Source organism: Bombus huntii, chromosome 8 (genome assembly GCF_024542735.1).
Source record: "Bombus huntii isolate Logan2020A chromosome 8, iyBomHunt1.1, whole genome shotgun sequence".
Taxonomy (NCBI): Eukaryota; Metazoa; Arthropoda; class Insecta; order Hymenoptera; family Apidae; genus Bombus; species Bombus huntii.
Window position 1 is genome coordinate 11,654,485 of NC_066245.1, and position 72,089 is coordinate 11,726,573.

Here is a 72,089-nt window from a genome sequence, read left to right on the forward strand (position 1 = left end):
AATTTGAAGTGACATATTGAAAACCTATATATTGAGAACTTTGGACGTGATAAGTTCTTTCTTGATAAATTTAGAGTAAGACTGGATTGTGCTTACTCATGGTTAACGATTATTTCTTTGGGGTCTGAATGTAGGATATATAGGAAAGCGGTCAGAAACCGATTATTTGGAGTACTATATTTGGAAATTTTATATTCGTAGAAGTTTGACATCAAGGATCTTATCTCAATTTCAATCTTCAGGAATGGTCTAGTTTCTCTTGTTCGAAAATATCGATACTTACGTGTATAAAACCTGATATTGTTACCTTTATAACTATCGTAAGCATTTTTGAGTCGCTCGAGCCGAGGATGACTTGTGTCTGTATTTCAATAGCGTAATTCATCTCTCTACAAGTAACTGCCATAATTCCGTATCACACGATCAGCGCAATAAATTCTATCGTTATTCTGCAATCAGTTTATTTGGTCAGGGTACTGAACAGCAGTGTTAAGTCTTCGGTTGTCGTTATTTAATTTATATTGTTATCGAAGAGCTATTTATGTTTATAATTTTTCGCATCAGTGGATTCGCTGCCGCATCAATTAGAACACGTTCTTCGCTTTGATAAAGTTTCCTACATTATTAGGTACTGGTACCGAAAATCAAATAGAGAATCCCGTGTGGCATCTCTATTCCGTTAAGCACATACAGCTCTCTTACCATCGCCATCCATCTCGTCAGAAATATCCAAAGATTACGTCCATAAAGATCAAAAGTTATCGCCATTCAAACGATCAGCTCTTCATAGTTGGATATTGGTCCAGCGGCGTATAACGCTTGGCGCACCAGCCCGATCGGTTCGCGTCGTAAAGGTTCAGAAAATAAGGATCGCCTCGCAGAAAGACGAATGGTATCGATGATCGAGAAATCGATCAACACTCCGGCGCAACGCGAGACGAAGTCATTCCGGTGGTGTATATCCGTGAAATTAAATCGTGGGCTCCGCGGTGATCATCAGTCACACGTGTGTGCGCCGTCCCTCTGTCTGCGAGCTCGTGTATGCGGGTCGGGAAGTGACTCGCACGAAAGCGAGCGTCGTGTTTCGTTTCCATTGCGCGAATCATCTCTTCTGGATCGCGGCGCAGCCCCAATGGAAACGCTTAACTTGTAAATTGCGTGCCTGCCGGGCACGCAGAACGCCCACGTCCAAGAAATCTCGCCAGTGGATCGATGAACCTAGATCATCCGCGTGACTCCCGAAGCGTGATCGATCAATCATGCTCGTTGCACCGAGCGCGCGGGAATCGATCGAACACCGGACCAACCGAGATTCGTCGTTCCGCGGGACGATCGTAATCCACGGTACCGGAATGACAAGCTCTTTGATTGCATGGTATCGCTCCCATGAGCAGATTACCAGAAACGCGTCGTCGATTCGACAGAGTTCGGAGGCTTATTGACGCGCACACGAAGTCCGCCCTATCGTTTGACTCGCTCTCCGACCGATTGTTTAGCGTGAGTCTCAGCCATCGTATTAACAACGTGATCGTTTATGCCGGGCACGAACGTAATTTCTAAGGCGTTCCGGAATTCTTATCGAACGCTTAATCCTTAGTTGCCGAGGATGACCTCTCGCGTGGCCGCTTCGCCGCGGAGGAATGCCTCGGGTAATGGTTAGTTAAGTCATTCAAGGATGCAACACGTAACAGTCTCGTCGGGATGATTCGTGTTTAATACGTAATCGATTCGGAGGTGATCGTCTACAACACTTTGTACTAGCTTATATGGCAGACTGATTGTATCGATTGGTTTGCATGTCCGAGATCTGAATTTTTTCTTACAGCACCATCAATTTTTCTTAGATCGTATCGTTCGTATCAGAGAAATACTTTTATTTTTTTTTTCAATATTAGAATTTTGAAATATCGCACGATCCATGATATCTACCAAGTACAATATAAAATAGAGAATAATACTATCTTTAGAAGAATATACTATTTTTAAGGAAATAGCCGTAGTTCAAGAGTATCGTTGTCGAAAACCCTATTGGTGAACGATGAAGCGTTTAAAAGATAGCCACTCGGAGGTTTAAGCCTGGGCTTAAAGTCATCCTGGTGCCCACGAACATCCAGATACCGGGAGAAACGCGATCCCAGGCGAAAGAACGCGGAGGATGATATTAACCCGTGGTGTGGTCTGTCCTGGACAAATCGCGTATTTATGATCTCCAACTACAATGGAGGGATTTTTAATCCCTGGAGCTCGACCTCACGAGGACTTAGCAGAGGCGGCCAGTCGCATCGCGTTATATTTCGTCCTCTCGTAGACTGGCGAAACGGTTGCTTACGACACGCACGCGCGGGGAATGGACCAGCGGTGCACGGGGACGTGGAAACGGGAAGAGGAGGTCGACGTGTGTACATAAACATGTCAAGGAGCCATTATGCAAATTTTTAAATACGACGGGACCATATATCCAACCGGCGGAGTGTGAAAAATAAAATTAGCATTGCCACAAATGTTTTTCGGCTTAAGACCGCTCGGGCCACTCGCACGGGACCCGAACAAACTCACTGGTACACCGTCAACTCTCAGTCATTGACGTTGTTAATACCGAACTGGCTAGAACGTGAACGTTCGAGGAACCGGTGACTCTCCCCCATTCTGCTTGTCGTGAAAATTATGTTCCTCTTTCTGAGAACGCGGTCCCGGACAGTCGACTCTGGATGTCTTCTTGCCAAACTTCAAAATGATTCTTGGCTATAATGTAAAAAGGTATAAAAAAAAAAAAAAAAACTATGGAATCTCAGCTTTGCTAAGATACAAATTCTCAAATGTTCGATACAAATTTTCGATACTGTTATATAATCTCATATTTTGATGTAACCATATCTAAATCTTAATTTCTATTAGTCACCGATATCGAAATATTCCGATTCTCGGTTCTAAGATGAAAATGGCAAAGGGAATCACACAGCGTTAATTCCCAGCCGGAAGCTTTGGAATTTTGTTCGACGAACCACAGGAATAAAGATCGCTGACAAATTGGACCTACCTGCCAGAGAATTTGTCGCGGTTTCACGCGACAAAGTGTGGAACGCGCCACGTGATGTGCTGTTCATTTTTTACCGAAAGAAATTCGTGGAAATGTACGGAATTTCAGGCGGCGCCAACGATCGTTGCATTAATTTTAACGCCGGAGGAATTGATAGCGACCCGCTTGCAATTTGTCTAGATCGCGATAACGCCGAAGCAAAGATCGCCTACCCTCGAGCGACGCGACGCAACTACCCTTTCCACGCTCCGTTCGAAGACCGACCAGTATCTCTCTTGATTTACATTCGTGCTTCTTCTTCGACGCGAATATACCGCGGAATTGCATCCGCGCCACAATTACGTATCTCGATGGTTGTTACGTAACGCTGAATATCCTATTCCGTGGGTCAGCACCACTCATTTCCGGCAGAGCAGAAAAAGTCGATCGACCGATGCGACGCCTCGAGCATGCCAGATATCCGACATGAATGCGTACCAGCTATCATTTGCCATTCAACGTTCGAATCGGGACTTAAATAATGTAACGAAGTCCGCCAAGAGATTCCGTTTGACAGATTGAGTATAGGTTGCCTGGAAGATTCGTCGGTTTCTTGTAGACCGGTGGTATTTAATGGAGTAACTAGAGGTTGAAGTCGCGATTGAAATTGTTGGGCTTGATACGTACTCGTCGAGAAAGTACTGTTGGGTATGATATTAGTAAGTAGCTGTTCTCGAGTAAAACGGTATTTAATGGAGTGAAACATTGTGTCTCTGGAAGTTAAGAGTTAAGAATTAAGGAAATTTTAAACCTTATAGCGCTTGTATCTTTCTCGATCTAATCAGTAAGTACTTTAAGTAGAATCTTTTCTTGACTATCTACAGTAGATAATATATGTAATAATGTAATAATATATTAGAAAATATTATAACGCAGGGAATGAGAAGAAACAACTATTCGAATAAAAATCTAATTAATCTAATTGTAAAAAGATCTAGATACATATGTGCAATCTCGGAAAAAATACATTACAGAAACGTATCAATTGTTGCTACTATAAAACTCGATACTCAGCATTATGGTGTTGGCTGGTTATCTTTTCTCGTTTTTCTTTTCAACTGGTTAACTCGTTCGAAAGAGATTGACAAGGAGGTACAAGTATTTAGAAGGAACAAGAGGCGAGATCGAACAACGTTCGTTAAAGTCGGCTAGCGAAGATGAGTTTGTAATAACAGTTAATAAAGTATACATCCTCAAACCGTGAATTCTATTTTATCGTAGACAACCAAACAAACGGAACACGTTCGACGTTCCAATCGTTTAACGTTTCACGGTTATGTAGTTTACACTGACCGCTGTGTTTCAACGTTTTTGCAACAGTACTTGTTCACGAAGACTAATGGAGCTTACGGATACTTCCTGTTGTTATTTTTTCTTTGGACGAATCGCCCTGGTAAATCGTGTCGGCGAGCGGAATATAATAGATGAAAGAAGCCACTATGTTTTATACGTTGAACTCCATAGCACGTTGAAAATTTCGTTTCTTATCACAGCCTACCATTCGATTACATTCAATCCAATCTCGTCGATTTCCACACAGGCTTTTTGCCCTTAAGATCTGACAAGATAGAGAAGTTGGAATGTGGGGAAAAAATATTACACGAAGATGTAAAACCTGCGTGCAACTACGCATACCTGTATAATTTTTCCAACAACTACAGAAATCGATAAACATTCCTCGAATAATTTAAGTCTAATCGATTAAGAGCCGCATTGCGTTCATTCGACATCTCATTTGCAACTTTCTTCGATCAGTTTACGTCGTCGAATTCCGTTTTTCAACATTATGGTTATAGAAGGCAGCTCGAAGGATTCGCTTAATATCATTTTCGTCGCTATTTTTCCACCTAAGTTTTACAATTTTATGAACCTTAAAATATTTAATTCGGTCGTCGATGGTTTCAAAAATGTACAATTTCTAACCAATAATAAAATCAAAGGTAGCCATGATCTCTTGCCTAACTTTTATAATACGAACGAAATAAAGTACGACATGTGTCGTTCGAATACGTATCAGCAACGCTAAAGCTATACGCGTCTGTCTATAAAAACAGGACGCATATTTTTTTCTGGTCGAACGGTTCGTTTCATCGACGTAGCCGAACCTAATCCACCCTCGAAAAATACGCGAATCACCCCTGAAACTGTCTCGCTGCCTGGAGATCGACTGTTTACGAGACGAGGCTTACTATACCCGAGGAACCCAACCGGGATAGCCGGCCGAGTCTGCGGCGGAAATGAAGGAGTTGATATATCTGCGCGAGCGCCATAACTCACTTAGTACTTGCATATAACCCTCGCGTCCTCTCCGTCCCTCTTTTCTGCCTCTCTTTCGCTTCATCCTCCTCGCGTCTCATCTTCCTGCCCGCCCTTATCTTCGCCACTCCACGGTTATTCCTTGCGCTTTCTCATAGACGCGCGTGCATAATCTCGGAGCTGTTTCCTCGTATTGGCCATGGACTAGCGAGCATCCGTAGAGTACGTGGGAGTTGGTTGGTTGCCTTTGCCATGAACGCGTAGGTATATACGTACACGGGTGAGTAGAAGGAAGAACGTGACGCAAGGAGAAGGACTCGTAGACCCTGGAGGACCCTGCGGGTCTCGACGTTGCGAGGAGCGATCCGGAAGGACGGAACAGGTCGCAGGAAAGCAAGAGAATCGAGCGAACATGAAACCAGGGAGGAGGAAAAAGATCTTGAACGATCGTTGGAGGATGAGTATCGAGGGAAAGACGATTACGCGAATGTTTAATGCCTCGCACTAAATTATGCAATTACCTTTATGTCCGGCCGTGTGTGCGATCCTCGAGTCTTCCCGCATATGGCGGGCGAGTAGGACTGGCCCGATCGGCGCGCGAGCACGCTCGGTCACACGCGAGTGCAGAATCGATGCACTCGCGCGAACACGGCTTCGTTCGTTGTTCTATCGTACTAACCAAGACATATGCACGCTCGATGTTCCGGTATCTTCCGTTCGAGGCCCAAGAGCGACGTATATCAAGGCTCGCCCGCTATTACCATCGCCATGGCGTTGTCCACCGGCGCCATTAACGATGTCCCGTGGGTACGAGTGCGATACACAGCGACCGACTAATATTATCGTCCTTGTCGTATTATTATTTCCGGCGACTATTAGCGATTGCATCCAGCAGACAACGTCTGGTCAATGGAAGCCGGCGTCGGGTTAATGCCGTTGTCGTCGCGGTAAGAAAACCCGCGTATCTATCAATGTAACAATACACGTAGGTGGGATCCGCTTAAGAGGCGTACACGACGAACGTTAGCAAAAGCATTCTATGCGTAAAAATATTAGCGAAGGTTGGCCCTTTGAGCGCCTAGTACCACTTACGGTTTCATTTCGCGGCTATTAACGAGACACGCTGCAGACCCGTCTACGACAAATAACAAGTCTACCGTGATACGAACGTTTGATTACACTTTGTTCGCTGGCTAATGAGAGAGTCGCTATGGTCGCGAGACGTTTATATGGTAGTTACGTGATCGAGCGTTGCGAATAGGGTTACTTTCCTCGGTGAACATTCTGTTTTGAAATTTGAATATTTCATCGATTCGAAATTGGCGATGTATGTCATGTAAAGGCGATGTTTATTTTCATTGATGCTTATTAATTGGTATCGGGAAAGAAGTCGGAGAAATGAAATCGCATGGAAAGAATATTGCAAAGAGCATAGAGCGAAATTAAGAGTCGATATTTGTTTTAAGATAAAGATCGTCTACAGCCAGAATCGCGACTACTTAATAGAAGTAACGATTACTGTTATTACTTCTGTAATAAAATTTGGAATACTTTTAAAGGCAGGTATAGAACATAGGCCAAAGACATAAATGTTTTACACGTCGATATCATAAAGTTAGTCAAACAGTATATTCGTGGAATCGTAGCGCGAGACATAACGATGATCGGCAACGCTTTTACCGTAATAGAAATAACTAGAAACGACGATATACGATCTATAGAAAGAATAAGCTGGCTGTCGGGCATATTTTAATGAAATATCTGAATTCCATTATTTACGCGCGAGTTGCGAACTAGCGGCGAACTTTGTAGCCCGATAAAACATAGGCAAAGAGCTCGGTGTCACGTTCGGTCTCTGCGCGGGAATAAAATATTGCCAACACCGTGGCCCGATGCGACGCATCGAATGATATTTTATTATCAAACGTACGTTATCCGATTATTCGATGTTCGAATCGGTTACCGTGCGGACGTAACACGGACGTAGGTGTGTCAATACGGTAAATGGAAACTGTAAGGATCACGTTCGTTCCAAGGTCCCCGGTATTTCGCTGCCTACACTCTCAGACGCCTTAACGTTCTCTCTTCCTCACTCCCCCCCTCCCCCTCTCTCTCGCTCTTTCTCTCTTTCTCCAGCTTCGCAGTCTTGAATCATGGATTTTTTACGGTGACGAATAAAATATGTAACTCTTGTTACATCTGGAACGAAGCTGGGAATAGAGAGAGAACTTTTGAAGACAACTCGAAGACGTTGCACAAATATAGCGACCCTTTCCAAGGAAGATTGCACCGATGAAACGAAAAGTAACGCTGTTCAAGTCACCTATCGGAGCTTATACGTTGAATACGTATCGCGAAATTATCCGAATGCAGAAAATTCTTGGAAAACTGGTGGAGTATCGTTCGCCAGTTGCCACAATTTATATATACACACCTGAATCTTTCTGTTGTTGCTCTCCGAGCGGTATGTACTTACTACGATCAGACACACGTTCACTTTCATAAAGCGGAACGACACAAAGGACATTTAGCGACGGAGATGAAGTACACGTTCTCCTATCGAGCCTGATGAAACATTCTAGAAACGACGAGAACGAGCGGCAGACTGGAAATTGTGATACGTACATTCCAGGCGCGCCCACTCCTCGTCCGAATCGAATAAGAAAAATCGCAATCAATTACTCGAGGTTAAAACAAGTTATTAACCATTAATTGACAGGGTGAAAGAGTCGTTGTCTGTCTGTCGAGGGTGAAGTCAATTTAACTATGATCGTGAAAAAAAGCCGATAAAATACACGTTTCATCGGAACAAATGGAATCACGTACCGTGTAATGAATAATAAATTTTATTTACGGCTGCATGGAACACGGACTACTATTTACTTGTGTATTCTGATCTATAAAGTGTTGTATTAGGGATTTTCTCCAATCTCAAGTTGCTGGTGGAATTCTCGTTTTCATTAACACGTTATCTGGTATATTTTGCATTTTGTCGCAGAAATTTATTGATACACATGGTTACAGCAAACGTATTCCTCTGATGGATTGTTAAACCTCGACATGTTTATGCATTTTATCATTAAAATATATTGTACTACATTTTACTATATTTATATTCTTTATTTTAATATATTTTATATATGCTTAGTCGATTCTACAGTTTTTTCAGTCATTTAATTTTTCTATTTTGAGACTATGTAAGTTTTCTTGAATTTATTAAATTTTTAAATTAACGTTAAAGAAGCCTTCAAAAAGTCAAGTTAGAAACCAGATTAACACGATACGATTTTCAAACGTGGACTCGGGCTATATTTAGGAGAAAAGTTAGTTCATTCTCGCTAAAGTCTTTCACACGGTCGGCGCCGCGATCGCGCGCTCGTCCGGTAGCCTTGAATTACGAAAGACCTTCGGATAAAGCATGAAATATGTACCCTTTATTGAATCTAAAATAAGATGGAGATACCGCTGGACCCGCGCGTGTCATTTTAAAGCGGCAAGGTCAACTGTTGCATGGTCATCCGAGATGATCATCTCGGATGCTATTATCTGGATAATGCGCGATGCGCCTCTGCAAGGAAATACGTACGGCGTGCAGCCAGGACAATGAATTACGCTCGAAGGGTGCATCTCCTTCGTCCTCGCCTTTCTCTTGGCTGCTGCAGCCGCCAGCCACCGTGCATCCTCCAAGAAAAAAACGATCTTTGACCTCCGGTGCATGTGTACGATCATTGATCCTCGTGCCTTCAAACCATTGTTTATCACGCCGATAAAATGGATTATGTATCTGACGAATGAAACCGTTGAGGCGTTAAGAATTACGCGAAGAAATTTTATTAGAATAATTGCACTTTTCTTTTTATTCGGAACTACAAGTTTTGTAATTGTAAAATAGAAGTGTTTACGGATGTTAAATTCCACGACGATATTGCTTCTGCTAGTTCTCACTCATTAATAACAGTAACAATTTCAACTTTTTAATTGTTTCCCTAAACGTGAAATCCTACGTAAATCCTGATTTCCGCATAACACGAGCTAAATTCCTCTTCGCAATTCACATTTCTCGCTGCCCACTAGGAGATCTGTTGTTACACATACATCGGTTAGAATACTAAAGTCCGCTTAATACATATCTGCTTCACGCATCGTCCGACATCAACCACATTATGCATATAAACACCATTTATTCCAGCCCATTCTCTCCCAACCATAGATCACTCTCCTTCTTCGAATTTAAAAAATTCCTCTCTTATCTATCAACTTGATTCCATCAGCGTGACATACTTGCCACTCCTCCAAGGACTCGAAAGTCATTAGGGATGAAAATCAGTCTTAAATATAGCTCAACTAATATTACGTATAGCTCGTATAGTTCGCTAACAAATAGATCACAATATACCATGCAATAGGTTAGAGCATAACTTTTAACTAGGCTGAGAAGTTGGAGCATTCCTCCTCAAGCACCGACACCTGTGCAATGGGGTCGCGTATTCCACGACCACCTAGATGCATCAAGGTGTAATTTCGCTGTTAATTATCAGAGTGACGGCGGTAGTGAATGGCAGTGTCCTACGGTTATCAGAGAGGGATCGGTTAGAGGTGCGTTCCAGAGCTGTCGACGCGAGTTATAACAGTCCCCAGTGATATTTGCAAAGGACGAAGCGAGATTTTCGGAAACGACACGCGTGCGTGCACGACTTAACGTTTCATTAACCGTATATTAGCGAGACTTGAGTCGTAGCACATATGTCACGCAGATAACAGCGCTGGTACCGCGGGAATGTACGACGAGCTTGGCAGATAAGGGTAAGGAGATACGGGACGGGTAAGTTACGACGTGTCCGCTGATGCGAAATGTGCTAGCGGAACGAGGCTTATAAGCTGCCAAAATCGTGGGTATATACCAAACTTGCGCCCCGTGTCGAGGGCCACTCGCAGGAAACCGGGCGCGTCTCCTGGAGAACGTACGACGTGTGGATAAAGATCGTGGCATTTTTTAATCCTGTCGTGTCATGGCCCCCTTCTCCTTCTCATCTCTTTATTCTTTTTCCTGCTGGTACTTTTATAGCATATTTTAGAACTGGACAGAGTCGCGCATCCCGGTGTTTGAAAATTTTCGAGAATATGCAACTTTTTGATAGTCATGTAGGTAGGTGAAATATTCGATAGTATTTAGATTGTAAATGTCTTGGTTTTGGTATTCGTTTGATAGGATACTTGCAGAGCTTTTATATCGAGATTTTATATCGATATAGACTTAGGATATGAACTTAGACTAGAACTTAGGATAGACTTAGGATATGATGATATGAACAATGATTGTTTCCAAGAGTGTTATATTTATTGTGCAATTGAATTGTAATCTTCTTGCAATTGTATAATAGCAGTAAATTCCACTAAAAGAAAGGAGGAGAGAGTTTGATCGAAGATTATTGTACCTTTTACGTTCTCATTGCATTTCATCGCGTGTAGCGGAGGTTCAATACAATCTTCGTTACCCCAGCTGTTTCCGCCTTTAAACCGTACATTTACACAAAGAAAATCCGATATTGAATTCCTGAAATGTAAACGCCCTTTCTCTGGTACGTGACTGAAAAAAGTTACGATTCTCACTCGTCGGTTCTCATTGAGAGAGGCTCAAAGCGGCCAAAAATATCCCGCGGCAGAACCGCCACTCCAATTACCCTGCGATCCTCGAAAGAGAAACAAAGAGAAACCGGGTGGAACAGAAGCACGTATCGGAAGCAAAAAATCGCGCGAGCCAAAATAGCTGGAGCCACTCCACGCGCTGATACATTTCCATTCATAAATATACACCGTGAGCGTTCCCAAGCCCTGTTTATCCGGCTGTGAAACACGCGAACCACTTTCGCGGATTCGTACGCTTCCCGATCGAACCTGAATCCACGAAAATTCGAATGGACACACAGAGAGAAGTAAAACGCATACAGAAATGAAAAAGTGGAAACGCGAAACTCGAACACTAATCGCACAAAGGACGAAAGAAAAAAAAAGAAAAAAAATGAACCGCCTAATTGGAACTCTTTAAAGCCATTTCGTTCGTGAATGGAGTCTCTTTGAAAAAATTTCACCACTTCTCGTGCATCGTTATTGGAAACGGAGAAATTAGCTATACCATACTCCGAACAAAATTAATTGGTCGCTCAAGGCTACGTTTCTCATATTTGATACAAGCTAACAGAGGAAATGTGTACCGAGTGGATCCGGAACAAAATGACAGAGCGTTTAAAACAATCAACGAGAAACTAATCGATCTGCATATAATTAGAATTTGTATTTTTTCATACGTAACGTAACATCGATCAATGTTCTCACGTTGTACCAACACGGATTTCAGAAGACGGGCTCAAACTTCGACTAGTACCATCGCAAAGATAGAAACGATACCGCGAAGTTTACGTTTAAAGGTTTCGTTCTCCGCGACTCGACCAAAGATCAAACCCTCCATTGATTACACTGGCTCGCTGACTATTACGCTCTGACGAGCAGTGGAATAATTATAATGATCACAGAAGAAGCGGAGAACCGAGCTTGCCTCCGTTTGTGGAATCCGTGTATCTGCGAAATTGTTTCGCAACGCCTCGAATCTGATAGCGGCACGCTTGTTTCTCGTTCGAAGCCGGTCGTTCCGACGATCGTTTCCAGACATTGGAGAACGTGGTACCGTCTGCTGCGACGACTGGAAGATCAAGCGGGAAGAGATTCAACCGATCACGATCCAACCCTTAAAGGTATGCTTCGCTACTTCCTGGTGCCGTTAATGGCGAAAACCACAGAGATCTCCTTCGATGCTTATTGGTTCGTTATAGGATGGTAGGCTCGCAACAGGGGGTCGAAGTGTGAAAATTTCGCGTTGTTCGATGGAACGACGGAGTACGATGAGACTGTACGATTTAACGAGACACGGTGGGTGTCGACAAGTTCAAGGATACATCAGGATCTTTGTAGACGATAATAGATAGCCGGGCACGTGGTATTTTCTTCTTCCTTTATGACGTACAATTTGATACTGAATCTTACAATTAGCGCAAATAGGGTTATAGTGGATTTTCGAAGAGTTTTATTTTTTTCCAACTTACTTCTTGTCTTATCGACTTCTCCAGTGATTATTAGATTCGTTCATCAGTTACTCGTTAAGTGGATTGTCATATTCAATCTACCGATTATGAATTCTTCTTCCTTCGTCTTTCCTTCAGGAATTCCCTTTTTTATGCGTCCTTTCTTCCTCTTAGAGGTCCAGTCCAATCGAAATTGATTTACCTTTATTAAAATTCTTAATTTCTTGATTATAGTAGAAATTTCTGTTTAACGAGTTGAACAAGCGTCGTGTGTACATTCTTGCAACATTACTTTGCATTTAGTAATCCTTAGTTGGAAGAACAGAAACCGTACAACTCTTCGGCATTGTCCCTGGACGCAGTCAGTGCAAACAAACTTTCTAAAACTTGGAACTTACCTAGAATATCCTTTGTTCGATTCTGCAACGAATCGTGCAAGAAACTCGCGCTATGAATATATAATTAACTTCTCTCGGACACAGCTGTTGAAAACTTCCGACGACCCTCAGGTTCTACGTCCGTAAGCGCTAATACTTCCTCCGCCATAAGGTTACAGCCGGTTCGCATTATCGTGGTTGCGGAATTTTAATTCGCTGAAAGCCAAACGCCCACGTGCGCGCCCGGGTAATTGATCGCGATTTAGAAGCGACTGGCGGTAATATCCCGCAATTTCTACGGGACGATTTGTAGTTCCATCGGTTTCCCCGCGAACGCGCAACATCTTGCCAACCGACTGACGGATATTTACAGCATCGTTATGCTTCGTTGCGCGGTCGAATGTCTTGAAAACCCAGCCGCGCTCCTTCGATATCGAACGACGGAAGGATTATCAAAGGGATCGTAATATCGGCTATGATTCGTAGGTGATGACAAGTTTGGGGACGGATGAGACACGTCGTGGATCGACGATAGGCACGGCCGTCGCTAGTGGACGACCGGCTGATTCGATCGAACGATCGCTCGAGGCGTGAACATGACGGGAGGCAGATCATTATTAAGAATCTTCCTTAAACGGGACGCAGCCAATGTACATATAACGAATAGGTCCTTGAGAGCAAGGAGACTGCTAGCTCCAGGGCTGATTACCTGCCCCGTGGAAACGCGGCGAAGAACAGATCAAACTGTTAAAAACTAATTGCGAGTCGGGAACCGGAGAATCGAACGGGGCATCTCGAAGTCGTTTATGTCTGGCACGTCGTGTTTCTTCGTTTATTCTTCGACAAGTGGATACCTTTATTTCTTTCTTCTCTGGCCCTTCTCTTTCGGTTATGGTAAATGGCTAAGAAAAGCGTCGATTGTGAGACCAAGCCGGTTAACTGGTCCCATTAGCATGTTCGATCAGATAGGAAAAAGATATTGATTAGATTTCGCGGGGAGCTCTGTACGCGTGACCGCCTTTTTTAGCTGGTTCGTTAGATGTTTTAGTCCGGAACTTGTTAATTTTCAATGAGACAGGTCGTTGGCGGGTGATTAATTGATAGGTCGATTTTCGAGCGAGGAGGTCGTTGCGCGAAGCGTGAAATATGTGATTGATAATTGCGGCAGCAGGATGTTTTAATAGTTGTTTTAGGCACGATGCGATACATTGGTGTCCCGAAGTGGTTGTTGGCATTTGAACGATTTTAGAAAGTCGTCGGGTGGAGTTTACGATGCCGTGCAATCTTCTATGAAGTAGAATAGGTATATAACGTGTATCGATCGCAAATCATTTGAATATCCAGTTTATTATGTTAATGAATTTGATTTCGCCAAATTAAAAATTCCTTCGAACGACTGTATCCTGAGGTATCGAACGTAGACAACTTGAAATAGATCGAATAAAAATACTAAATAACTATATGACAATCTCTTATACAATTAGAACAAAATATTCGTGTCGTTTTCCTCCCTATTCGAATGAATGAAAATTGTAATGCTAATTATATATTATATATCGTCCCTAACAGAGATTCCGGAGATTAACTATTCCGCCGTAAAATATCCCCTTTGTCCCATAGAAAACCTGTCGTTGGACGAATGGATATTCGACGGAAACCGATTTGAATAGAAAGTTTCAGCCTGGCGAGTTCATTAAGCCGTTCGAAGGCGAGCCCATCGATCCTCGTTGCTCGCGTTATCGAGCCGTTTTTTCATCTTCATCGTCTATCAGTGGGGATATTGTTTTCGGAGGCGTCGATCGTTTAACACTTTCAATATGACTAATGCCCGGCGAGGAATTCGCTCCTCTATCCAGTCGAGACCGCAACCGAGAGTATGATTTATCGTTTTGGTATCCTTTTATCACGGCCGGCTGCCCTTCAACATTTGTCTTTGGACAAGCGCAGAATCACCGACGTTGCTGCGAACGCTGCGAACGCCGGCTCTCCATTATTGCCTTTTTCCACCGTGTAAAATACCAATTGCTTTTAAAGCTCAAATCGATGCTTTGAACGAGAGAAAGCACATGGATCTTTAATCATCGTCATCGATCACTACGATTCTTCCAGCGTAATTTAAAAGCAGTTTAATAACCGATACATAAATCCTCAAGCATCGGCAAATGTTACAATTAGCGTCGTTAATTGCGATAACAAATTAGAGAAATACGTATTATCGAACGAGACAGCGATCTTAAATAGGTTTGAAGCGGGAACATTGGCCGTCCAGATAAGCGGTGATGTGTCCGCGCGATGTTTCCGAGACAGGAACGCGTAAAAGTGTCCATGGTTTAGCGTACCCTCATCGATCATCGTCAATCATCGCGCGTAACCCTCGTAAAAATAACGAAATTCTTCGTGACACGCTTGCTCTTTGCTTTTCTCCGTAGCGACGAGCGAAATTGTAGTTTCTTAATTAAAGTCAGAGTAGCAGCAGAGAGTTCAAGGCTAAACCTCCGGAAACCGGAAGCAATTACCGGAGATTCAGAAAAATTTATTAAACGTTCTACCGGGCCAGCATCGACCATTCTAACTCTTTTCCAAGTCTCCTTAATATCTGTACATAATTTATTACGAGAACGGAGGGCCAGCGTTTTCATTAGAGCTATAAATACTGCGAAGCTGTGTTTTATAAGATGGCGGAATAAAGTGGGTCACTCGGTGCTATAATAAAATTTCATAGCCTGTAAGTGTATACGTGGCAAGTACCTAAAGGATAGTCCACTAAATTGTGCATTATAGCCGCGGGTATGGTATAAGGTATTCTTGCTGCTCCGCAGCTTTCTAACTTTACGCTCGCAAAGCCGTCGATATTAGCTACTGATATTTCAGATTTTCAAGAAATCGTCACGTTTCAAGTTTTCAAATATTCCAATTGTTTAATATTTATCTAAATCAGTTGAAATTTCCAACTATTAAATATTCAATTTTTCAAGCATTTACATATCGAAGTTTCAAAATTATGTTTCAAACTTTGCGCTTGACAACTCTTCGATACCTTTACAGTTAATCGATACCGCGTCATCGACTTACAAAATCAAAAGCAACAAACGTAACATAAATCCCACTGCTTCGATATTTATAATCCTATCGCGAAATATCTACAAATTCGTCGTAAAACCAACCAAATCGTCCTTCGTTCAACTTTCACCTCACACCACTGTCTTTCCAAATCGAAAATCTTCGATATCCACGTCCCTCCCTTTTACGGCCAGCTTCCTCTCTCTGGATTCGATTCCAGAAATCCATCAGAAGTTGCAATTCCGTGGCTCTGTGAATCGTTGTTTCGTGTTCCAGTAGGCGGGTTGCATTATATCGGGATGCGAGTCGCGGGTTTATTGTACGAAGGGCTCGGTGAACGAGGTTGGTTCACCGTGCACGTACACGTACGTGACGGCCGAGGCGTGCAGGTCCTCCCCGCAGGTATACGCGCGCGCGTTCACCTGTTGGAGCAGACCTGTACGCGGCGCACGAAACCGAAGTGCCGGCAGCGGGAGAAGACCGTGTGAATGGGCTACCGTTCTGTGGTTTGCGGCCCCGTGTTTTTCTCGTTGATCGGAATGCGAGCCCTGACGGCCCGGGTATCGGGCACGAGAGAAGAGAAGAGAAGCGGAAGAGGCGCGCGAGATGTAGCAACAATCGGTCGTTCGCGCGAGAGAACGCCCCGGTTAAAAGAGCGGCCTACGAAACCGAACACCGGATAACAGCCGAAGAAATCTTAGGCGTTCCGTTAACCATCGAGCTGCGATCACCCGAGAAATGTGCGACCGTGACCGCGCGACAGATCCAGTTCTCGATGGCTCTCCCGGTGGGAACTCCGTGGCCGGATGATGGACGGAAACGTACGCAATCGGGAAGCTCGCGCGTAGGAGGAGATCGGGGTTACTGAGCGTGACCGGTTACAGGTAACGGTGTTACGTAGATATCGGTTTAATTAAACCATGACGTGTTTTTGATAAATAGTTTGCGATCACCGGTGTAAGGAATCCTCGAGACACGTCTAGACTTATAAGGCTTGGAAGGATATTTGAAATTACAGTTGGTGTCCAATTAAATGAACTCCAAGCGACCGAATCTACTCGTTTGAACGTGAACTTTTATGAACGAAGAATCACAGGTAGTGGGCAGAATCAGTGAACTCCTATTATATGAACATCAATTATACAGATCAGACTCACCTGTCTCGCTATGACACGTTCGAATAAACTACCATTTTCTGTATCGACGATTGTCCAAAATGTCCGCCGATAGATCATGTACATTGTCCACGAGCAATCTGTAGACAATAGCACACGAAATATTAGTTTAGAGACAGTCCTACAATAAGATACTTGAGCTGGTTTTTCCCGAGAGCAGAGAACAATCGAGAATTAGAAACGCGATTCGCTTCAAGATTATTTTATTAAATATTTTATCTCGACTGCAACACAACAGAGTCGTTAAAACGATTCTACGTATTCGAAGTAACAAGACGTAGAACGAAAAGCCGCTAGTTAACACCGACCCCAGACATAACTCAACCGTCGGAGCGGTGCCGGAGAAAACTCGCGTTTTCGATCAAACTGATTATCTCTCGGATATTTTCCCGCCCACGCGTGCGATACTACACCGTCGCCCAGCCGCTATATTTAACGTCGTAGCTCGATCAGCAATATTTATAGGGCCAATTTACGGGGACCGAGTCTGCCCTGTCGTCAATTATCCGGCATAGAAATCGTAGGCTAGGTCACATTCGAAAAGCCCGATCCATAAAAGCTGGATTTGAGTTATCGACCGTTCGATGCGGACGTCCTGACTTACGCGACTTGGATCGCGATCGCGCTTTCTATCGAAGGAGAGACGGTTCACGGAGAGGCGGTTAATTGCGTCCGCTTTGCTAAAGGATTTAACAAAGAGAAAATAGGCCGATCTTTCGAAAGGCGAGCAATGCAGCGGGAGAGAAACTCGATCGCACGCGGGTTCCACGCGCGTCTACGTACACTCGGGATACCACGGATCAATGAGTCGTATGCGGGGCCAGTTGTAACCAATTATCCGCAGCCATTAGAGCAAGTAACGGTGACAGCTATGGTATCGCGACAAGCGCGGACCCGGTGAACGCCTTTAAATCGTTTCCGACCGAGCTTGCCGCATATTAATCGGTAGAAAGCAAGTCGTACGGCCAGTGTGGGATCGGTTGGCGATTCTCGTAACCGTCGCTCCACCAGCAGACTTCGAATTCGTCGAAGGAATGTCGATGAATTTCTACCAAATCGTAGTGCAATCGAACTTTTCGCCGACGAAAGTGGAACAAAGTTAACAGTAGAGAAAAGAGAGAGACAGAGACAGGGAGACAGAGGTGGATAAAATGGTCATTGCGGAGTCGTCGAGAAGCAATCAGAATGGCGGAGACCGCGATTCGTGTCAAATAACCTCTGGCTAAAATCGTTTCGATTCCTTCTTCGGTGCTCGATCGACACTCTCCGGGCAACGGCGAATGCGGTTACACGCGGTTCGTGTTTTCAATCATAACTGTCGATGTGTTTTAGCTTCGCTAGTCTGGAACGAGGACGTCCACGAGTGGAACTTTTCGTGCGGTTTTGTTCTTCGTTGGAAGTCGTTCGCTCGAGCTGTAAGAGGAAAAATGGTGTACTCTCACGGGAAGTAATTAGGTTTGGCAAAGTCTGCCCTGATGAATTAGGCATCTAGGACCGGTCCTTTCATTGGAAACAATGTCGAGCTTTCGGCGGTGCAATGTCTACTCGTTACACCGTTTTAAATACTTTTTCTCAAGGGAAGAAAAGCAGCGTATATAACATATATTTTCGTATAGTCGCTACTATAGGTGCATGGGTGTACATTCGTTAATTAGGACGACAAACAGTTTGATAGTATGAATTTTTAACCTCGTCGTTATAATATTTTCCTTCGATTCATTCAAGAAATTACGTTGGTTAGTCTAAAGCAAAATATAATGCACGTCACTCGCACGAAAAGATAGCTACAGTGTTCGAATAATATTCACCTAGGTTCTTGAGCTTAACTCGAAGATTGCTCCAGAGCGGGACAATAAGTTGTGGACGGTAATAATCGCGCGTGACATCCTCAGGATGTAAGAAACTGGCGTTACAATGCCGTATATTCTAACCAGATCGAAAATGGACCGGATCCATCCCGCATTTAAATTGGAATTTCGCGAAGTGCGTGCAGGAACGATATCTTAATCGCACGAGCGTCAAGAATATTCGGGATAAGAGCGAGAGATCTGGCAATGGCTTTTCCCATACTGGCGTGGTAATACTATTCGTGACGATCTTATCTGGAGAGCGAGTTCTGCAACCATGAAATCGAATGGGGATCGATGAAACACAATGCGGTTTTAGGAGCAGTCGACTCCAACGATAATCCACGCTCTTCGCGGTTCTCGGTATTTGTACCGTCGAAAATGATAACGCCTGCAATAACGCGACGCAGATCCATTTGATCTTTTGAAGCGGATAGTATTTTTCTCCGTTTTATTCCTTCTCTGTGATACGTCGAGAGCTCGAAGCGTTTTTGGTACTTGTACCATATTACGTTTAGTACACTAGATATTTTTAGTATTTACGTTGATACAGAATTTACTTAGGTTGACATTAGCATGGAGAAAATATTCACAGAAGTATTTTACATACTTCTTTCTCATTTATTACGTCGTAACAGAAGTAAATAGAGGTAATAAAATACTTTTATCTTACAGATATTGTATACGTATTATACTTTTGTAGAAAATTATTAGTCGATATTTCAGCGTAAAATACCATAAATTGCTTGCGATTCAAAGGAATCGAGTCAAATTCTTAGAACAATTTATTTATATACTCTGGCATTTTCCATTACTTACAACGTTTATCATAATTATTTATCGGCTTTCCACACACCGTGATACCACGCTGTGTACTCAGCAATTAAGCAGCCCACGCCAATTCGTATTTATCCCAGTCTAATTTAATATTCCGACTTACGCTATTTTTCAATCACATGATTAGTGACATGATCGTCGATATCGTCGATAACCAAGTAACATAGTTCATTTTTTTACTGCGGTCATTGCCCGGCAAGAGAAGTGAAAGGATAGGAAAAGGACGAAACGAATATAATTCCTTCCCTCTTCATTTCCGCATATCAAAAACTACCACATCGAAACACGTACCGCGATTAACACGCTCGCTCCTTTTCGCGAAAATTCGAAAAGTGTTCCAGCCGTGAGCATCGACAGGTATCTAACGCGGCAGCTTATCTCGTTTTGCACGAGCGTCCAGATAATCGCGTCTAGGAGAATACGAGCGTCCAGATAATCGCGTCTAGGAGAATACGAGCGCCGCGAAAGCGCGTACGATCGATCATTCTGGCACGGGGACGAAACGGGTTCTGGTACGTCGATCCTTCGAACATCTTTCCTTCACGCCTCAAATCACGGCACGGTTGTAAGAAGCGTACGATAGCGTGTGGCGTCGCTTCTCTCGAGGAACATTCAACGGAGTAGGGACTACCGAGGAATAAAAAAGAGAGAGAGAGAGAAAACAAGAAAGGAAAGGGACATAGAGATAAGTGACGGCGCGTTTTTTATATAGCCAGAACAGATATGACGCGGTGCCGGAATCGTTCGATTTTAAAAAAGGTGTCCAGCGACACGTTTATCTGGGTTTTAAAGGGTTAAACCACGTACGCGTCGCATTCCGAAGCGGGAAGTAAAGATAATACGAAGGTAGTTTGATGCAACCGTGGCCATGAAAGGGGTGGGGACCGGTGTCGAAAGTGACGATAAGGATTTATGGTATTTTACAAGGAGTACGGCAGAAACCGGGGAATAACCGTGGTATTGAAAAAAGACGGATCGAAGGGTATCACTTTTACGAGCGAGAATGTAGTCTTCTTTCACTGGGTTTTCCGTTACGAGGGGATTCGCGGTGTCGTCTCCACGAGTCTAACGGACAAACGGTTATGGAAGATCGAAAGAATCCGGAGTAAACTTAGCAGTTCGAAAAGTATCTCCGTTCCGCCTCTATCGGCGTGTTTCTTTTACTGTCCGGACAGATACTTTGCAATGAGTCACGGAAATCTTTATTTCCTTCCATAATCGTAAAATCCCCGTCCACGAATAATCTGGGGACTCGGACAGTTTCGAGGAAGCGAAGCTGTTTAGAACGGTATGCTCGGAAACGAGGGAAAGCCGGCCGCGTTTCCGATAACCGAAATATGTAGAATCGCGTAGCCGTTGGACTTCGCTATTGATGTTTTACAGCCAATTGAAAAAATATGACAAAGCTACGCAGATCTTTCGAAAGTTGCTTTTCGATCATAAGTCAGATCAAAAAATAAAAAATCGAGAAGATAGCGAAAGTAAAGTACGTTAAGGAAATGAAATCTACTTTTACAATATGTGTTATCTGTGGCTATAAAGCTTACGTTGTCCGAAATGTTTATAAGGAAATAATAGAGGCGCAAAATTTTTTGTTTTACATTATTTTATTGAATTACGTACGATTCGTTTTATTCCAATAGAACATACCCATTCCAGAACGAAAGAAACTGCTGGGGCAACCTAATGTATAAATTTCCATAAACACCTACGATAGATTTATTGTCCTAATCTTGCAATCGACGAGACATTTAAAAAATAACATTCAATCCTTACATCGATCCTAGAATTGAAATCCAATTTAATGAAATGGAGGAATAAAACGGAATAAGAAGATTTCCAACGCGTCGCTAAACATACATAGAAACATTCAAAGATAGAACAAGCGATCGTTGGAGAGAAACTCACGAGGAAACAGAGGTTTTGCGCGTACCAGTGGAAAGCAGCTAGTGGGAAGCGCGGGAGATGGTCGTAGCGAGTTCTAAATCACGGCGGCCTTTCGAGCTTCGACATAAAGACGTCTCGAATTCCTCGGACGGATCGCAGAGGTTCGCGTTGTAGCGTCGCAGGAGGTGCATCGACGAGAAGCCTGCGTGCTTATGTTCACGCGTACATTCTGAAAATTTAAAGCTTTGCCCGCGTGCATCCGCTTAAGGGGCGTATAAAGCATAAACAATGGCCCTGATAATCCGATCTCGCGACACCTTCCTCCCGTGGCCGCGACAACACGGCTGGCTCGAACGCCGCGCACCCTCGAAGACGAATGTAACGCATCGTCAGCGAGCACGCGGTGGGACAAAGAGCCAACAGGCTACGCTCCGCCGTGTATCCATGCTGGACATCGGACAGTTTTAGCATTAGTCGGAGACAGATCGCCTGAGACGCTAGTTAGATATTTGTATTTACGATCGTTGGGAGTCTGCTTCGAGGGACATTTTTAGTAGGAATCTTGTGTGTCTTGTACGTTAGGATTTAACGATTCGAATGGTATATTGAATTTTGGAAGTGGACTTTTATTTCGTTATTTCAATCTGTCAGATCGAATGTTTTCTATTAATTTCTTTATTTCGTTACATAAGAGCACGATTGATATATTCTATTCATAAGAAACAAATTACTCGCTTCTATAAGTTCTCAAGAAAATGAGATAAATAAAGGTGTATTCTAAGGTAAATTAAAAAAAAAACAGATCTACGACATCGCTATCTTGCTGTACCTTTCAATTTTTAAAGTTGATCGATGTGGCCTCTGACGACTCATTCGTAAGAGCAGTTTCAATCGATGTAAGTAAGTTGATGCGAAAAAATACCTACAGTTCTCTACAGAGGATGAATTAGCTTAGCCAGTAAATAAAAATATCGTAGAACGTTGCAAGAAATACCGTACATCTACCATTCACCCCAAAAGATAAAAGTCTTGAAAACTACCTCGGATATGTAATTCTTTCACGTCCAGAACACAAAAGGGGAATGAAATATTTTCGAGTACGACCCAGCAACCTCGATTCGCAAACAAGCAACGTTATAAACTGCAATATTGTCCATTACAATCATTCTGACAGAAACGATCATCATAAATCCATTCCGCGTACCGAGCAAAACAATCACAGGTTCGCACAGTTGGCAACCGATCGGATCATCATTCTTTCATGGAATTTCCAGGTCAGACTCGCGAGACGCCACTAACGGCAGTGCTCGCGAATTGAAATTCGTCGCGGATCCGCGACTGTCTCCGGGAAATCCAAAGAGACAGGTCGATCTGCATTCTAACGGTTGGAATAGATCGCGTCGCCGAAGCACAGCGTTGTTACAACCGATTTACGATAGTAATAGGCGCTCGACTCGCCGCTCGACCGTGAATGCTAATACACGTTTATAAAGTGGGCGTAGCATGGCAAATCCAATCAAAGCTACGGGACGAGGTTCAATTTACGCTCTACAGAATGTTCGTCAACTGTCGTTGTGATTTTTGACCGGTTATGTTCTGGTTCAATTTTCACGTTGCTTTCATACCTCGTTTTTTAAATGTATAATCTACCAACGTGTTCCAAAACGACGTTAATTCGAATATTTTCAGCGATATATACATATATACATACATATGTATATATACATATGTATATCTTTTTTCTCTCATTCCTATCAAAAGATTCGTGCGAATAATTCGTGTCGATAAGCAACGGTCGAAAAATTCCGCTCGTTTTTCGACGCACGAGAATCCCGTGCGATGACGAAATGATTAAAAATGGTAAAAAATCGCGTCTATCGGAACGTTTATTTTATTTCGTCCGCTGCTTCCGTCGACGTTCGTTTCCATATTTCGCTCGCGGGGCGCATTATTAATTGTCAAATATTCATTCGACACACCGAACAATTTATCCTCGCCTCGACGAAGGTAAACACTCGATGAAAACCAGGATATCCGCGGATCGAGTGGCACCCGTTTTCTGATAACGGTGCTCGCGCTTGCCAATTTCCAAGGAAATATTCACAAAATTCACACGATAATCCACTATGCGACGCAAGTGCTTCTCTTCGATGCTAGCTCGTCGAGGTTCGCGGAATGCCAACTGAATATAGCGAGGTAGGATTATTTGAGTCACGCCACTAATAAGGAATCGAGAACTTTAGTTTTAAACGTAGAACGTTTAAAAGCTCTTAGCGGTCGAATTTGGCGAATGCAAATTAATCTGATTCAAATACCCTTCTGACCTGAATAATCCTATCTTAGCGTAATCCAGGACTAGCCCAAAGAAAAAGATTAGAAAAAAGGTTGAGAAACGGTAGATAACGCGAAGAACTCGAAGAAAGTTAGGAAAACTAAGGTAGAGACATACCGAGCGACGAAAAAACGAGTCGAAGGAAAATAGAGACGCGACCAACGCGTTGGAATAAGCCAGAGAAAGAGGGAATGGCTTGGCTGAGACGATCCAATAAACACGAGAGTTTATCGAGCTGTTACGCCAGTCGTGGTCGCTTATCTCACGGACACCCACTTAAACTTCGCCCGGAGTCGTCCAGGTGAACCACGTGAAAAGCCTCACACGTCGTTGTCCGGTTCGCTTCGACTGCCTATCCTCGCGTAAACGCATAGACGCGACGATGCGAACGCGCGTGAGAAGCATCCTTCTCAAAGAGGGCGAGAACACGCTCGGTCACGCGTACGAAGTCACGTATGATCTGTTGCCGGACGGCTGGCTACGCGACGATCTTTCCACTTTCAAACATAGAACGACGTTCTTTCTCTCTCGATGAAACGGAAAACAGCGTAGTTCAAGCGGAATCTAGGTTCTTGTTCAGCCATTTTTATATGCTTATATATTGTATTATAGCGAAGTTTCTTGCACGTACAGATTTATTAATTATGTTGTTCTCAACGGAAATGGCGCGTCAATTTTCTTATTTTTACTATTAATAGAAACGTGAAAATACTTCAGCTAAATAGAATTAGTATTGATTTCTATCGAAATCATAACGTGGTAGTAGTATATTTCAGAATTTGAATTATTTAATTTCGTGGTTGGTTGATCCAGCATTAAAATTACGAAGTCAAATATTCCTCTCATTTATTTATATTTTACTATTTGTACCGTTACACGTATCTAAACGTCAAAATGTTTGCTCGAAACGTTTATTCGTCCCGTGATAAGCTGAAAAAATCTATACAAACATTTAACAATTAAAAAATTTGGAATTAAGAATTCAAGGCAAAAATTGTAAAAATATCCATAAGAGCTAAATTGTAATAATTTTGTCAAATTTTATGCCTCTCTTCTTGTCTTCTTTTTACTCGATAAATAATTTTGTGATCATAATATCGAGAACGAAATAGCAATTGTCAGGCAGGCTGCAACATTTATACAAAACGAGTATGAATGATGTAATAGGAGGACCTGGAAATCTCTGCAAACTCACGTTCAGCGATAAAAATATAACAAGCACTTTTCTCGCTGAATAAACCATTCGCAACCGAATATCTGGTCTTTTGGTAGAAAAATATCGAGCCAGAGGAATAAAAGTACCAAAGTGGATCCAGAGAATATTCTACCAATTTTGACAATCGTTTAGCTACAATATCCTTCGAAAAAATGTGATTCATCGGTTTAGTGCTATTTGCCCATCTCTGCTCTTTATATATACAGTCATCCACGAAAAAATATTAAAAGTGTTATATATATATATATAATATGTATGTATATAACACCTCTTTTTCGCTTTGGTGAAGTAAAATATCACGTGAAACGATTCTTATTTCTTATTAGTATGCTCACGCATACTAATCCAAAACAACCAAATACAGAGTTAACGAGCAACTAGTATCGAAAACGATAGTTCTTCAGAAAGGTAACACCCGTTATCGTTAATTAGGTGAGAAGAAGATTCACCTAGGCGATAGATCGTCTGCTTGGAATCAGTCGATGACGCGTATCTCGAACATTGGGCCGGCGCCGTGAGTCGATCGTGGGATAATAGAAGAATAATAGACTGTCTCGGAAACACGATAAGGTACTAATGACGCGTGAACTCTGGGATATTTCAGATATGTAGGTTTCGTATGCCCAGATAATGGAAGACGTGGACACGTGTACTTGGTCCAGTGCCGCGACGTAGAAGTAGTAACGTGGGAATGGTAGCCTCGTTCTACTATTTTATGGAGTCCCGGGCCACGTAATGGGATGCTGATCGTAGCGGGGTTGGCCCTGTACGAGTTATGAGTTTTCAGGATTTGTGGAGGCCGACCGAACCAACGATTCGTGGAATGGGTAGATTGTACGCTCACGGTGTAAAGTTATGCGGTAATTAAGTCAACGTATAGGGAGACACGTGTTTTATGTTTATCTTTTGTGCCGCGTGAAGTAATAGTAATCTTTATGGCTTATCTTATAAACCATGAGAAATTGCTTTCCGACGTCGTGCTATTATACGAGACACATTCTGAAGCTCCGTTATAGCATTTGTATCACTTTTAACGCAATCGATTATAATACTACTAGTAAATCTACGATTCTACAATTGGGTCATCTACAAATGCGGTGAAAGTTGGAGATCGATTGTTAACGTGTTTTGTGTAGCGTTTAATGCCTAGAAAACTAGACCTGAACGATGGACGAAAATTTGTAACTCTTTAGAAAAAATGATCGTAACTCGATTCTCAAAATTAGTATTCGATACGAACGTACAGGAGATGAATTGTTATACACACTGGGCGAAACGTGTAGAAAGTGGCATATATTTGAAATACGATAAAAAGATCTCTTCAAACGGTAATTAGGTTTAAAAACGTACAAGGATCCTGCCGAAAAGCGCAAGCGACCCTTCCCTGTAGTAGACTAGAAAAAGCCCTTCAGTTCATTATCACTTTGTACCTCATCCAGATCCATCAAAGACATCCGTGAAAACCGTTTCACCGAAAGTCACCCTCTTGCTTTACCGCTAACGATCATACCTAAAACGCGGCAACAAAAGGTTCCACTCGTGGTTTCGCGTTTCCCAAACAGCTCTCGTGGAGGGGTGGGACGAACCCTCGAAAATCTGAGGGGGGCTGGAAAACGAAGAAGGAATCGCGAATAATACAAGCTTATCCGTGTATCTGTGCTGAAAATCACCTGCTCACAACGACATTTCTCTTTCTGTTTCAGGTAAGTGGCAGCTGCTTGAACCTTTCCCCGATTCCCGATAACATCGACGGCCCACGGGGATGCCGCAGTGCCACTTCTCCGAGCTTTTCCCCGCTCTATTGCTTTCATCGTGGCAGATGTTCGCGCCGTAATAACGATGGAAGGGATGCCGGTCCCCGTGGGGTGTATTTAGGGTGTAATTAAACGCGTTAATGACGGCGAGTGGCCGTGGAGAGACGAGGGGTGAGAATTCGCGGTGGAAACACGTCACAGACGAAATTAGGAGCAGGTAAACCTGGCGAACTTTTTCTGAAAATCCGCTCGATTCGCAGCTGAGCAACACGTTGTCGTTTAGCCCAGCCGTCACTCGCGAATGACATGCGAAAATCGACGAATAGATAAATACAGGGTTTTAGGTTTCTGACGAAGGCGTCATATTTCGTCAAAGATCGGTCGAAACTTTTATCACTGCTCTTTTTTTTTTTTTTTTTTAGTATTGTTGTAGTTCAATACTGAAACCAAAATGAACAAATTATCACATGACAGGATTTTCGTACATTTACAATGGTCGATATATGTAAAATTTCATCTAACGGACAATGAAATTTTAATATATTTAGAATAGACTGAAATGTTAGTTACTGCTATCTATAATAACATATACCAGTACACAGTGTTCCAAATGGTCAATTCGTAATATTTCATAGAAATTCTGTAGATTTTCATTTTTGGCGATTTTGATGATTTTTTTAAAACTACATCCATCAAGGCTTCTCTTTTATCTCACGTTATTCATTTTTTATTTCATCTGTACATGTTCCAGTGTTAAAATATAGATTGAACGTAAATGAGAGTACAGAGCCTAGATTAGACAGTGAGTGAATTGAAAAAATTCAACGATAGAAATCTACTTTAACGAGGCTACGATTGCAGTATCTTTTATGTTCGTTCGTCACACTTAATTTGAAAGTCAGGTTTATTATCTTTTGAATAATGATAAAGAAGAGTTTGTACTAGACGCTGGTAGAAAGCGTTCGCGAGTTTAAGAGCAGCACGTAAAATTTCAAGTAAAAAGTAAAACACGTTCCATAAACAAAAGCTCGTGAATTAATCATGGACAGGTAATATTATTCCGATATTGTAAACTGCTCGGTACTGCTTCTTGCGCGCCTGATTTAAATGAGGTGCAAATGCATAGAGATATCAGCTGCACCAGTCTGCCGATCGATAAATCTTTCTAACGGGTCGCTGCTAATCCATAGAAAAATATCCATTACTATCACCGCTGTCATTAATTATTTCGTTACGTGATTTTATTCCACCATATGTGTTTCAAAGCTTTCAAATGCCCCTTTCGACCATCCAATATCTCACAGCCACACAAATAAACATGTGTGAAGTCATCCAATAGACCTGATTTCTCTTTCAGGTGGTTGAGATAATTCAGCTTCAATTGCTTAAATTTTGTGTTTCAGTTAACGAAGATATTCATAATCTACACAATTTTCAAATATTCAAATCACATATTATTTTAAATATTTATGGCAGCTTACGAAAATATACGAGCTTGTTGTTATATGAGATATTCTGTAATTTCGTTAGCAATGTAACAAGATACGAATATCTCAGACGATATGTACAATAAATGATTATATTGGTAAAATTTTAATCTGAAAATGTATATAAAATCAAAGGATATTCATCGCAAGCATGCACTAAAATATTTGAACAGACAAATATTCGTTATATTGGTAAGATAGAAAATTCAGTGACACCATGTTCAGCTCTAATTATTACATATGTTTGAGTTCGCAATTCACATTGTATGCTTGTTTCTTACAAAGTGTACGTTCGCAACAAATATCTTGTAACTTCCACATAGATTTTCAGATCGGTATCAAATTTTACCAATACGATCACGATAGCCGTGTTTCATTACAGTGCTAATGAAATTTCACAAAGTTTCCGTATAACGCGCGTATTATATTCAAGCGAGTTTCCATGTTTACACGTTGCAACGTGATTATTGTAGATACAGCGCCAATTTGCCTGTTCTATCGATAAAGTTTTAACACTCTGTTACAATAGAGTCCTAGTTTATTCTGGTTTCCCACGACGCAAGGTAAATTTAAATGGCAACTTCTTATCTACGATTACACGCGGATGCGGTAGATTTTCAACGCGCCTTCGTCGGGTGCATACGCGAGGGTCGAAGTGGATCGAGCCAGTGTTTATCGAAATCCGCGAGCTTGGAGGGAACGATTCGGAGCAGTCGCGTTCCAACATCCTTGCGACGCCACGCCACGGGATCTTGCGGCCGTTAGTTCCGCGATTTTATTACACGCTTAAGCTTAGGGTAATGCGCTGATCCCGTGACCTCGGCTTAGACTTCGCTATCTTCACCCTGCAACCAGTGATTCGCGTGGGCGGATCCAACCGAGGTAAAAAGCTTCGCTTTTCTCTTCTTCTCGCCACCGTTGCACCACAGGCAAATTTACTTTGCTGGAATCCCCTTGAATCTTAAGCTATTGAGTCTTCGTGTAAAGTTTGTGTTATATGAGATGAGGTTGCTACTCTATAATCTGCTGGTTATTAATATCGGTTTCTGAAATTTTTAAATAATAGTTTTTATAACTTGCTGACGTTTGTCGAATATTCAAGCTGTTGAATGTTAAATCTGCGAGAAATCTAAAAACGAGTTAGAATTCTATTTATTCGAAATATTTGTTCTATTAATTCTAATTATCGGAACACAAGAAAAAGTGTTTAAAGGGCGGGATATAAATACGATATTTATGAAAATCAAAAGTCAATCAAACCACTCCCTATATTCCACCTATAAAGCAATGATATTTTATCGACAAAGTGTCCCTAATAAATGACGTATTTAGACAGAATGAATAATTTGCCGTACGATTAATTAAAAGTAGTCGATGTAAATTTAAACCGGTGATCGCGTACAGTTAACGAGCGAGCAACGTCCGATGAAAAATCAGTCGTGATCGTTAAGCATCGTGGCAATTACGAAGGCTTTTAAAGATTCCTATCGGCTTTAATAACGTCATTTCGAAGTAATTAATTTCATCGATCATGCCATCGGTTTTTGCCGGATCTAAAAGAAGGACTACGATGTACTCTGGCCAATATTATTCATCCGCCGTGTATTTTCGAAGTGTGCAGAGATAATCCGCGATTGCAGGCGTGCGTTGGTATAATACTTAAAAGCTTCGACCGGTTAACGCACTGGTAAATCGGCGAATCCTCCAAACTATCGTTCCTCTCCTCTTATCGTCCCTTTCCACTTCCCTTTAAATATATTTATCCGCATGTTTTATGCTGCTCGCGCAATAATGCGGTTCGTGTATCGCATCCAGCGCGGGACGTCTCGGCGTTTCGTTCGTTTTGCTGACGAGTCTGCCAAGAGCAGGAACTTGGCCCGTATCGGCGAATCGGTTTGGGCCACGGCGTGCTCGGGAGAGAATCGAAACTCGTCTGGAACGACCCCACGTGCACGCAATAACGACGAATCCTGAAAGGGGCCAGCATTCGGATAAATTACGGAAACGCAACCGGTTTCCACTTTCCAGCATCGAATCGCGTTCTTTATCGCGTGTCGCCGAAACGACTGTCCGCCGAATTTTCGTGGCTTGCCAAACCCGAAACTCCAGAGTCCTCGTTTAAAACGATTACCTTAAGCCCGGGGCTCGTCTAGACCGTCGATCTTCCATATTTATCTCGAAAGATTCTTTCCAGTTAATGCTATATCCTCGAGGGCTATTATCTCGATCGATCCACGCCACAATAGCTTCGTGTCTATTACACAAATGGAAAACACGGATACCTTTTGTCTCTCGAGAGACATCGTATAATACCTTATCCGGTCTACGTATCAAAATTGCCAGGTTGGTCGAGGGAAAAAAAAGTAAGTGTAGGAAACGTTCCCTCGACTTCTTTGGACACGTCTCGCATTCTTCAACGTCGCGTCGTCTGATACGCTCTCTTCCCCCGACGTGTCGACTCGACTGCTGGAAAGGACATTATCGCGTAAGCTTCTCAATCGACGCCGATTTCCTCCCTCGACGTCATCGTCGTCCTTCTCTTCGTCGTCGTGGGTAGAAAGAACGGGGGGACAGCGAGGCAAGGGGACAACGCACCGAACGAGATCTTGCGTCGAGTTTGACAAACGACAGGACGAGAAGCGACGCGTTGCGTCTGCCACGGACGAGTCACGTAGAAACGGAAACGTGTGGGGCTTCGTGGCTCCTCCTCCCTCCAGATCTCGCATCTATCCTCTTGAAAAGGCGGCGACGGTAGTCGACGGACGAAAAAGTGAAAATTTTCTCGAGCGGAAAAAATGATATTCAGCAGGCAGCCAGATTCTCGAGGCCTCTCCTCCCTTTGCCGGCTGACGCTCGCTTTCCGCCACTCTCGCTCTCCGTTCCTCTGTTTCCTCTTTCGTCTCTTCTACCCGCTTTCGTCGCTGCACACGAAATCCCATGCGTAAATCAGACGTGTTCCATTTACGATTCGCGCGACGGGGATTCGCTGCACGAGCCATTTCCCTGCAGATCAATCCTTGTTATCGTTTTCCCTTTTTCCTTTCCTCTCCTTTTCTTTCCTTCCCTTTCCTTCTTTCTTTTTTTCGCTCGCTAGGCTTTCTTGATGACAGAACAGTCTCTTTGAGCAGCCTTTGAAGCTCCTTTGGGTAACGTGACACCGTTTATTGAAACGCTTTGACGACTCGAAAGTGGTAGATAATTGCCAGGGAGTTAATGGACTTTGGGTAGTTTTCCAGTATGATGGAATGCGAGAGAAAATATCAAACGAAAGTCATATCGTGGTAGAAAGATGGACGAGTAAAATTGCAGTTCGAGTCGTAAATATTTTTTTAAGAGTTTCACGCTGTTGCTGTAAAAATGACAACACGAGAAACCTATTTTTCAAATTGTCGCTGTGAGACAGTTCTTCGGATACAGTTTTCTTTAGATGTGTTTGCTTCTGTTTCATCAGACTTATTTTCTTCGTTGTTAAACGTTACGTGTAATTTTGTTCGAAGACGGTATTCGGTACTTTTAAAAAGCTACCAAAACTTTCACATTTTTAGTTATTAAATTATTGTCAGGAAGACGATAATACTGTAATCTCGTGGAATTTAGAAAAGCCCATTGGAGTGTAGAATACACGAACAAAACCAGTAGAAATTTCACAAGTCGATGGCATGTTTTAAACGATTTCGAAATACAGTCCATTCCGATCTAAAAACATCTGTTACGTGGAGCAAAAAAATAAAAGATCGCTGGTGAATACCGGTGATTCACATTCTTTTTCTTCGTTCCACTTGGTCCATGTATTCTGTGTTATTATTGTTGTATCAGCGCGCATTAGCATAATCCTGGATTAAGTAAATTTTTTATGCTCGGATGACGGATGAAGTTTTCGTTCGAACAGTCATGCCAGCTCTCTACTCGCGGGAAATTTATCTAAATATTTATTTTATATAAACGACTAAAGAGAGAGAGAGAGAGAGAGAACTACATGGAATAGAAAAGTTCCGAGATGCACGGAAGAAATCTTCGTAAAAGAAGAGAAAAAAATGGAGAACGCACTTACGGGACGAATTAATTTACGACGCTTTTGACCGCTTCTGACGCTTCTCCTCGACTTCTCTATTCCTCTCTCTCTCTCTGCCTCTTACGCGTTTCCTTTTCACTCTCTTGCCGCGCATATTTGCGAGATGACGTCCGCCTGTAGATTTCGTGATCACGGATCGATTTTCGCCATGGGAATAGGCGATTATACAAATGTTATTTGGCAGCACAATAACGATATTTCACGGGAACGATCGAATGTGTTCATTCGTGCCGGCACTTAGCGGACAGACAACCGATTCCACTTCGAGAAAGGTTTCTTTCGGGTCGTTGATTTACGAGATCCATATTTCATCTTCTTAATGAACCCCTGCTCTCCGTGATTGTGACGCTTTTGCGGATTTCTTCGGCAACAATTAGATCTTCACCTATATCATAAAACTCGTAGCTTTACGTTTGGTAGAATGGTCGTTAATAACGATTGAAGAAATTAAATTACAAACAATTTCCTTACGAACGTCGATAAATTTAAAACTTCATCCACGAAGGAATAAAATTCTAAGATATTGCTCGGAATCACATCAAATGAGAATAAATCCTTAGAAATAAATCCCACTGTATCTGAATACGATCTGCATACGACTGCGCATAATGTATTATCGATATTTCTGATCGAACATCTTTCTCTAAAACACGTTTCTCTCGAATCTATCGCAATATACAAAGCTAACAGCAAAGACAAAGCGGAGAAGGATCCATAGAAACGAGAGAAGCAACGAACGAAGGTCAGAGGAAGAGCTACAGATCTTTCTCGACAGGGCACGCACGCACGTCCTACATGAGCTTTATAGTAATAGCTATCTATCCGTACATAAGTTATTTCCAGACTGTGATTTAAAGTTGCCAATGCATAAAGCCCCCTGTTTCCGCGCCGCTCGTCACGTAGGGTCTGTTCTTCGCGCGCCACAGCTTCTGTTAGCCGACGTTGCACGCGAAAATACTTGGACGTATGTGTACGTCGTGGAGAGGTCGAGAGAGGAGCGCGAGAGAAGGATAACGCGAGGGTGGAACGAGCAGGCTGTTCAGCTTCACGCATTGCGTGCTTCTCCGCGCCCGTCGAACGCCAGGAAAGCCGGACTCGAGAGGAATCCTAGCGGCAACGCGCGTTTTCAACTTGCTTTATGCGAACGCTCATCGTGCACGACTCGTTCCACTGGCAAACCGAGGTTCCACTAATAAACTGCTGCCGGAGATTGGGCGATAAGTGTCGAGGGGCAGATTTCGTACACGGTGAAATTAATTACGGTTTGCCTTTTTTAAATCGATGTGGTTGCAAGCTTTTCGTCGAGCCCTTTTTATCGTTTGACGTATTTATGAAAGTTTGCCATCTTTTGATCTTTGATCAGCATTTTGTTTGCTTACGAAAAAATGATTCTCCAATTAATTGGAGGTGTTTATTTTGATCTAAAACGATGGGATCGGCGATTGTTATGTTATTATTATTATTATTATGTTATTATTATTATTATGTTATTATTAGATCGGGTAAAGTTATGTTTCTACCAACGCGATTAAAAATACGGAATTTATTTCACTCTGTAAATATCGTAACGATTACAAGAATTAAAGATACGAATATTCAGAATCATCAGCTGCTTTCATCTCATCTTACATTCCTATTTTCTATCAATTTCATTCTACCCCTTCAACACTCGTGATCAAGTTAGTATCGCAGCGAAGTAGAATCGAATAAATCCGAGTACAGTACAGATAAATACAATGTGCATAAAGAAGCAATACGCAAACCAGTGGGTTCAATCTCGACGAGTTTTTAATCGGAATTTCGATCACACAGTAGAAACCGCATAACTTGCCGCCGATATAGCGGGGCTCCTTGTCAAGGACAAATGTCTGCGGACACGCCCTTCGTTCCCGACTTCCAATTCCAAATACCATACCGGAGAAGCGCATCTTTGTTCTGGGAACGGGTATTAGGTGGACGTCGACGGTGTCCTTCTCTACCCTCGAAGCGGTCTCGTTTCCGCCCTCCCAAGCATGAACGGTGAAACGTAGTGAGAGGATCTAGGCCCTTGGGCGCCGGATTCTAAGTTCCTCCGGTCAGTCCTTTTAACCCCTCTCTTCGGGTCAGCTCGAGATCTCCACACGATGCTGAGTCACTGGACCACGGTGACTCATTCGCGATCCTCCTGCACTCTTTTAATTATCCCCGGGGTTATCTGTTACGTGTCTGATTTATCTGAGGGCGGACGAGTATTTTACGTTTCCCTTTACGCGAACACCGAAATTCTTTCTTGGTGATTTTCACAGTAACGTAGATGATATGGTAGACAGTTTAGACAGTTAAGTAATTAATTATCCGCTTGTTAGATTTAGAAATAGAAATGTTGTTGGGTCTTCTATGAATATGAAAATTTATGGCGCGGTTGCCGGTGAAATCAGAAATGTAGTTAATATTATCTGTGACGTGTGTTTCTCCGTGTTAAGTTTGAAACAGTAGAACGCGATAGAAGTTTTATAACATAAAAATAGACAAATTATATTCGCCGGATGATTCGATATAACAATCGAAATTCGCTTTCGTAAAACATTCAATTTCGTAGTACTTCCTCTACCTTCGTTAAATCTAATTATGATCGAAACTAGGAAGCCCATCTATCATTCGTACATCCGGATGCACGCCCCCACCCTGTTCAACGCCACGCATTCGCGGCGATTTTGCTGGTCGCGAAGCTCCGCGAGGAAGGTATCACGAGTCGCTCGCGTTCGATCTTAATTAGCAAATCGCACGAGCGCGCCGTCGGTAATTAAAACATTATCCCGCGAAACGGCTTGATAAATCCACTTAGCAAATCCCCGACAATGGCGAACACGAGACCTGGTACGGCGACCGAAGTAATCCATTACTATCCCGCTGAGTTAAGCGCGCGCTATGCGAGATAACCGCTCAGAGGCCGTGACACGCATGAAATATCTCGCGGGGAAACGAGCCCACGTATCACGGGCGCCCGTTCGCCAGGATTGCGTAACAGTTTGTCTAAGGTGATCCAATTTGTTGACTCGCGGCACCAACAAATCGCTCTCTCTCTCTCTCTCTCTCTTTCCATCTTGTTCGCTCTTACTCTCCACTTTTATTGTACCGGAGCGGTTCTCGATTCTCCTCGAACCTGCACACGCTTCTTGCCACGCCACCACGCCAGCAGAGAGCATGGCACAACGGCAAACGGCGTTGAATGCCTCTACCTACCTATCTGAATAACAGCCAACACATAACATAACACCTCGGGAACAGCCGGCCATTGAAGAGCGGCACCATATTGTCCTACGTTACAATGGGTCACTCAGAGGTACTGAATGACCCATGCCCAACCCATACAACTCGCCTATGGGATAGAGCCTCTTTTTCCCTGTCCTGCTCGTGTTCCATTCGCCTTCCCTCTTCTTTTACCTTCGTCGGCCTTCTCTTTTCTATTTTCTTTTTTTCTGTGTCTCCTTTTCTCTCGCTCTCTTTACGTTCTCTCCCACCTCTCGGCCGAACTCGGAATTCTTCCGAGCACGAGAACATCGATGAAAGGAAAACTCCTTTGCCAGAGGAAAACATCGCTTGAATTTCCAAAGCGGCCAATGTAGAGCTCGTGACGTTTCTGTGATATCGGAGACGTGTAATCGTCGATTGAATTGCGTTTCTGACTGTATAAAATGCAAGCAGAAATATGGGAGACAGTGAAGAAGCAAGTTTTATTGATGTAAGGTGGAGGAGGATTGGCGCTCGATGGGTGCTCGAGGATAAACGTGTTTTCAGAAGAAACATATTTCTGTCAGAAAGTGTGAAGCCAGGTAGAAGCATATATTTCTCTATCTGCTATTACTTTTGTAAGATTAATATTTTTCAGCCCGATATCCTTCAGTACGTGATCATTGTCTGTTTATCTGCCTGTTCGCTATTCCTATTCGAAGCAACGGTATCAGCGTTCTCCCTCTCTTGGTATATTTGCGACAGGAAAGAAAAACGTAATACGCGGATATTAAACTTCGCGTTTCAATATCGGTCGACAGAAAGGTGGCCGTCGGGCTTGGCTGGTAGGGGTTAAAAACTGGAGGCAGCCGAATTCAAGAACACCCCCCTCGGCAGTTTTCGACATAATAGAAAGCGTCGTTTCGTTGAGTCATCGGGCAAAGCTTCAAGACGCGCTTTTGTGCCCTGAAAGGAGAAGAAACGGAGTTGGTTCCCTTTTGTTGTACTCTACCTCCACCAAAAATCGCCTCGTCCACGGTCGCTTATTAAAAAAAAAGAAAAAGAAAGAAGAAGAGGAAGGGAAGGATGGAGAGAAAGGGAGAAAATGAAATTGAAAAAGTAAAAAGAGGAGAGAGAGAGCGGAGAGAGACAAGAGGAGCGGCGGAATAACGAGACCATATCTCACGCTGCTGGGCCATTTACCGCAGCATCCACGAAGCGCTGATGTGACGACACGCGAGCCTCCGAACAGCCTCGAGAACCGGCAAAAAGGACGTGGGAATAGCTCGAGAACCGTTGCTCTTCTTCTTCGTCTCCTCCGCGCCGCTCCTCGACAGAACGCTTCCCGCCTCGCCGCGCCGCGCCGTGAGCGGGTTGTTTACTTTGGCGTGTCCAAGACGAAACGTGCCATTCCGGCCCCGTGGTTCCTTAAACAATCCAAATGGAGCCTAGAATGAATCTACAGGCGACAGACCACACAGAATCTAACCTCATGCGGTGTGTCTCGTGCTCAAAGGTGAATATCTGCTAAGGATGCCCCCCCCCCTCCAGTTTCTCAGTCAACAGGGTGGTTTCGCAGTCGAACGAATCCTGCGCCAAGACTTTGTAGCCGTTCGAACGTGTAGTACCGTCGAACGATCGTAAAAATGGAATTACGAGTAGATCGATTCGTAGAGATATTGCGGCGGTTCCGATGGATTTAGGGCGGATATTGTAGCGTCGCTAGAGCGACAGGTTCAATGAAACGTAGCTACAAATGAGACCGTCGCAATGGGGTGTCCGCTCGTAAAAAGAGTTTCATCGGACACGGGTGAAGTTTGTCGAATTCCAAGCAAACGGTCGAATTAGCCGTTTATTGGCATCTTTCGGGGAAGTTATTTACGATACGGAGCGGTGTAATCGCGTTGTTACAGACTTGCTCGGTTTCTTTCGTCATAAACGCGTTCGAACGGCGGTATTAACGCTTCGTTGGGGAGACGTGCTTTAATTTGCCACGCTGTTTGTACCATTGCTTGTCCTGCCCTCTTCGGGAAACTCATTGTCTTTGCTCCACTCCGTTATGCTACAGTACCATGTTTTATCCATTTGTCGGAATTGGAGTTGAAATTTTGAGTCGGTTATACAGAACCCTCTTAAGAAAATTGCTCGGAAGTGTACATCTGCCTCGATCTACATCCCTTCGATCCCAGGGATTCATCAATAACGTATTAGATCGATCAAACGAATATTCAAATGAATATTCAAAGAAAATTTCACATTCAACGAAAGCGATGGATATACTTCCTACGTATTGTGAACGACCGAAGCCAAAAGAATCGCCGCAGACATCAAAAGTCAGCAGTTATCCTCTGTCAAGCCTTGCTCCAGAGTATCTTAAAAGACATCCGACAAGCGAAGACACGAACACAATAAGGTTTATCCCCGAGCTAGACGATACAGCCGTAGACCTCCCGTTTCAGCCAGGTAGATCACTGTTAGCTGGCGGACCATTCCTCAAAGGCTATCTTCGCCGGTCGTGCACGATATCGCGAGCAAATGCCAGCGAACACTCGGCGTCGTAGCATCGCGTGCACATCGGCATCGTTCGTCCCTTTCTCCACGGCAGGCCACTATCCCTTCTTTCGCTCTGTCCTGTCTATTAATTGCCCGATACAACGTGGGCGGCTTCCGCGCCGTACTAATTGCTCCACGAAGATAGGAGCAAGGAATAATTCGTGCATTGCCAACGGTCGAGACTGTAGAATCTATCCTCCCTTCTAATTCTCTGTCGCTGTTGAATGGTGTGGATGTTGCAAGCGAATCGAAGCGAAACGTGGAAGACCGCAAGAATACGGCCGTATCCCTCGACGTACGAAAGATCAGAGGGGTCGACCTTTGGCCACTAATCGTGCGAGACACTGACAAAGTTTCGTCAGGATCGCGTTCTGCCCTGCGATCGTATATCGGTATACTTCGGATCCCACCGTCTCTCGACAACGTCGTGACGCCCGTGACTGATCGCGCTCGTAAGAGTCTGTTCGCTTCCCTTCCGCCAGGTCCGAAAGGATATCCGGCCTGTCGACGGGGGATGTTCTCGAAAACGGACGATTCCAACCTCGTTTCCATCGTGTTTCCAACCGACCTTCGTCTTGTTGCGGCGTAATAATTGTTAAAATAAAACTCTCGTTGAGTGTCTGACCTTCGTCGTATTAAGGCGTACTTTCACGTACTAATCGATCAATCGAAATTTGTTAAAGAAAGAATGACATTTTCAATTTGGATCTTTCCGTGGGTTTTTTGTTTCGAGTCTGCTATCGATTGAGCGCCTGATTAAAATGTCACACGTTTTCGCTCGCGCTTTTGAGTCTGCTTATTTTCTTCGAGCGTCAGCCCTTCTTCGAAGGCGTGAAAGACGCCCAATTAATTTCACGTCTTTTTCCATACCGACGAAAATATCCACGCGTCACCAGTGAGCGCGTCAAAGAGCACGTTGATAATTTTAATTTACGCCAATCTTGGCGGACAAAAGGAGAGTGCCACGGGTGGAGCAAGAAACGTCCAGGAACCCTGTAAAATGTAATTTCATACACGTCACACGTGCCATTGTGGACGTTACATTGTTGCGTCGTTTCCTCGCAAAAATAACGTCGACGCTTTGCCTGAAAGACTGACGCGCGAATAACGCCAGGGAAATTCATGTTTCGTGTCACGGACGCAATCGCACGTGCGTGTCCGCAGCGGGCCGACGAAACGCGGATTCTCGCGCGCACAGGTCGAAGCGTAGGTGCTCACTTACGGCTGGACATTGTTTCCGTGGACTATGGAGTCGCGTGACCGGTGAAATCGTCGGAAAGTCGGTCGATTCCCATGTCGCAGCATTGTTCTCGTCACGAATTTTTTGTGAAAGCGACCAATTTATTTGTTTCGGTGATACGAATAAAGTTACATTGTGCTCGCCTAGCGGACTCCAGCTTTCCTGTTAATATTTAAATTTTGAGACAAAGGCTAATGTATATTCCTGCGTGCTTTTCTCTCTCTCTCTCTTTTTTTTTTTTTTTTTTTTACAAAAGAGACAAACGACACGATCGTGGAAAGCTGAAAGTTTTAACTGAAAAAATCATCCCTCTCGCTCGCTCAGATCAAACCTAAATTTTTGATGTTACAAAAAATCTGAATAAATGCTGGAATAGTCATCGACGTTTCTACTATGTTATAACACGATTGGTTGAGTCAAACGTTTGAAACCTTTTCCAATAAAAATGGAAATACGTTCCAAAGAAAATGAAACGTACAGGTTCGTTTTTGCAAAATCTTTTCCCTTCTGTCGTAAAATTCTTGCAAAACTACGTATGAAAAATTCTCTTCGAACAACGTTGGATCAGAATTAGCCACATCGGGCGTGAGAATTTCAGAAGCCAGGTTCGATAAAGATCGAACTGCCTCGTTCCGCGTTTCCTCGTGACTCACATCTTGACCTTCCAATAACGCGTCGTTCTGTTTGCATTGGGTCTGGGATTAAACGAAATAAGATAAGAGAAATGTTCCTGCTCGTTGAACGCCGGTCTCCTATGTAAATTAATATCTTAGGGTACTTGTTTGCCGAGCTTTCTCTCAGCGAGAACGTTTGTCCGGACAATTGGAAACAATCTACGATGAACGATAAGCTCTGGTACCTGTAGGCCCGTAATAGCCTTAGTATAAGGATGATCCAATTATTTCGATCGACGTTACGTATCTGGCCAGAGGAAGAATTATCGATTCTTCCCGACTGGTTCCTCCTTCTACTCTCCATCCACCCTCGTGCAACCTGTCGTCCTTTATCCTTCGATGGAACGAGCAATCTTACGGAGGCGTTAATCCTTCGCTCATTAGCCCTTCTCCGTTTTCTCCCTTAGCCGTTCGCCTCGTTGTTTTCTCCTTTAATTTTCTTTTTGGCTCAAGCTTACCGTCGTCAGAGGAATCTTTCATAGCGTTCCAGGAAAATCTTAGCAACCCTTTTCTCCGGCGAATCTCGCTTCCACGTCGTTTCCACGTTTCCAGGCTACTTTACGATCTCGATTAAATTTTATCGGATACGAAGAGCTTGACTTTGGCTCGTTCCTTTAGCTCGATACAACCGGAGTGTAAACTATCGTTTTTACGAGCGATAAACAGAAGAAAAAGAAAGTCACGATAAGTCGACCCTTGCCGTAGATTCGCCAACCTTTAACGGCGATAGAATAAGAACGATCTAATTATTTCAACCTAAGAACCATCGTGCGTTTTCTCTCGCGATACGTCGCATCCTCCCTAAACCCACCTATCGTCCCTTCGTCTAGGTGGAACGCGTTCGCCCTGCGCGATAATCCGCTGAATCGGTTTTTATCGAAATAGAGATGAAACTGTTTCGTTAAATTGCTCGTTATCGCGGTGTGATGGCCGATTCAAGATTCTATAACCAAGAAGAATGGACGCGCTAATTAAACCGACTTATTTATTTGCGAGCAAATAAATCCTTCGGCGTACTTACGACGAATTGTGAAATAATTTATCCATAAGTGGCAGCGGTAAACAAGTCGGCCGTCTAGTTGAAATTATTCACGTTAATAACGATACAATTAATACAGTAATTAAATTGACTTATACCGTCGGATGTGGGTATAGATACAGTTAATTCGAGGCTTAATAGGATTCCGGACCAATTAACGATACCATTGAGCATCTTATATGCAGCCGATGATTCTAATACGTATTAATAGATCTAATATCGGTCATCGAGAGATGCGCGATTCAATTTATTGTACTTTTTATCGATGCCATGTCGGATGTAATTTTCTTCGAAACCAAATCCTATAACGCTTTGCTATTGCAAAACCGCTGTACCCTTTTGCAAACAAACTTAATTTCTTATCAAAACATCAATTCCATTATTGCCAACAAACAACCTTCTACTCTAACAAACGTTCTTTTTCTATTCTTTAACAAACTTCATCCTGAAAATTGCGACTCGCGCGTTTCTCTTTCAACAACCAGCACGTTAAAGAACGAATCGCCTCCGCTTCGTAAGCAGCTCGCGATCGGCCTCGCCTTGCCATCCCAGCTCCGATAACGGAGACAATCCAATTATTTCGAGCCGGACAGAGCAGACGGATCGACAATTTTTCCAGGGCAATGCACGTACAGCGGCCGGTTGTCCTCTATCTCTCGATACGGTGGAACGCGTATCGGCGTTACTCAGGCGCTAATCTGCCGCTCATTAAGCTTCTTTGATTTAGATATGTTCGTGGCTGGCCTTCTGGGCTCGCTCGGCCAAACGATACGTAGCAATCGCACTGCGTGCTCGTTCGTCGACCGCGTCGATGGAACGAGACGCTCAGTTACAACGAGCGTATCGTTCGGTATTGATTACGAGCGCGTACATTTAATTGGCTTTTTATCGAAATTAATCCGTACCGCGATACCGTGCCCCGTCGTTTAGATACATTCTCGTGACTAACCTGCGTTCTTTAATTGTGCACCGGGAGTAAAATATGCGAGGATTCTAAATATACAAATCCAGGGAACCGACGGCCAAACGAGTGTAACTCTGAAAAATTTATAGTAGTCGCCATCCGTGGAAGATTGAGAGGTCGCTGACGAATGGAAATTGGCTTTGCTGTGATTTTACTCTGCAATTTATTGTACTCTGTGATCGTTGAATAAAACATGTCATTGAATACAAGAGATTTAAGTATATTTGTAATTTGGAGATTAGGTATCACGCGCATACACACACACTCGTACATCGATAAGATTTTATTTCCCTTATTTTACTCTTACAAATTACTTCTCTTCCTTAATCCAGAAGATTTAGTTTATGAATTAATCGCAATTGATGGTACTGATTCTACCAGGAGGATTTGTAATCTTGCGAACCATTACCGTGACCTACTAAACTTTCTTCGTTCTGGGCTCTATCGTGATCTCAAATCGCAATTGCACAAATCTTGATAAATAGATCTTCGTGGCATTCTTCCCGTATATATTTACACTTTAGCGTCTTCCAACTCTTGCAGATTTATCTCTTTTCTATATCCGACGTAGATTTTCTGTCTGAGAAATGAATACGTAAATGAGTTATTTCCGCGAGTTTATGAATTTGTATATTCTAAGGACACTTTCTGCGAAATAACGTATGGTGCCGTGCAAAAGTCTTAAATTAAATTAAACTATACTTTTGGTTTCTTTATTTTTCGAAAGCGCTTCCAGAAGCAACTCAAGATAATTAATATTTCGCGATTTTCTTGCAATTTCTTTGGTCATGCGAAATAACTTTTTAATAAATTCATTTCATTTCTACTGCCATTCTATGTTTAATATTTCAAGCAGCTAATTTCCATTTATGACTTCCTTCTCCCGTTTTATTCGTCCTAAATACTTCCACGTATATCTTTTAATACATTAAATAAGTCAAATTTATACTTATGCTAAAAGTATGAAATTAGCAGTAATATTCTATTTCACTCGATCTTATTACGATACAAATAGAATATGCAATTGCTATTCATAACGGAAGCTCATCAATTTTTCACGCTACCTTTTATATCTCGTTCACGTTCAGGTAACCGAATTCGATCGGCGAGAATTCTATCTAATCTTATTAACTAACATTTCCTCCCAATAAATACAGTTCTGGCGTATTTGGAAACTTTTGTACAAAATTTACTTAGCTACAGTTTACCTAGACTAGCAACTGGAACACTACCCTGAAACTTTTACACGATGTAACTTGCATTGTCCAGAAACGCATTCGTCGAATGCGTATAAAGTACCACGCCGTGACGTTTCACTCAGGCGTAACGCAACGAAAGAAACAGAGAGCAGAAGAACACAGAGAGGAGAAGAGGCTCTATCGACGTCGACGTACGTGGAGAACTGTAAGAGGCGGGTAATCGTGGTATTTCGCGAGGCGGCTATGATTTCGTCGGTGGTACCGGCCACTTGGTATCACGCGAGCCGCGAGGACAGTCGCGGCAGGATCGCGTAATTACATAAATTAGTCGGCGGCGAACGTGGAGGAGTGCTCTCTCGTGGCTGCGCCGGGATGGGCAGAGAACGAGGCGAAGAGTCCTCGAGAACGGGCCACAAAAAAGACGAGTATGGAGAAACGAGAGAGGGGCGGAGGTTCGGGGAAAAAATGAAGACGGTTAAAGGTGGTTGGAACGGTGGCGGTGGAAAACGAGGGATAAAGACGAATGGCTGGACGAACCGTGGCTGGAAGAGGAACAAGGAGATTAATTGACGTGGAAACGATAAAGGTAAATGGAATCGACGAACGTACGGGAAATAGAAACGCGAGATAAAGACGAATGGACGAGAGAAAGAGAAAGAGAGAAAGTGCGGCTAAGTATGTGACGAATGGTTGAAAGGAGACAGAAGTAGGAAGAAAGAAAGCGAGAAGAGTAGATGAAGCAAACGCGTGTCTAATTTCCCTACGAATAGGCTGATCGGTGGACCTGCGGGCGGGCCCGGTGATTTATATTGCCAGTACTTACCACACACGGACCTAATGTTAATGCTTACAAGTTGTTAAACGTCCTTAATGTTGCTCGACGATGCTCGCCGAGTTAGCGGGAGTAGAACGTGCCACGCTAACCGGTGTATCATTCGAATGGATGGGTGGTTACCAAGATGGTTATTAGAGATTGTTACGTGCGGTGCGTCCCTCGCTTCGCGATGCTCTTATCGGTCACGAATGATCCTCCGATTGAGAGAACTGGATTGAAATTGTTTTGACGAATTCATCGTTGATGACAGTCGGTATTGCAACCGCCTTTAATACTGTACATATTAATGTTAGCGTGTTCCATCTGAGACTGTTGAAAAAATATTTGGAAACTTCATTAACTGTACGATTATACGCGATGTTATTAATACTATGCTGGGAATTGAATATTATCAGCATGAAAATAAGTGAAAGTAGAATGTTTAGATGGTTGAGAAACATAATTTATGAACAGGAACTAAACTCATTAGTTTCGTCGAGGTTAATCGCTTCGTTTGTGAAAAGTTAAACGTTAACCGCGTACTCTGCTACTTAAATTAAAAGATACATAGAAAATAGAATTGATCGGTTTAATCCTGAAGATGGCTTTCCTAGAAACGCTGGAAACGAAAATACCTGGGAAACACAGGAATCTTAGTTCGCGTGTTTAAAATTAGCTTTCAACTGACGTAATCGCGAATATTCGAGAGAACTTACCCACGGTAGTCACGACGAAACTCTACGACCAACGGCTAAAAAACTACTCGGTCTGTGAAAGCCGAAGAAAAAAGTCAGGGTCTTTATTAATGACCGAGCAATTCCATTCGCCGAGTAAATTAATTCAGAGGCGTCCCGCGAACAGCTGTCCGGTCGAAACGGCGTACGACGATATTCGAATTTAAAGGAAACGCACGAAAGAACTCGTTTAGCAGGGCTGACAAATAATTAACCAATCGTCGCGAACGAGGCGAGGCGATGGATCACTCGTTCGGCCAGCAAAAATTAATGGCGTTCATAAATTTTCGTCAAACACGACAGCCGGGACGAGTTCGACTCGTCTAGGAATTACAGAATTTCGTGTTGCTTTTACAGCGAAATTTATCGACCGTGCGCAATCGTTTCTACGCAAATCGTCGGTGTGATGTCCCGGCTACGAGACTCGTCTCCGTTATCTCTTGGACGTACACGTCGAGTATAATCGAGCAAAAAGTAAAAGCTCCGACGCAAATGAGCGATTCATTAATAGAAATTTCAGAAATGAGTTTACACGCCAACAAACCGTCCCGACTGCGCCTTACAGCCTCGAACCTCGAGCTTCACGAGAACTCGTCGGAGATGGAGCCTGGAATAAATCAAAATAGTAATTAGCCATACTTATTTAACGAGAAGGATATTCATGAATCTTCTTTGATTTAAACGCGAGAGGATAAACGTCTGCCTTCACGGTGTTTAGTAGAGTCACGATGATAATAATATTAATAACGATAACGACGTTGTCTTTCTTAAACAACGAATCGCAGGAAACGGTAATTGTTTAAAAGATATTTGAAGGATACTATACGTAGAATATTCGAAGGATTACGAATGAAGCTGGAAGCACTGATTCCCGGTGAAAGTCCAGCGTCGTGTTATCAAAGAGAGCATACTCCTTCCTTTCTAACGTTCGAGGAATCCAAGAACACGATCCTTAATTACTTGGAACAAAGCGTTGCGAAGCGTAACCCTAAAGGTATGCATTCATTAATCCTCGTCGTGCTCGCGAGCCGAAACGAAAAAAAAGAACGTCGGAAAAAAAGTCGCAAGGCGAACGGACCAGGAGAACGAGGAGAAGAAAAGGAAAACCGGAAGAAACAGAAGCACAAATTATGAAAGCGATAGAAAAAGAAGGAAGAGTGGTTGAAAGGTGCAATTTTCTGCGGCCACTTGTACCGCAACGCGTTAAGGGTTGCGATCAATTTGCGTCGACAGATGCAATTTAAAGCGGACGACCCGCTTACCAGCCTAACAATAGGACATAATTCGCCGATGTATAGCTATAATGCGTGATATGATCATTGGCGCGTATGCATATGCGCTGATCGAACGCGCGTATCGCTCTGATTTTTGGATGGTATCGGTAACGTGTAATTGAATTTCAGCCTGGACACGATCGAGCAGCTCGTAGACAGATCGTGTAACGAGAGAAGTAACAGCGAGAGAAAGAGGAAACATAGGTAACTCGTACTGTAAAAAGGAAGAGAGAAAACGAAAGATAGTTAGAACTGGTGGGACGGAGGGAAGGATAAAGTTTATCAGCAAGTACGGGATAGCCAAGAGGGTATAAAGTTACAGCCACGGAGACCACATTCGACGCTCATTAGCCTAATCGCCTTCATTACATGAAATTAATATGCAAATACGCGGATGCGTCGCGTTATTTATAACGCACCGTGGAATAGGTATAACGGGGCCCGATACCACAGACGTACCAACACACGACATGTCACCCAATTAATTATCCGCCACGTAATTCCTAGGCCGTGCTACAGCCGTCGTTGCTGTTGCCTGCTGCTGCTGCTGCTGCTGTTGCTGCTACAAACCGTCGCTTTGCTGTTGCTGTTGCTGTTGCTGTTGCTGTTCGTTCGCCGGCGTGGAGTTAACGGAGCCTTAACGAGGACTCTTCTCAGGTGCATCGTCGACGAGGCAGAAACGTAGAGGCGGAACGAAAGGGGAGTACGGTCGTGAAGATTTTTGTTCCCGTCGAGAATATTACGCGGGGCAAAATGAGGGATACTGTAAAAACGTGTGATGTTACGCTCAGCGTGAGCCGTAAAAGCGCGTGTATTTTACAAAATTAACCCCTCTCCGCGTTTATTTCGTTTCCTCTCTTCCTTCGTTTTTTGTCTCCTTTTTCGCGTTTCTTTCTTTTTCCCCCTTTTTTGCACTTGTAACGTTTCGTATAGCACGAGTTTGACTATTCTCTCGTTCCCAAGGGAGAGGCTGTCCACCACCCTTTTAGAAACGGATGAAAATGTCTCGTCTTCGCGGTTCTGAAACATTCTTAATGGAATTAATTGTCTTACTCGTGTGTCGCTTTGTTTCTTTGATATTTTTTTGAGCGAAAAAGCTTTAAATCGTATTGCTTTCGCGTCTCGTTACGTTGCACTGTATCGTTTACTTTATTCGAAAATACGTTGAAAATCAGAGATATAAACGTGAAATTTCATTGGAGAAGGAACAAATGTTTCGCATCAAGCCGGTATTTTAGATACAAAGGTGGTAGACGGTATATCACGCGTTGCTGGCCAATATGTCGAAAGTCTGGTATTCGGGGAATTCGTGGAGATTGATAGAAATTTGCACGACACGAAGGGTTACTTGTCGATTAGCGTTCATCACTGCGAGAGCTTTATTAATATTTAGCGAAAAGGGCGCGACGCGTACTTTAACAAACGAATGGAAATTGGACTTTGAACTAATTTGCCGGCGTCCCATCCGAAACACGGTATTCAGAGAATTCTAATTTCCAAAGGCATTAGGCTTTGTAATGAACTTCCGTTCTAACGAGACCATAAGGCAAGCACACGCCTCGCTAGGTCGAAGATATTGGAAACTATACATCTGGAATGTGATTCGTCGACTGACGGGGGCGCAGACTGATTTATGTCCCGAGACGAGACAGGGAAAAATTCGAAATTTCGGAAACTCCTGTTACGTGGCTCGTGCGAGCGTGAACACGTATTCTAATAGGAAATTGTGCTCACCATATTGCCGTATTTACATGGGCATTTTCATTATTCGAGAATTAAATACAGAAACGACAAAAGAAAGACACGATACCGCTATATTGACTGACTTTTTATTTTTTTATGAAATGGTAGATGAAAATCAATGTACATATCCCAATATGATATAATTTAGAAGAGAATTCATTCGTTACACCCAAAGGAACGAGTCTTTTAAGAACGAGGAACGAATCCAGAGACACTTATAAAAATACATTGGTGTAAACAATTAGCAGATAACATGATTGTCAATGTGTTTGGATAGCAAGAAGGCAACAAAAGTAACACTTAACTCTAGAACCAACTGGCATTAGTATTTTGGTAATGTGAATGTCAGTGACACTATAGAATTTTCAAATCGCTGCTCTATAATAATTTTCCCCTGTCATATTTATGCATCAAACTACTTAAAACGTAACTTCACAGCCTTCGTCGAATTTAATATTCGTTCGAATCACGATTTCTATAGCGTTTTCCCTAAGCTCCCTTCCGAAGTGTGTAACCACAGGAAGATACACGACGGCGCATCGACTGGACGCAATAAATTGGAAAACTCGGAGGGTCCCGGTCCTTTATCTAAATAGCTTATTAAGCGTTGCCCACGCGCCTGCGTTTCGACTTTTAATTTATGAAGGATACACCCGGTGTTAATGTACTCGCATGTACGCGATGGGCTGCACGAACCGGACGCCTGTAACGAATAGGCTCCACCTATGCCGACGCGAGAAGGTTCGAGGCTGGGAAGGGATAAGGTACGAAGGGAGCCCGCAGCGTGGAATAAATTATGAAAATTCCGAATGTCAGGAATGATCAAAGGCACCCGCGTCCGTCTCATTGTACGTCCTCCGGCGCGTTCAACTCTATTTAGCACCGAGCAAAGATCAACTGGAAATAAAGCGATAGCAAAACAAACTGACATGTGGTCCAGGATCGTGTCATGGAATCGCTCGTGCGCGTCATCGTACAATTAAACGAGGAAAATTGAGAGGCGAAGAAGAAAAGAGGTGGCCTTAGTGTTAAACGGTAACCGAGACAGATCGTCGTTGAAAGGAGAACGATTCTAGACGATGGTGTTTTGATGTAGTTTATCGTTCTTGTCTGGAAAGTTGACTGAAACGTCTGATTGCTTTATGGTATAAAATAAATCTCACAAACAGTACGCATATTTTTGAAATATGCATAGAAGCAGCGATATCTGTAAATTGGTCGTCTATACATGCGGATCGAAGGAGGAACTAGATTTGTATCACTTCGGACTTGCATAATTCACCGTAGATCATTTTCAGACGGTCCAAGGACTTGTATAATCCCGTGACGACTTGATTTACAATTGATCATTACAACGTGTAATTTACTTGAAGAAAACCATAAACGTAGAATATTTCACGACGATGAAGGAAGCCACAAATAATCGATCTAGACGTCGGATGAAAAACACGTTGCGCCGACGCACGCGTCGATGCTAGTCTGATTATATCCAGAGTATATCACGGCGAAGATATTGCGATTTCTGTTGCTCTTTGAGGAAGCATCCATCTGTCGTTCCGTATGTGCTCTGCCGCAATAACGATGGAATTCGAAATTTTAATCATGAATTATTAAAGAAGATGCGAAGGAGATCGTAAAACGTCACGATATAGCCAAGTTCAACTAACGTTCGTGCTTCCTCGCGATAGATTAGAATTTTCGAACCGTCAGTTCCATATCGTGGCCCATTTTAAGGAATATGAATCTCGCGGAATCGGTCTACCGAGAAATTAAGTCTCGAAGTTTCGATGCGATCCGGGACGTGCTACGAAACGATCGGCTGGCAAATCGTGAAATACGCGTTACAGTTGAATTAGAAATTAATAGAAACGTTTATATGGGAACATGGTTGCAAAGAAAAGAACTTGTACAGTGGCAAAAAGAATAGTAGGGAGTACAGGATAGATTTAGCGGCCTCGAGACGGTTGCTTAAGGGAAGCGAGGAACACGTTAACGCACACACCATTGGCGCTAAGTGGTGCGTTTGCGTGTACGTGTGTGCACGTGGAGGTAGATCCATTGATAATGTCCCCGCCTGTTCTCGCCTCCCGTAAGGACTCGTTCGTAGCTCATGGATGTTAACCAGCTGGAAAATAAGGAAGACTCGGCCGGATCGCAGAGGAAACAGGAGGTGGGACGCCACGAAGGCAAAACTAAAGCTCTTCGTAGGAGGCTAGTTCGTACTCTGTCGTTTTTCCGCTACTTCTTATTCTCCACTCTGATCGCATTTTCTCTTCGGCCACATCCTACGTTAACCTGGCTCCGAATTGATCGAATGAAATGCTCGTTCTTGCCGCGTATTACTAGACAGCGAGCTCGCGGTCTACAACCGTGACAAATTCACATTTACGTATCTATTTGTTCTAGTATCGACTTGGTCTACGATACAATCTAACGTGTGTAATTAAGGGAAACTCCATCTTCTTTCTGTGTCTCCGCGAAATAATTTATTTATTCAAGTATAAATATATAATATACGTCTAATCTGCTCGCGTAGAATCTCTGAACTTTATTATCAAATTAATTACGTGATACCGCAGGTTAGTAACCATATTAATTTTAACGAGATATGCCGTATCACTTATGGTTTATAGTCTATACTATGTTAATAAAACTTGCAACGTGAATGCGCCATAAAGTCATGTTTGCCATAAGCTGTAATTGCACATGTAGTTAAACGCCGGCACTTTTGGGACTTACGTTCGAAGATAAAAATTCATTCGCCCTGGAAACTATCGTCTCGTTGGTTTGTTCTTTTTCAGTCTGCTTTTGTAGCAGATGTTGACGGAATTATAAATTACAAAGCCACGAGGAACGAAACGCAGAAAACGAAAGGGACAGCCTGTACGATTCTTCCTCTTCGGAGAAGTTAACTCGTCCTCCCGTCCTTCTGCTGTTCGTCTTTCTCTGTTCTCGCCCTCGCTATCTCCCGAGCGAATCCCCTTTTTTCTCCTTTTTCCGATTACGAACGAGAGAGCTGCCCTTCGCAACTTCCTATCCGCCTATTAATCTGGTTATTAATCATCGACGCGAGCGGCGTTCTTCATAATCGGCGAACACGCTCGCACCCAGTCAGCGGATACAAATTGCCTTTTCGACCGCGCGCCGTCTTCTTAACCAGCAGCCGAACAAAGAGCAACTTTTGCTATTAACCGAGATATTTCTTACCCGCTTTCCTAATCAATTTACCTTCGATTCATCGTTTCAAGTTCCGCTAACTGGAATCCTCCTCGCGTTGATAGCTTTCCTATTTTTGCACCCACTCCGCAATCTCACACTTTTTTTTTTTTTTTAGTGGAAATGAATTTTTTTTTAGAATCAGATCGAACCAGAACGTGGTTGCTTTGGAAATTGGAACGATTGACGCAAAGAACTAAGAAAATTATTTCGTGACTGTAAGCACGTCGTCGACGAAAGTAACAAATTGAAATTTTCTGTGAACTGAGAATATCGTAAAATCAAGCTGCGGGGAAAATTCACGGGCGAATGGGTCTGTCGATAACGCCGAAAGGCAAAGTGCATTATGAAGGATCTAGAGAACGGCGCGAAGTCAATCAAGATCTCGAACGCGTCCCTACGTTTCGACATGGTGTTCGATCGACGAGCTTAATAATTTCGCGCGAACGGTCGGCCGACCCGATTTACAGCGATTCGCGAACGCATTCAGGCCCGTTGATACGTGCTGGCGAAAGCACAAAGCTGCAGAGCTTTAGGACACGCCTCGAGCACGGCTGAAAAGCCGGCAATAAATGGACGCTGTGTACGCGGTAGGCAGGAACTTATAATGCAGGTGGCTATGTCTTCCCTTCGCTCTCTGGGATAGCCATCTCTTATGCACTTTTATGCGCCACCACACACGAGGCTAAGTATGTATTTTAGGTATATCTATGTAGACATTTAGTATGTGCCACGTAGTGGATCCCTTGGCGCATAATGCCACACGTACCGGGTGAGGCGGCTGAAATATCACAACACTCTCGTGTCCTCTTTTCAGAGTGCAGATAGCTAGTTGTATAATTGAAAATGGAGCAAGTGGATTTCTCTGTACGAGAACGGGTAATAACGAAGGTTCCTTTAAATCAAGAAATTTGGTTGCATTAGATCGGTGTCGTTTATTTTGTTTATTCCAACTTGGAGTAAAACGAAGAGATAAAGCGATGAAATTTTGGATGTAGAATTTTCTAATAAATTAAATATACAAATGTATACAAATATATTAGTGTGAATATATTAATTGAGTAAATATGTATGGTTGCTAGTCAATGTATGCACATACTAATTGCGTAGCAAATGAATACATTTGTTTGGAATGGTAGATATTTTTCTGCTTAATGGATGGTTTTACTAAAATCTTATGCAAATTTGTACACGCTGACCAAGATTTACATTTCCAGCGTGATGTATATAAATAACTCCGAAGATGACCAAGAAACACGAATAACGTACAAAGTTAAGAGTAATATACCGCATAAACAAACAGATCGGCGAATAAACAAAGGCGCTAAAAAATTAGGTGTGCAACATTCGAAAGTCCCAACCTAACCCCAATCAAACTTTCCACGGGGAGCAAGCCGATTCGGAGATCGCCTTGGAAAATAGTTCAACGCCTTTCATCCAGCAATTCGACTTCGCTTAACCTGGAAATTATTCCTCGAGCTTAACGAACTTTCTTACGCCGCGTTTTACACGGGCGCGAACAGATTTTAATTAAGAGGGGCTAGTGTTTTCTGTACGGAGCACCTTGTTACGTCGATGCGGGTCACTAACGCGAGCAGTGTGTCGCGGCTTATTTAAACAGATAGCTTGGACGACCGCGCCGGGACGTTTTAGCATCGCTGAAACGAAACGACCCGCCACGACGATCCTAGTTTACGAACTCGAGCAAGAAACACGGCGAATAATATGCAAAAGGTGTCGGTAGAAAATAGCAGTTGGACGAATGTTTTCTTGCGGTCGGAGAGAGAAGTCGATTTTACAACGCTTAAAGACACGTTCCTTGGAGACCATCAGGACGTCACGTTCCTTTAGCAAGAAGGCATTCCTTAAGGAGCACGCAATTATATTATTCAGCTTACACCTGTTTCTTGGTTGCACTGCATCTAGCCACCAACCACTTTCTTGCAATTTCCTCGCCTCAGGCACGAACCAGAGAGAAAGAGAAAGATAGAGACGGAAGAAAGTCCTGGCTAACTCTCTGTTGAGCGTTTCATGGCACTCGAGCGAAATTGCTCGACGCTCGGGAGACGTCTTGAATGGAAACGAACTTCCTTGAAGTTTACAAAGCCGATGTCGATCAGACGGCCGATCGAGCGCGATAGATAACAAGCGTAGCTCCGAACAAGTTGGTTGACGGTTATCCAATACTCTGATATTGTTGTTATTAACGGGCCCTGTGTTTTGCCAACGATCGGATATTGGTTAACGGGACTGGTTTGAACGTTTTAAGCAGAGTATATACGAAATATTAACACGTACCACCGATGATCATTATCGAGCCGAGCTGCGTCAGAGTTATGCATGTTTCGTTACTCTGCCGAGAGAGATCGCCGAAGTGGATGGTCCATTGCGTTATCGAGAGTTTTTCGATATAAAATAGATCGGTTTAATTAAGTTGACAAAAAAAAAAAAAAAAAAACACGCGATCACCGATACCGTTGATGAATAGAAACAAGACGAATGTAATTATGAAATTAATATATAAATAGGAATTATTTGAGGCAGGGAAAGGATATATTTCATGAAAAAGCTTTGTGTATAATTTCGGAGTATTAGTAAAAAATTACACGCTATAGAGTTATGAAATAAATTGATTCTGGTTCTTCGCAGCAGAAAGGAAGATAACGAATGAGAAGTTTGAAATAATAGTCTCGCGCGTGCCCTTATGCATACGAAATGAAAGAAAACGAAAAAACGATGAATCTTCGGTTTAAGTGCGCCGCGTTAAAACGTCGAGCGATAAAACGAACGTTTTATTCGTCAACGAGCTCGTACGTGACATTCATGAACATTTTTCCCTGGGGAGCGACAGTAACGACCGGTGGTGAACACGGTCACCCGGTATGCAGTAAGGACGAGCACCAGCTGACTGGCCGCATTTTTCATTAACGCGCTGTAAAGGCTCGCATGAATAGGTAAACCGACGAGGAGTGGAAGTGCGGCGCGTTCTTTCCGCGATGAGCATGATTAAGATTCCCGTAAGCCGTGCGCGTCGGACGACCGCGATGACGGCCCAATGAAAATTATTATGTCGAGGACTAAATTTGCCAGCGATCGTATCAGCCTGTTTGCCCGAGTTTTATTAAGCAGCCGCGCTTTTCGTCGTCGACAACCCTCCTTTAAAAGCATACCGAACGATGGGAATTAGGGGGGAGATTTAAACATCGAATTTAACGTTATCACGTACGTTTATATTCTGGTAATTAAGTTTTGACAAAGGGTACATTATATCGTGAAATTTGAAATTTATAGATAGGTACTGTCGAAGTTTTCCTGGAAAGTTATAAAATTATTTAAGATATTCCCATTTGAAATATTCTATACGTGTAATTTCCAGAAAAATAGATTAAACACAGTAAACTATTACAACAGTAAACCATTTATCAACAATTTCTGTAATTTTTTATACAACAGGAATTCTCCAATTCTATCATTTTTTCGTTTATTTAATAGGTATTCACGTACGACTAAGTAGATTCGGATAGAGGTTAAACTAATTAGACGGTAATTAAAATTTCCATACGATGAACGATATTTCGCGACGAGAGAAGAGCTTCGGAGGATAAAAAGAAAGGAATAAAGAAACCCGATTAGCATCGAAATCCGTCATAACCATAAACAATACCCCGAACAATACCACTAAAGAGAACCTGTCACGCATCCACTGTGCCAATTTAAATCCGCGGAAGAGCCGATCGTCAAACACGTCCCACGATCGAGCTCCGTCTCAGATGAAATTGCAGCAAGTAGACCGTTCTTCTCGTTATCTCGATCGATACGCCTTCGAAGTGAGCCGCGGGCGCTGACTATCCCTGAAGCAGGAAATCGTTCCGCGGGAATAATTAAAGCTGTTCGTTCGTTCGTTCGTAGGAACGGCCACGCGATGCCCACGATTTCGTCTCTCTAACGACGATGTTTCCGATACCGAGAAGAATCCCAACGGTGCTTTTTCTTCCACCCGTACACCTCTTCATTCTCCGCTTCCCACTTGGGATAGCCGACCTCGGCTATCTTTCACGGATCCCTCGACCTTCTCGCCTTCCGGCTTCGACTTAAGGTTATACATCGATATCGTAACGACTCGTGGAGGATCGCGCGCCAACGGACCCTGGTATTCGCGCGGTCTCATCGTTCTGGGAACGCAGATGAGATTCCTAACGGAATGTCCGCGTGCACGGAATAGAATGCGTATAATAGGATCGATCCGAAGGACGCTGGCGCGCGAAAATCAACCGGAGGACAGTTCGAAGGGAAGCTGTTCTCGCGCGAGAAGCCACCTGTCGGACCGCGGGCGATCTCCGAGAGCCTGTCATCTTTTCCATTCGACCGTGCACGATCTTGAACGCCGTGTTACCGGTGTATGCTTATCGACGCGACGGGACGGGATCGATCTTGTCGCCTGGACGCCGCTGTTAAACGGCCGTGAGCAGTTCGATTGAAATGCCGTTCGCTCTGGAACTCGGTATCCACGTTCGCGGAACAATGCGGTCATCCGTGCAAGGGGGAGGCGGGTTGAACCAGGCGTCCAGAAGTTTTATCGAGAAGGTAAACGAGTTTCACCAGAGATTTTTCGAATTGTTGCGCCGGTATTTGGTACCACTTGGGGTCATGGGTACTAACTGCTTGCGATTTAATTTCGTCGTATGAGCCGGGTAGAAGGTAAATTAAATTAGGAATTTCTTAATTTTAATGGAATTAACACACACCGAACGATTAACCTCGATGCAGCCGTCTAGCCTAGCATCTGCGTTCTTCTACGTAATTGCGTGCAATAGAGTTTTAAGTAGTTTCAGTTCCATATCGCGTTTCTTGTTGATAACAACCGACAATACACGATGCAGACCATACATTGAAATCAAATCAGCAACGATGACGAGACGCGATAAGCAACAGGCTTCCTCCTCTACTCGATTCATTCGTCTTAAATGTTAGAAATATCAATTCTCCTTCTCGCAAAGAATTTTCTTCTCGAACTCTCAGTAACTATAATTACGAACTAAGGAGACTAAAAAATCTAGATAATTTATCAATCAAGTTCAACCTACCAGCAATGGTTGTTTATCAAAGGAGTCGACCACGTTACGTAAAAATCTGATTATTCACCGTCATCTTACTTATCCCCAATATCGCAGCATCATCGCATGACATCACGCAATTTTCTCTGGAAGATGAAGATAAAAAGCTGCGTAACACCTGGTTGCATATGAATCTCGCTTCGGATGCATGATGTAGAATAATTAAATCACGGGTCGCGTTCTCGTATCGGAGACACGAATGCGTACCACGTCTCGCGCCATGGAAAATATATTCCGATACGATGACCTTTTTCCTTCGTGAACGAATATTTAATTTTCCGTGCCCTGCTCGCCGTCGCATTGTTATTCCTCGTATAAGAGGTAACGTTTCCTCGTTCGTGCCCCGAAGACGTCGAGAGGAAGCGGCACGGAGGAAGCAACGAAGCGCGAACAACCGTGAGCAAAGAGCCAAGCCTTCGAGATGACGCGTCGTCCTCGTGGAACCGACTGCGATTTCGACATCTTCGCACTGGAATTTCCACTTTGATGTTCTGATGCTGGCAAACACGACGCGCTCCACGTCGCAGACTGAGAATCTTCGTGTAATACTGTTACTCTGGAACATGGCAATTAGGCGGGCCCGACATACGGAAATTGGTTGGGATCTGACGTGTGCGTGCACCGCTGGGAATATGCTGAAAAAGACGAGGCGAATGCCAGGAATAGTTGCTCGACGACATATTGGGAAAATTAGGAACTGGAATGAATCTTTTTTCAACCGAGGTACGTCGGTGTATTTGCAGTATTGAAAGTAATTGTTGAATGACATTAGGAAAATTTCGAATTGGACGAGTTCTATCTGATATTGTAACTAAAAGGAGAACTCGAATACTGGAAATAGTTATTCAATGACACTGCACGCGTTGGAAGAATTAAAATTGAAACGGAACTTCGGATTAAAAATAATCGTCGAGTGACACTGATTTCAGATTATTGTAAATTACGATAGATTTCTCAATAATATGACATATAGAGAAACGTCTGCAAAATTAAATACGCCTTGACTGACCGATACGTTTCAATAATTTATTCCGAATCTTCTCAATAATAGTTCAAAAATCTAATACACTAAGCACAGTGGCCCGATACGATGTAATCTATAGAACGACCGCGTGACATGCTCGTATCCATCCAGGAAGACTATCCCATTTTAAAATTATTACCGAAGTACCAATGGTCGTTTCAGCCAACTTCTCTCACGCTGCATAATGTTCTCCAGTTTCGTCGACGCGGCTCGTTACGCGTTTATTTCAGCGTCAGCGATGGCGTGGCTTGATCCCGAAAAAATCGGTCAGGCTGAGTCCTTCGAGCGTGTCTCGGTCCAATAACCGGGGACCCGTAAACGTCTCGCGCGGGCGCAAAGTTCGCGCGATGATTTACGGAGTATGAGTCTCGAGAGTACGAAAAGAAAACGCGCGAGAGGGTGGCTGGTTAGACGGGCCGAAGAAGGAGAAGGAGACGGTGCGGTGTGGCACGAAGAACGCAGGGAAACGAAGAAGAGAGAGGACGGTAAATCTTGGCGCGATTGACACGTGTGAAATGCGTCGGCTGGCTACTCGAAGCCCTTTCGTTCTGACTTCGACCCCGTATACGCGAGCACGAGTGAGAAAGCGCAAAACAAGCACTATAAACACCGAAGAAAGAACGCGCGAGAGAAAGAGCTGGCTCGGTGCACTTACGAACTGCTCGAAATGTCCGCGTTAAGGGCTCGCGACCCGACAGAAACGCGCCCGTAAACCTTATCTCCAATTCTGGCCGAAATCGATTTGACCTTTCGTCGAACCGGCGAAAACGAACGTGTCGCGTCGTTCGAAGAGGACCCGGCATTTTGCGTGCCGGGGATATATCGTAAAGGCACGTACCGACCGGTCTCCGGAATGCATGGAAAAAAGTCTCGGGGCCGGAAGACAAATTTACACCGTTTATCGTCGTAGGTGTAACGTTCGTTCGGTAGACAGAATGTTTATCGAGTTTCTTAAATAATCCGGATCGGCCATGCCTCTGCTAGGTATTCCCCGATACTTTGACCAATGATTTAAGTAAGTGTCGGAGTATGCGAGGAAAAGACGAAGAGAGTAGTTTGAGGAAACACGCTCTCGTGGGGGTAAACCCTTCTGCCGAACAAAAGGCCTCGTGTTTTTCGACACGAAGCCTTGTACGATGTCGACGCTTGAAAAAATCGTGCCGCGTGAAACTTGAGATCGCTTCGAGATGGTTCGAAGATGCTTCTAAAAAGAAACATAGGATTCCAGTTCTATTTCACGTTCTATTGGAGAGTGTTATGAAAGGTTCGTCGAGCTCGTCGATTTAATAGATCGTTAATTGCTAACGAAATGACGTTTTCATCGAGTGTCGAGGTATTAATTTCGTCGCCGTTCGCCAGACCAGTGGAGAAGGAAGCGACGAACCGAGAATGGGGAAGCGATTATCGCAAAAGTTACAAGCTCACGACGACACACGTTTGACGGGCTAAACACGCGAGGAAGCAAGACACGGAGGAGGACGAATTCGAAGCGCTGTCAGCGTAATGCTCGTCCTCCGATCCACGGCCAGCATGGATCCTGTGCTGCGTAATCGTGCACGCTTAGCGGTACCTCATCGACAATTAGAAAAATGCCGGATATGCACGGCGTGCATGCCTGGTTACCTTGTAATCATCGGAGAAAGATTGTGCGAACAGTATTCGCGAGCGAACCGCGATCCAACGGTATACCGTTCGAACGGAAATGTGGATGAAATGGAGCCGCGGCAATTTGTCGGAAAAAGAAAAATTGTTATCACGAGCCGAAGAGTAGCGTAAAAATCGAATGGTCGAGCGAGCTTGCACATCGAGAGAGTATATAGCTCGAGGTAATAGAATGGCGGGTTTAATTATAGGATTCTCTAATAGTATTAAATTTACATGTTCGAATTAATTAAAATTTAATGGGCAAGGATAGATTGATTCGTCATACAGATAGCCAATTCACTGTTCCACATTCTCCGATGACTGATTTTTAAGTAAATCGTTATCCTTCTATTAAATATGCACTGTCACGCTCCTACATATTTCGTGTTTAATTCGTTTATAATTGAATCATATTAATATTTCAAAATTTATTAGTCACGTTTCATAAATCTTAATTTACGTTTGTTAATATTCAACCTCGTTGCCAGTGGAAATATCTAATTAGGAAATAAACAAGTTGAAAGATCGAACAACGTTTTTCTGCTATTCCGCATACGCTACGAGTATCCAGATTCAGCAACGTTCTTCAGAAATAGAAAATACGCAATATCTGTTACAATTTTGACTCGCAGTATGATCTTTGTTTCGCCAACTATCAATCACTTAAACCTTTCCATTCTCTGCGAACATAATGTGCACTGTTTGCGAGTGTCACGCGTCCAAACGCGTGAAACGTGCCAGACAGCGCGTCAAAAGCGCGTAACACATAAAACGCAGCTACTCGCGAGCGGTTCGATCGACTTCCGCTTGAGTCACCGGTTTACCGTAGCGAATCCTTCGTACACGCGTGAAACAATACTCCTGCGACCGCGTTTCTTGGAAAAGCCACGACATCGTCGCTTATCCGATATTTTTCCATCATCGACGTGACAAAATTATCCGATATATACTCGTCTGGTCGCATCTTGAAAACGTGTCGAGGATCGAGCGATTCGCAGTCGTGAACGAGGACCCGTTCCGCGTCATAAAATGCTCGAAAAGCTCGTGAAGTAGAGGGTCGCCGCGAAGGAACGTGAACGAACGTGGACGAAGATTAGCCGCCCCAAGGTTGAAAGGCGTAACATACGGCACACGAGCGGAAGGACTCGCTTAAATGAGCGAGAATTCTCGCCGTCCACCGGATTTCTTTATTTTTCTGCCAGCTTTTGTGCATGAACGCTCACGCGTGCAAGTGGCAACCTCCGCAAATGAGCTGCTATTCAAAATTAGTCGATGGCCAGCGCTGCAACCGTGGCCTATCGACGGACGCGTCTTCCCAACTAGAGGACAAACGTATAACGCGACGAGTAGCCCATTCGTAGCTACTGGATTAGGTGTTGCATGGAACGGCCTCTGAGCTTTGATCGCGTTCTGCGTCGACTATTGCTGATAATATTCTGCTTGAACAGATTCGACGGGCTGTAGTTGGTGCTTCCAAGAGACGATCGGTGGAAAAATTGTTTCCTCTTTTGCAAGTTGGCTTTGATGTAGACGAACGGTGGAATGTTGTTGCGACTTTCTTTCAAATGATACCGCCTCGTGTGATTTGGAACTTTTATATTTCCACTAGAGATGTATATACAGCAAGTAAATCCGATGTATTAATATAAGATATTCGCAGTGGGTATCTCTCGGTTCGACGCGAACAAACACGAGAATTCCTCTACCGTTGGGAATATTTCGTTGCTATTCTCGTTGCTAACGTTTCATGTTGGTCTTAGGAATCCTTACGATTCCAATAACGAGATCGTATACTCGTGTCGAAATACAAACATATGGAATCACATATCGCCAGCAGTGTGCAACTGCAACGTCTCTTGTCCGTATTAACTTTAATCAGGTTTCTGAATTTCTAAGAATTTTTATTTCCAAGTCAGAATTAAGTTTCTGTAGATCTAAAATTCCTTACTCCATATTTTTCGTAATACGATATAAGCGTAGATACAGGTGTAGATATAAGAATAAGATTTTCGCGAGCTACTGCATTTTTGTATTTCTTTGTATTTTCTATTTCATCTATAAATCGCATAAACGACCGCAGTCTTGTTATCAATCCATCAGGCAAAATTCATATATGCGCTGCGACATAAATTGCTCACGCTGTCACCGCCCGTAATCATCGTGACCTGCGATACTTATCGATGCAAGATGAGAAATAGCCACAGGATGACTTCTTTGGCTTTGTCCCCGGTGCTTAACAAGCCCGAGGGATAATCCAACATGTATCACGAGCACGTCGCCGTCGAGCAAGGTCCGATCGACGCAGATGTGCACAAAGCTCGGTCCACCGGACGAGGCCGCAAGTCAAACGGCTGGTCAGCAAGGCGTACGAAACGCAAACGCATCGCCAAAATTGCCTTCCACGAAACATCGGCTGAAGGAAAACATCTGCGGGCCGAGATATCGAAACATCGTGCTCCGACCCTCCCTCTTGACGTTTGTTTACGATTGGGGTGGTAAAATCGTGATGGCTCGTGCCACGAGTCTCGAACGCTGCGTCGGTTTCGTTTATTAAACGGTCCAACTCTCGATCCTGCGCTTTTTACCAGCGGCAAATCGCCGCGAAATCGGTGGATGATGATTGGCAGAGCTAGTTAGTGGTTTTTCAGGGGAAGCTAAATGACACGTTCCTTTTGTGGCATTTCGTTTGAAATGAATAGCACGAAGATAGATAGGATAGAAGCGCGGCCTCTGAAGGAAACGCGGAATGAGCAGATTAAACCTAGCAGGTGGATAGTCCAAAGTCTGTGGTTTCTTATTAGGAACCATATTACAAGGTACTTCTTGTATCATAAAAGTACCAAAATATGAGGATAATACGAACAATGCGAGTCACGCTAGCTTTTTTCTTCGACGGATAAACGAATTATATCTTATTTCGTTTATTCTGCTTTAATTACGAGTTGCATTTCTCATGTCCAGTGTCCTTTATCTTTATCCATCCAGTTCTTTATCTTCTTCCATCGACCTGTTTTCTAAAACTTATTTCCCAAGTTTCTCTTCTGTTCCTTAACTTTTCCTTCCTTTTCTTTCCTTACAACCAAAGATATCGCTAACGTCCAATGCTAGGTCCTGTTCGACGCTAGGGGAACTCTGCAACAAGAAAGGTAGAACAGACACCGTATCAATTCACGAAACGAATCCTTTATTCCTCATCCACGAAGATCTATAATTCAGAATGTACATCGAGCGGATGGTAAGAATGCGACTGCACTGTGAATCAGGGAGGCGTATAACTCGTTCCTCGAGACGAATCGTTATGCTCGTGGTCGTTTTATCAACGACGCTTTTCGCAAACGGAAATACGCTTTTGAATCCTCGTTACACGGCTGATGTATGCCGCAAGAGGGGCTGCCAAGTGCGCGATACAGATGCATTATTCATGCAGCACCGAAAAGTATTTCGGCGAAACACGAAGTCATCGCGAGGGCCGCGAGGTTCCTGGTCATTTCTTCGGGATAACTATCCCGCAGGACGTCGGGATATTCGCACGAGGAGAATGAGTACCGTTCGAAGAGCAAACCGGAACAGCTGGCCAGCCGGCCAGCCGGTCGTCGTTGTCGTCGCATCGTCATCGTCTTTTCGCGTTTTAAAGTCAGAGCCTAGGCCCTCTCACCCGGAACCTCCGTTTGACCGGCGCGGATTCGATCTCCAGCCGGTCGACGAACGCTCGGCGAACGCTTGCATTATTCATAACCAATTCCCGAATCCCGAACTCGAAATGAACCGGCGTCCAGGTCAGCTGCCTCTCCCCCTTCTGCACCCTTCCCCCTTCCTGCATTCTCCTTGTATTCCTTTAATTTTTTCTGCAACTCCGAGTTTCAAACGATTTCTCCGCCGATTCCTTCGCGAGAACGTCGTTTGTTCTCCCGCTCGGTTCGTTGGAAGACCCCGTGCCGCTAGAGATTCGGAGATCTCATGTGGTGTGTCCGGTTACGTAAGTTGGCCGTATGGTTTATTCGTCGTTTGATTCTTCCGAGTTTTCGTCCACGATCTATCTATCGTTTCTAGTTTGGTGTAACCAATATATCGATGTTTCTGCTTTGACACAGAGTGATCGGAATGAATTAAACGCGCGATCTAATAGCTACCAAAATGTTTCTCACGAGAGCGCCGTCAATTTCAAGCTTTAAAAAACACAAAACGAAATTTTTATGTCTCAATCTCGGTTTCTCCGCTAGAAAATTTTCAACATAGAATTTGAAATAGAAATCGACGAATATATTTCTAACGACGATTTCTTTGTATTTCCCTGAAACTTTACTTTTCAAGAATAGCAGAGCGCCATTGAGTAAAAGATGGTCCTAAGAACGCAGCAGGGTTAAAAGAATAATTTAAAAAAGCGATAAACACTGCATAATTAAAAACCTTTAAACCAATCTACGTAGCGAGTATAAAAGAGAACCAGGATATAAAGGCAACGCTATAGCCACCTAAGTTTTTTCCTGCAGGTATTCTCTCGGAACGATCTCCTTTGGAATTCGTTTTTGGCACGTAATACCGTCGTTTCAGAAATTTACAAACCGGTCAAGCTCTCGTCCAACTGCGACTTAGTGCAATCGTTAGCCCGAATATCGGTGATAATGGCGGCGAGTATCCGATCGAACGAGTACGATAACGAACATTCGGACCGGGAACACGCACAAATCGGCGTTGATATCGGCGGTAGCGTCGGAAAAACGAATTACCAGCAGAGCGAAATCTGCAGATTTCCGCGTACCGATAGCGATATCGCGTCTCAGTGTCGTGACAGTATAAAAGAGTTCGTTCCCCAACATCGTACACGGACCCAGCCAGTGAAGTCAACTGCGTCCATCTGTCCGTGTTCGTTATCTTTGCAACTTCGGAATATCTTAATTCGTTTCTTCTTTCCCCTTAGTTGTTTTCGTTGAATTTTCGACCAATTTCACGCCCACCTGCTATCACGAGATCGCGAATATTTGCCCGGTCAACGACATCGGAATTCATTCATTGACTCATTCCTTTAAACGGTCTGTTGATCGGGCAATTTGGTATAATCGAAAGAATTTCAAACTTCGACGTTTCGCGGATAAGTTTATTAAGTCTAGTAAAAAAAAAGGCTTAGTTTTTCATTTTTCTAAGAAAGTGGTGTGCATCTGTACATACAGATCGAGCGTTGAGCGTATCTGTCAAAGCAGTTCACAGAATCACGTTCACGTAAATTGCATAGCATAGTAGATGCACGTTAGTCCTCAAGGAGTGAAACATCGGCGGCTTCATTTCGGTTGCTCCTTTGATAATACATCAGCGAAATCAATTATACTTAAACGCTTTAATAGTCGAAACATAAACTGATGTTTTATAGCGGGAAGAGTACTCGTGGCTCACGATCGCGTACTGTACAGTATTTACAATACATAATGAAACTGTGCGAAAACCCCTGTGTGGAACCCCTATCCAAAAATACGAGCCAACCAGAACCAGTATCTTGACGTTCGAATGTCATCGTCGACGAGAAAACGAAAAGTCAACCCCGAAGCAAAGAGAACTCTGCCTGTCGAGTGAGTTCGTGGGTTTCTGATAGGTAATGCCGTTTATTCGGCTGTCCAGGAAAGAACGAAGGGTGGAGAGAGCCGTGCAAAGGCACGGTAAACGTCGAGCAACGACGGTCGTAAAGTAGATCGGATCTTTGATCTATATTCGGAGCTGGCTCGTCCGTCGCGGATAGTTTGCCCTCTAGAAGCTCCACTCGGCCGCGACTTTCAGTGGCTTCAACAAGCAAAAACAGATTGCTGGTAACGGCGTAATAATAACTCGTTTCGCGGTTCTTGCGCAACCACGTTCGATTTTTGCAGGTACAACGACCGTCCAGGTTTAAGGGGAAAAAAGAGTATAATCAAGGCGTTGACCGCGAGTCCAGCCGCGAAAAGCTTCGTGAAATCCGTGACATTCCTGGCGGTTGTCCGAGAAACCGCGGGAATCAGGACTCCGTCACGGAACGTTCGCGATAATTGTTCGCCTCGAAAACCGTGGAGTAAAGGCAACGAAACGGTGAACCTCCTAGCGGTACGATCTACTGGCTATTATTTTATGCCCGTCTATTCGCGGAAGTCGATACGATTTCAATTATCCGCCCGGTTGTTTTTGCTCGGTCCAAATAAATGGAGGATTAACTGGGAAAAAGTGGTATAGAGACGAAGCAAATCGAGTTTGGAATGGAAACGGTGTTATGATTTAGACGGAGACCGATAGCATTGTTAAACGAAGGATCGATTGGAATTTGCGTATCTCGGTCTTGCTTTCGTTTCAACGAATGAAACCATTTAGACGTTTTTAATATTTTCAGAGGATATTGGTACGAAATTGAGACAACGTTTTTAAATCCTTTGAAAAATTTCTGGGTGGCAGGAAAACAAGATTGCTTCGAGAAGTGACGCAACAAGAACAAAGCATAGTTAAAGAACCAATATTATCTTTAGATAATACTGTCAGACGTCCGGTGAAGTGCGCTAGATTTACCGACGCCATGCCTAGAGATACCACCGCAAGCAACAACGGCAACAACGAGTTAAAACACAATTCAACGTGCATCTCTTCTAATCAAACTCCATAATTCATGCTGCTTTTTGAATTTTCTTGATCGTAATCAGCGACTTTCACCGGTCCCGATCGCCACGACTTAACTTCTTACCCGAGCGAATCGTGTCCCGGACAAAGTACCTGTTGCTCGTACATCTAAACATCAAAGATACGATCCAGACAAAAGCGTTCGTCATGACCGCGGCTCCCTCGTCTCGTAATCCTATCAAGCGGATGTACAGATCGGTTCATCCCCCTCGAAGGCTTCTTTATTAACATCCAACGCTACGATCCAAGAGTCAAAGATCGTATCACATACAAGATGCTGCACGACAGTGTTCGCCTAGGCGCGACCAGAGCAGCCCAGCGCCAGATACCCGGAGTATTTTTCAGTCAGCCCGTGATCCTGCTCGATCTAGCGTTGGTGTCGCGACCGAGAGACACGACCGGTAGCACGGTCGATCTCGTAAACTTAGGAGGTCCAGCGGTGGCCAGAGGACCGGACAGGTCTAGTCGTTATCTGGTCGTACGGGGGCAACAACAATCGGCCGCGGTGGAAACTCAACACGAGGACATCCACTAATGCCAAGTCTCGGCCGAGGCCCAATTAATACGCGTCCATTGAGAAAGCTTTCAGGGATCTTCCGTGTGTGCGTCACTTCGTGGCTACTGGCTGGTACCACGGACGATGCACGTTCTGGCCAGTCGCGGAAGAAGTCGGTGCCGTAAGACCGAGCATGGATGGAGATCGTGAAGTAGATGGCGAAGACTATGAAACGAAGAGCGGAGGCTGGAGCGTGGAAGCGACTGAACCACTATGAGGCTGACCACGGTGAAAAGGGTAGCCCACGGAGCAGAACCAAGTAGCCGCACGACAATAAGCAGGGAAACGTTTTATTAATTGCCGAGATCTGTCAGTGTCTCTGGCGAGCTGGCTGCCATATTAAACGGCTGGGACTACCAACCGAAACCGACGTGGTAGGCAGAGCAGTAGAGAGGGGCTCAGGGAACACCGAGTACGAGCAAACAGGACGTGAAAAGGCCGCTGTTCAGCAAGGAGGAGCCACCTCTTTCTAAGTATTACGTTTCCTTGCCTCTTAGTAGCGCCCATAGCCAGCCATTCTGGCGCAACCACGAACCAAGAAGATACGCTCCTGAGATCTCGAACCGGTCCGCAACGACTGGCTCTGACAGTACCGACCACCTGTAGATACCGTGGACGGATCCATGCGTTCCGTCTATCGTGTAGAATTTCTTGATTCCGATCGCGTACGAGCACACACCGCGCGTCACATTTGTTGGCTAGTTTTTTTTTTTTTTTTTTTTAGTCACGCGTAAGAAGAGACTCGAATCGTTGGATAGATGCGTGGCAACATCGAGGAAGATTGTTCCGGTTATTGGAGCAAATTTATACGTTTGTATGTTAAAGTAACGAGAGTGCTGACTGACAAGTTCGAAGAACCAGAGTGTCAGCTGTGTGCATTCTTCTCGAACGGTATTCCGATGGATATTGCGTAGGAATTTAAGTAAGAACACGGATGCTTGCAGTATCTCTCGCGTACGTCGTGAATTATTTAGTGGTACGGAATTGGGCAGGTAGTTACCACGGTTATATTCATCAGGTGTCTGTAACCTGTCTTTCTCGTGCGACTAGGTGTGTGCCGTGGAGAAACTCGCAGAAGCGTGAGTAAGTACGTATTTCAAACAGCATGAGAAATACACAAGATTAAGTCGTGAGTTATGGCACAACGCGTTTACAACGTACAGAAGCAACGAATACGTTGACTACTTTCTCAGGAAATATAGGAGTATTTGGGAAATATTACATTTTCACCAATCCACTATTCAATTTTTCAGTCGACCAATCCACTATGTAGACAGATGATCATTGCACGATTCTACATGTGATACAACTATTTCCATCCTTCGTTCGTGATGCACGTACATTCTGTGACGTAAGATAGCGAATTATTCGCCAGAGCGTGCCAATTAGTATTCGTCTCGCCATGTGAAAATATATAATACAACTAACAGTAAGTTCATTCATGTTGCACTTACGATACAGTCGGAAACTTCTTCAAATTTCTAAAGCATCCCATTCAGAGCCTGCAGACATAAAATCGCGAGGCAATAATTATACGTGCGAGGAGGGTGGGTCTCGCAGTTCCCTTTCCGTGTTACCTGTCGCGAGCGATCTTTCTCAGGCGGATCTGAAATCGCGTTAATCAGTGGTAGAAGCAGTTAAAGAACGGCAAACGAGTAGGCTAGGAGGCAAAAGAACGAAATAATTTGCCTAGCGGCGGATCGGCTGGAAATGACAAGGAAGCGAAAGCTTGGATGCATAAAGTCGTGTCACGTACGTTACGTTCGGTACACGATCGGTGGATCACGCGAAAATTCTCGCTGGTATTTACCGTAAGGCGCGTAGTATATATCCACGCTAATTAGTATACTCGCGCAGGCAATAACCCTCATAATCCGAGGTCGCAACAGGTCGGCCGTAACTCAGCTAGCAACGATTCGTATCGTGTGTTTTCTCCTCTTCTGCTGCGATTCCTACCGGCCAGTGACGCTTTAACGCCGGCTACAAGGCACGTCAGTGTTGCGCTAACGGATTGTCGCCATTTTTGCTTCATCCGCCTAGACCATCATTCTCTACGCGATTCAAACTATAATTCTTTACGTTTCCCGACAATGAGAATCTCTATATGTATATCTTTGTATCGTTCATAGAGAGTCGATTTCCGCATAGTCCAACCGAGTTTCTCGCGATGAATCATAGTGACACGGTGAAGATCGCGTAACCTAACGAGTCGAACGAGCGAACACCGTCGGGGATCTCCCATAGAGCATTCTCTAGGTACTGGACCTACAGTCCACCATCATCGTGACGCGCGAAATGATCGACGACGTGCCAGATTCTGTGGCCACGCTGTGGTTTAAGGGAACCGTTTCGTCGAGGTACTGTTAGAACCGTCATGGTCACGAATCGATCGACGATTAGGTACTCGAGGGAACGCTGCTTTCCGGCGTACGATCCAGTAATGATCGGTTGACTCATAATCAGCGACGACCGAGTTAACCTTAGGCGACTTCCCTAGATGAATCACGCGTGATTTTTTTGCCTCCTCCGTTTTTTTCCCCTTTTGATTCTTTGAATGAATGCAACGTATGACTAAGTCCTGTACCTGTATCTTGGGTCACCTAACCGGTTCATTGTCATTCTCTGAACGTGAGCTGTAAGCAGGTCCTGGTGTTCGTACAATTTTTATCTACTTTATTAAATTCTCATTAACGAAGCGAAAGAGGGCGAATTTATCTCAATGAACTAAATTAACGTGTATCTCCTGTTTCTTTTATTTTGTTCCTCTTAAATATTTGTACGATTCTCATTGACCAAGCGAAAGAGCATTATTTTTTGCATTCGGTTATTCCAGCAAGCGCAACACGTACATAAATCTTATATCTGTACCGCGAGGAACATCTAATCTCATCCTCGTCGTTCTTTAATCGCGACTGGTGAGCGAGTCTGAGCAGAGTCGCCGGCTATCTCTAAACATCATCTATCCACGAAATTTCTATCTACTTTATCGAATCCCCATTAACGAGGCGAAAAAGCATCGGTTGAAGGTTTGATTGACGTCGGCCTGTTGTAGCCGAGGCGGTTTCACGCCGTGCCGGATGGGGTCATCGTGTCCGATATCCGGCACCGATACACCCGCGTTGTGTCGCTCGTTTTCCCGACAATGCTTCGCGACCGTATCGCCACGGCCAGGCCCGTGTTTGCCTTGTTAGGCAAACATTCTTCACGATTCCGGCCGCGTTAAAGGCCGACATCGATCACCTCTTGTGTTCGGCCACGTTCTCCGTGCTGTTCCAGCTATATACGCGCCGGTTATGCGCTCTCTCTAGGCTTTACCTTGTATCCCTGTGGTCGGACGCTCGTCTCTATTCATTGTGCTCATCTGTCCGTGTCTTTGTCGCGCTCGAGGCTCCCACGAACTTCTCTCCGTGTTTCCCTTCGCGTGGTTACGATTCTCCACGACTCGAACCGACGGATAGAGCTGACTCGGAACGTCTATAACGGAATCGTACGCTGGTCTGGGGGACAGCGTGCCTGTATACAGCTCAACTAATGCGTTTACGATGTCTGGCTGACAGTACATCAAAGTTCAGCGGAAGCCTCCTTTTCTTCCTTTCGTCTATTACGTTCCTACGTTTCACCCTTTCGACCGAGCTTTCGGCTTTAGCCCTTGGTTACTTTTTCGACTGGCAGTCTGCTTTTAACCCTGGTCTGCTCTTTTAGGTAAGCTACACTTTTCGAACGAGGGAGGCTCTCACAACTTTTCCGCCGGCTTGATCGATAGGGCTATACTGGATGATGTGTCTGAGGATAAGAATATCGTTCTCGGGGATGGTTATTTTTATAGCTGCAGACTTATTCGCCAATAAGTACACGTATTAGGAGTTGACTTATAGAGCTGTATTTAATGATTCTAGAGTGGAAATCTCTCGGAGATTTTATTGTCAAAGATGGCTGTTTCTAAACGTGAATATTTATAACGATATGAGTATAGAATACCTTTGAATTACATATAGGATACAGAACTGACGAAACTGCTGTTAATCATTACAGGATTTGCATTACAGGATAATTATTCGTTTGAGTTAATTAAACGTTGGTGTTTCTATCAAATTCCGGGTGATAGGAGGAACTTTCGCGCGAGAAGTTAAATTTCCTAAATGAATATAGCCGATATAGTCATTCTACGTCTAATCAACGCTCAATTCAAACCATCGTAAATTTCCATAGCATCGACAATTTTACCCTCTTGACGGTCTTAACGAAACGCGAACATCGTAGACGGCCGCATATTAAGTCATACTATTATGGGCCCAGTGACTTTTCTCCGCGGTCCTCGTAAACGTTGTTGTCGTCTAAACGCCTTCCACGATCCTTTCTTCGATCGTAGCGTGGTCCGTTCCCCCTTTTTTCCCCTCCCAGATATATCGATGGTTGGCTGGCTTGTCCGTAGATAGGCATCCATGTCGGAGGTCGTTGATCCATCCCTGGAAGATCGTTCTTCGCCGCGAGGAAGGCCTTTAGCTGCCACGCTGGGCATCTGCACCGTGCATTCAGCGACGTGTATATACCGCTACGCGGACGAATATACGCCGCGGCGTGGACGTTCTTGCGGATCGATGGTAGAAAAAAAAAGGCGCGAGCCAGGAAATCTTCGTCAAGACGCTGGATGTTCCACGAACGGTAATGATCGGAGACTGTACGCAATGGAACATATAAAACCCATAACCCGGGAAAAAATTTTAGGAACGTGGTACATGTTGCGCATAGAAAATGGTCGTCCGTGAACGAAGAAGAAACGGGGAACTTGTCGAAATAATGCTTCCGCGTGGAAGCGAATTTTTTATGGAAGAACAGTCTTCGAGAATAGCTTTGTGTTCGCTGTGAGCACTATTCGACAAGCAGTTGCACGTATGAATTTTGTTCCTTTATGAGAAAAGACATTCTAATCGATTGTAATTTCTTTTCGAAGCAAAAGAGGAAAAATAAATCGGATTTGTAGCCGCGCCTTGCAACGATATGCAATCAGCTTGCATGTTCGTGAATGGTTTGAAGGTTTCAGTTTATGATTGTAATCAAAAGTCCTAGCAATCAGTGGAAACATTCGAAACGAACAATCGGTAATTTCAATCATCGCCACGTGTTTCACGGTGAGGTTCGTCAGCCTGAGTAACGCTGCATTCTCGTTGCTTCGCATGACTTTCTTCGTCTTCCCGATCAAAGTCAACAAAGACGGACATATGACGCAGCGAGAATACAGCGTTACACTGAGCGTTTACGCGTCCAATTTTCCTCGCAGTTTACACCAGCGTTTTGCGTTAATTTGCCGACTAAGAATTACGTCCCGTGCGAACTACTTCATACAAATCTATGAAAATCGTATATTCTAAAACGCAGAGGCAAATTGCCGCGGCGATGACGCTGACGCAAATCGCTCGTTTCAACCGAGCCTTATGGTCCGCGAAACGCCCGCGGTGCTTGTACGCGTTTGGTCGTAAAAGGATGAAAAAGAAACTAGCTAGGGAGGATCCTCCGCTGTTTCGCCGCGGACGCGCTGTTAATTAGACAGCTACAAGGCCACCGTGACCGATGTCCACGAAGGATGTTGAGGGAGGAAACCGGCGAACAGAACCGAAAAGAAAGGCACACGTCGGGTTCCCTCGGTTCGTAAAAGAAAAAAGTTCGTCCAGGAGGCAGAGATTGGTGCGAAGGCCGACCCTCGTACGGAACCGCGCTGCTTCGTTTCGGGCAATTGCCATAAACCATAAATAACTAGACCGGGCCATAAAAGTACGCGCTTACCCTCTCATTAATTTGATTAAAAAGCCTGTAAATAAGCAATTTCGCTAATTGCGTGGTCATGGTTGCAGTGGTTCGATACCAGTTATCGGAAAACGCGTGCGCGAGACAACGTGCCAGGGTAAAATGGCAAAACGGACGAATGTTCGAAGAACAAGAAGAAAAAGAATGGGGATGAAAGAGGGTGTACGAAATGGCGGGTGAAGATCGTGGTGGAATGACTTTATAATTGAA